Source organism: Alnus glutinosa, chromosome 3 (genome assembly GCF_958979055.1).
Source record: "Alnus glutinosa chromosome 3, dhAlnGlut1.1, whole genome shotgun sequence".
NCBI lineage: Eukaryota > Viridiplantae > Streptophyta > Magnoliopsida > Fagales > Betulaceae > Alnus > Alnus glutinosa.
The window spans coordinates 35,797,115-35,858,062 of NC_084888.1; the positions used below are offsets into that span (position 1 = coordinate 35,797,115).

A 60,948-nucleotide genomic window follows, 5' to 3' on the forward strand; every position below is an offset into this window, starting at 1 on the left:
GCCAAGACCAAATACTCGGGAAGCTCCTAGCAACTCCAAACCACACAAAATCTAGAGAAAACACTAAGTTAAACTCATTTCTACAAGATTTATTGAAAATATCCAAAAATGTGAGTTTAGCGATTTATCTCAAAATGTTTGGTCAAAATATAGATTGGGCTTCGAGGAAAACCAAGATTACTTGTTAGATGAATGATGTGAGCATAGTAAAAAAAAACTTCATTGAGTAACTGAACCTCTTGCCTCAATAAACAGTGAGTGTTCGCGTCAAAAGATGCAAGTTAATAATAAATGGTTAGTTTGACTTCGTAGTTCTTTTTTACTTGAGTTATTAAGCCCTTAGGGATGTTTTATATCTAGTGCCCTAAAACCATCTGGTTTGGAAGTTGTTGGCCTAACACTTGGTACATAGGTCATTTAGAAGCTTAAAGGAGTTGAGCATTGCACAACCATAATAAATAATAAATTCTGTCTATGCCTTAGTGATTCTATCTGATACGAGATACAAAGAATTATGAGACACTGGAGCAAGTATGTAGGTTATATTCTTTGAAAGCCTCATAACTATATGTTAATATCAAACTGCATCATTTCTAACATGTGAGATCTTAGCCGGCCTTTTGTAAGGAAGTAGACTATGATTTTCTTAAATTGTGTGAATATGGAGTTTATTAGTTTAAAGTTGTTTATGAATTATGAACCATTGTTATAATGATATTTCTTTTTATTAGGTACCATGTATATTTTGTAAAGAATGTTTGTAGGTAGCATTTTTGCAAAACCTTCATGAGACTTTACTCGTCCACTAGGGTAGCATAGGGGTTTAAAATGCTTGTTGCATGTGCTAAATGCAATCGTGTTTCCCACGAAAGAGGATATTTGTATTTTAATTTCTAGTTGTAATGCTAGGGACAAGCATTATGTAAGTTTGGAGGTGTGATAAGTCTTGAATTATTTGATTCAAGACCCCTTAATTTGCATTTGTTAGACCTAATTTGTGTTGTATATATAACGTTTTGTTGTAGTTTTGTGTTATGTCTTATTTTCAGGTCTTAATTGAAATATAGTTCAAAATACTTGAATTAGACATGAAAATACATCAAGCGCAATTTGGTCATTTCCAGAGTTTGAGGTTGATCTTGAAAAGATGAAAATCGTCCATGGCATTTCGATCGATCAATTATTTGTACAGCCAATAATTCAATCGATCGACTTTCAGTCGACCCAACTTCGATCGATCCAGATGCGATCGATCGATTCTCAGAGCATAAAAAATCGATCGAGCGATCGACTTTGCATCTTCTAGAAGGTCTAGATATTTCTAAATCTTTGTGCGATCCAAATCAAAAGTTGAGTTCTATGGACAGAAATGGACGGTGACCAGCTCTGAATACTTGGCTAGAATTAACTCTTGTAGTCTTTTTGTAAATCCAATTTCCTAAATATATGGAATTATGATTTTGGTTTATTTTATGCACCTTTTGGGGGTTTCTGGTTTTCTCAGGTGTATCACTTTAATTTCTTGTGTTTCAGTTTACTTTGATGCACGTTTTCTGGGCTTAATTCCAGAGAGCTTGTTTCCTTTGCATTTCTTCTTTAAATTTCAAGTGTAGCTTAGGTTTGTTCTTGGTTTTTATTTTCTTTGTAGTCCGAATTTCCATAGTTTAATGTAGTTGTTTTTTATTCATTTTCTTTTTGTTTCTTTACTGTTTTCTTTAGATTTCATGCTTAGATTAGTTTAATCATGTGTAACTAAAGCCATTCCTTAGGGTTTTGATCAAACTCTTTTCCAAAACCATGGAGTGTTCTTGATGTTCTTAGGATTTTCTTGATAAATGTTTGATGATTGTATAAGACTAGAGGATATCGAAACTCATGCTAAAAGGTTTTGTCATCAATATTCCAATCTAATTATTCATGAAAAAGAGTTATGCATGTCTATGAGTTTTCTTAGATTCATGAATAAAACCAACATTTTTCAAAGAGAATGATGTCTTGTGCAATGGTTTTATTTGACATGATGCATGTTTACCTATTATGTCATTTTATAGGGTATGCTAGAGAACACCGGTCGTTTCACACCTTTGGTAGTTTAAAATATTTTTTTTTCAATTGTTGTATAACTTTTACGTGATGTGATCGGTGTGAACTTAGATATCTTATCATTGTGGTCTAATAAGGGTTTTCTGTATTGTGTATGTTTATTAGGATGTTTCATAGATTAGTAAGCTAGGGAGCATTAATCACCCAAAACCAGTGTAAACAATTTCAATTATAGATTAATCTTTACGTGGGGTTCTTTAATGTGAAACTAGGTGCTCTATAATTACGTTTTAACGAAAGTATTTTCATGTCGAGGTCGTCGTAATGGTTGATGTCTATTACGTGCTCATATCATGCATATTAGGAAGATCCATATAGACATGAAGCATTCCATTGGTTGAGGATTTGATAAGATCATTACCCTAAGTTTTCTTTTAAGTTTGCTTTCATTTTCTTGTTTTTATCACTTGATTCGTTGTAGCTTCAATTCTACAACTTTACTTTTATTTTTATTGTTAAGTTAAGTTAAATACGCTCTTTAAGTATTCTGTTATGCAAAACAACTCCCAAAATCTCTGTAGTTCGATAACCTTTACTATATTACAATTGATTCGTATTATTATGAGTGGTAAAACATATAAATTTAAAATCCACGTACGGAGTCGTTGAGAGTCAAGCGTACCAGATAAGAAAAAAAAAAAGGTTCAGGTGATTAGAAAAATAAAAATAAAAAAAATTCCGAACATTTAGAGTAATTGACCTATAATTGACTTAATTTGCTAATAGGTATTAACAAAATAATTCTAATCGGAGTCTGTGTCATTATTAAAGTGCATTTGGAAATTAGCTTTTAATTAAAACCAATTTTCCAACCTTGACTTGGAGATAAGTCTCCAAAACTTATCTCAATTTGGTTGACCTTAGGTCGTCTCTTAGTTGTTGGAGTTATAATTTATGGGGAATTTGATTTCTAAGAGAAAATGAACTTTAAAACCTTTTTTTTCTATTAAAAAAGGTAGGAGGGAATCGGATGACCAGAATTTTATGCGACCAAGACATTAGTGGAATTCAAGATGGTTAATACTAATCATGCTTGAAGAGTCTCATTGTAGATCGAAGTCGACCCCTCACTCTAGTATTTGCTCATCTAACCACATGAAAATTACTTAGCTTGAGGCGATTTAACCACTACCACCGACAATAAAGAACTTAAAAACTCGAGCACAAACTGAACCATAAAGAAATAGATAAGGGTAAAAATGTGAAACTGTTAGCACTTTCTCAAGAACTTTTTTTATTTTTTTTATTTTTTGTTTTGGATTTTGTATTTGACAACTTTATGTAAGAACCTTTTCTAGGAAAAAAGGATAAGAATGTGGAACTATTTAGTGATTTTTCGTGTAGGAGCTTTTTCTTCTATCGGAATTTTTTTTTTTTTTTTTTTTTAACAACTTTATATAAGGACATTTTCTAGTACTTACATATATATATATATATATATATAACAAGATTATCGCTGAACCTGCAATTAATGGCCAGAAAAAGCTCTAGTCTTTCATGGCTTCTCCTCCTCAGTCTAGCCTTCACTCTCCTTGTTGGTCACTCAAGTTCTCAGAATGACAGAAATGTAAATATCTCTATATATGGCTGATCTCTTAATTATATTTTTTATGGCCAAATATCTCCAAAATTGGCCATCTTTTTCGTGTTTAGAAGATAATTAACAGGTTCCATTTTCTACCAAATACCAATGATAAATGTGCACGCAGGCTTATATTGTGTATATGGGCAACAAGTAGATGGACGATCCCATCATCCCTTCACACAAGCATACTACAAGAAGTCATTGGCAGGTAATAAAAGCAGCACAAATATGGAACCATTAATTATAAACTTGCTATCTGATCTTTGAATTTCTTGTTACAACTTGCTTTTCGAATTGGTCAGGATGATAATTTTTTATTATTTTATTTATTTTTTAATGAAAGATCTGAGTATTTCATTAATTAAAGATCACAAGCATAATGCTCTTACATCACAGATTATAACTCTGCAAAATTATAACCTTATGCTATGAAGTTATAAAGTTATAGATACAAATAAAATTCTTACAATAAAATGTTATCTATGGCTTTCATCATCTGCTAACCTATGTATACAAATAGTTAAAGAGCATTTTTGCTCCGATCGAGCATACTAGATCTAAGCCAATTGTAGCCAAATATCCTAAAAATTTATTTAAACCAGCCGTGAGAGATAAACCCTCACATCGAACTATCCAGGCCGTGAGAGATAACTCCTCATATCTGACTAACATTTATCACATATATCGCCCATAAGAGTAGATTTACAGAGAAGAAAACTCTTATTCAAAGCAAAAACACAACCAGCAAGCAACAGCAGCGGCTAGGGAGGAGATCGATGAATGGCACAGCACGGAGGTAGATGAACGGATGCATAGCGGAGAGGCCAAAAATGTTGATCTGGTCGAAAAACACCTAAAAACAAAAGAAAAAATCAGAATGGAAGGGAGATGGTAGGAGCGGAGAGTAGAAAAGAAAATGGAGAGGTGGAGCGAACAGATTTGCACCCTTCTCCTCTCGGATCTATTTCCTAAAAATATATGATAATGTTGTTATTATCACATTCCTTTGGAAATTACATTAATTAGGAAATATATTAATTTTTACAAACCTTATAAAAAAGTCTAGGCTTACATAGATTATAGATAGATATTGTGATCACAGTGTTTGACTTGTGTTGGAATATGCCTCGAATTTCTTATTTTGTCTAATCGTATTTTGTGGAACTTAACAAAATTTAAAGCTTATGTTGAACTAGCTATATACCTTGAAAGCCCTTCTTTAGTTTTATAGCCGATTAGAGATTGTGTTAATGAGCTTAAAAAGTACTTTTATTACATATAAATTTGTGCCAGACAAAAATATGGTATGCTTGGTAAAAAAACTCAAAAAATACTTATTTAAAATTATGCTTTAAAAAAAAAAAAAAAGAAGTTAAAACCCATATTTGAAAAAAAGCTTAAAAGTAAATCTTGATCTTAAAAGCTCATTTTGGATATAAAAGCTTTTTTTTTTTTTTTTTTTTTCTCCAATACAATACCGAACAGGCTCTTATACAGGGGCTGTTGAATAAAATTTGGGTCCTAAGGTAAAAAAAAAGAAAAAAAAGAAAAAAAAAAGAAAAGAAGGTGTTTATAATTGTAATATAATAATATAATAAATTGTTAAGTTAAATATAAAAATATTGAAAAGTTTTATATTAGAACAATAAAACATGACACTTGTCCGTAAGTGATTGAAACTTGGAAAACATTTTGATAACCTAGATTTGTAGTTAACAATGATTGATCCAAGGGTTACTAGATCCTACCCCATCAACTTTGTAGAATATTTATATAGTATATGACGGTACTCTTATTTTTAACAATCTCTTTTAAGGGGAAAGACATATTTGACCTTCTTTTTGGGTTTTTATTTTTTATTTTATTTTAAAAAAGATACCTTTCAAATGGCATTGATGCCTCTCTCTTGGTGTTCATTTAATATCATATGTTTATCAATTATACGTACCTCTATTAATTTTCTCTTGATATTCATTTAATTCCATTTTTTCATTAATTACACTATTAAGGTAATTCAATTTTTTTTTTTCCACCTCTTGAAAAGCAAAATAGATGGGAAAAAAAAAAAACAAAAAAACAGGGGAAACTATATTTAATTCCCTTAATCTACGCAACAATTTGCAATGTCTCCCCCAATCTACCAATCAGTACCATTGGGGTTGCAATGGGCTTTGTTAGAATATAAAATATTAAATTCATTTCTTTCTATTAACTTTTAGTATAAATAGTAATTTTACAGGCTTTCTGTGTTAACAATTTCTGTAAATGGAGATAATAAATCCAGTCGAAGTTATGTATGTGTTAAGGGATTGAAATGCGCCTAGAGCTCTAATTTGTGAAATTTATATGCTTGCATTTAGCAACATTGGACCAGAGTCTCTGCTCTATAGCTACAAGAGGGGTTTTAGTGGATTTGCAGTTGAGCTAACCGAGCAAGAAGCTCAAAAAATGGCTAGTCCGTGAACCAAATTAATTCTCTCCTCCCCCCAATCACCCGTGGGTGGAGGGTATTCTTGAAATTAACTTATGTTTTCTATATATGTCCCTCACAAAATGTTGTGTCAATGAATTTGTAGGAATGGACGGCGTAGTGTCTGTGTTCCCTAGCGAACAAAAAAAGCTTCAAACAACAAGGTCATGGGACTTTCTTGGCTTTCCGCAACAAGTTCCTCGAAGACCTGTTGAAAGCGACATCATTATAGGAGTTCTCGACAGTAGAATTTGGCCAGAGTCAGATAGCTTTAGTGGCAAAGGATTTGGTCCACAACCTAGCAAATGGAAGGGCACCTGCCAAACGTCGACCAATTTCACTTGCAACAAGTATATATATCTTTACAACACTATGTTTTGCCTATCTACAGGACCACACAGGTGCAAAGACACATACGCAGTCAAAAAGCACAACTAACAAATGTGGCTACACTAATGCAGTAAAATCATTGGAGCAAAATATTACCGTAGCAGTAAAGTAGTTTTTGACGAAAATAATGTCAAATCTCCTAGAGATTCAGAAGGCCATGGAACACATACTGCATCAACAGCAGCTGGAAACCTAGTTAGCGGGGCAAGCCTACTAGGCTATGGCTTGGGAACAGCACGAGGAGGAGTTCCATCAGCATGTATTGATGTCTACAAAATATGTTGGTTCGATGGCTGTTCTGATGCTGACATTCTTGCTGCATTTGACAATGCCATTGCTGATGGCGTTGACATCATAACTCTTTCTGTTAGGGATAAAATCAACCCTAGAGACACGTGGATTCAAAGACATCTCGGAGTTATGTCTCGGACATTTGTTCCGCCCAGCAAAGAAAGATCGTCTAGGTATAAAGACGTCTCGGACATATAAAGACGTCTCGAACATATAAAGACGTCTCGGACATATAAAGACATCTCGGAGGTATAACGACGTCTCGGTCTTCACATTCCAGGCTACGGTATATCCCGGGATCTCCTAGTCTAAACAGAGCAAACATATCTCGGGTATTTGTGTCTCGAAGTAATAACGCTTCGGGGTAATAGCGCCTCGGGGTAATAACGCCTCGGTGTAATATCGATTCAGCGCGACAACATCTCGGCCTTACACAACCCTGTTATGGTGCGGCGATACCTCGAGATCTCCAAGTCGAAGCGAACATATCTCGGGTATCATCACCTCGGAGGTTGGCTGAAGTGTGCCGCAGTTGTCTTAGAATGCGATGAGGATAGAATCCCAGAAGATCAGGGATAAACCACAATTCCATAATTAATGGGATAAGATAGTTATTGATACGGAATCAAGTTTAAAGAGGTACAAACGCAATCAACTTCGGACTCTACAATCCCATTCGAATTCCCTGAAGATATGGTTAAAGTTCAACTAAGCTAGGACTCCAACTCCTAATCCAACTAGGTGTCAAGAATTCTGGTAAGATTGCAAATCTGGTAAGACTGCAAGTCCAGCCTATAAATACGACAGCCGCACCAGGTATGAAATCAAGGATTCTCTAAGTTCTTGAGATTAAGATTGAGAGTACTCTGCAGAAAATTGATTTAAACTGACTTAGGCATCGGAGTGGGCGTAGTCGGCACCCCCGACGAGCTGTTTGTTCTTTTTGCAGGATTAAGGTAGTAGATCAGAACCCAGCAGCGAATCACCAGGCGACACGTCACCATACCGGAAACTGTACCAACACTTTCCGTTGGTGGACACAATCCTCTGAACTATTTTGAAGATGCAATTTCCATTGGTGCCTTTCATGCTATGAGAAATGGAATATTGACATCAAAATCTGCTGGTAACAACGGTCCAGATCTTGCAACATACCATTACAAATGATTCGCCCTGGTCTCTCTCTGTGGCTACAAGCACCATAGATAGAAAGTTCTTCACTATATATGGTCCAATTGGGTAACAACAATATTTATGAGGTAACTAAAAAAATTATATCAGCTGCTTTGAATATCTATATTATCAGTAGATATATATTATATACTACTATCTTTTTCATTTTACTTCAATTTATTAGTACCTAAATTTTTAATTTGGAGAATTTCTTTAGTCCATGTGTAGGGAATTTCAATAAATACTTTTGACATCAAGAATGAAATGTATCCATTAATCTATGGTGGAGATGTACCAAACACTAGAAGTGGTTTCAATAGGTCCGATTCCAGGTAACTACAAAATGAAATGTGTCCAATAATTATTACTTTTGCTTTTGTTTGCATAAATCTATGAAACTGGCAGGTGAAATATTTCTTGTGTTTTAGAATAGCAATACCAATTGTAGACACATTCCAACGTGATAATTAAAATGGAACTTAATTATTGTTAAAATGCCGATATTGCAAGAAAAATTCACTAGACCAAGATTTGGTGAAGGGTAAAATTGTACTTTGCGATGTCCGGACTACAGGGGAAGGGGAATTCTTAGCTGGTGCTGTGGGTACTGTGATGCAAGGCCGAGCACGCCAAGATGTTGCTAAATCTTTTCCCTTGCCAGCATCTTACCTTCGCTTGGAAGATGGTAGCAAGGTGTACTCATACATAAATTCAACGAGGTATTAATATTTTAGACATTAATTGAAAGAAGTTCGCAAAATAGAACAACCTAAAGAACACACAATTTATAGGGGCGCAACGACGACTATTCATAAGAGTAGTGAGGGTAAAGATACATTTGCCCCTTACATAGCCTCATTCTCATCAAGGGGTCCAAGTCCAGTTACGCCAAACATTCTCAAGGTAATTTTATATATATATATATATATATATATATATATATATATATATATATATATATATATATATATATATATATATATATATATATTTTTTTTTTTGTGTAGCCGGATTTAGCTACTCCTGGAGTTCACATTCTAGCCGCATGGTCTCCTGTTTCCCCAACTTCAAAAATTGAAAGTGATAACAGATTGCTGTAATACAATATAATCTTAGGGACATCAATGGCTTGCCCACATGCTTCTAGGGCAGCTGCCTATATCAAATCCTTCCACCCCACATGGTCACCTGCTGCTATCAAATCGGCTCTTATGACTACTTGTAATATCTATATGATGTATAGTTCCCAGTCTTGATAATTTATTGCATGTACGCAAGCTATAACCATGACTAACTCACTCCCATTTGGAATATTACTTGTAGCTGTCCCCATGAGTGCTACAAAGAATCCTGAGGCTGAATATGCATATGGTGCAGGCAATATAAATCCTCCTAAGGCTCAAAATCCTGGTTTAGTATATGAAATTGATACACTTGACTACATCAAATTTTTGTGTGGCCAAGGATATAGTACCAAGTTATTACAACTTGTTACTAGGGACAGTAGTAGCTGTTCTAAACACACTAATGGAACAGTATTTGATCTCAACTATCCTTCTTTTGCTCTAGTCACTTCGTCCTCCAAATCTATTAGTCAAGCTTATAATTGGACGGTCACAAATGTTGGATCACCAACATCTACGTATAAAGCTATTTTGACATCCCCACTCGGACTTAAAATCAAAGTAAACCCTAGTGTTCTATCATTCACAAATCTTGGACAAAAGCTATCGTTTGCGCTCACGATTGAAGGAATAACAGATAAATCCATTGACTCTGCTTCTTTAGTGTGGGATGATGGAACGTTCCAAGTGAGAAGCCCTATTGCAGTGGCTGTTATTGATGTATGACAATCTCTGGTACATATATGTATTGCATATATAATAATTGAAGCAAAAGCTTCAAAGGAATATGCATGGAAGAGTAAAATGAAAGCAGTGGTGGAAGACGAAGGACTGAAAATGGTTATAGTTTGAGCCTTTGCTCCAGTTCTGCAATACAGTGTAATTTGAACCTTTCTAATTTAATGCTCTATTCTACTTAGTTTTCCTTCTAACTTATTGTTCTGTTTGTGTTTATATGCATGTGTATGTATATATATATATTTTTTTTTTGAACAAATAGCATGTGCTATTATATATTTCTTCTCAAGAAAGCCCCGGGGCAATGACCAATACAGATAAACGAGGTACAAGACCCCATCACCCTAAGCCAGAAAACCTGACTTGAACAGCAACCTAAATAATACAAAAATATTACAAGGACACCAATGAGCCACTCTTTACAATTTAGCACAGACAATAAATAAAAGAGGGCAGATCTAGCACCTACGCCAACAAATAATCCTGTAACATTTATGCATCACACAGGCTGGCTGTGGAAAGAAAATAAAAAACAACAAAACACCCTAAACAGAAAACCAAAATGGGACCGAAGCCGGGAAACGACGCCGCTGGGGACCTCCTCTGCAACAGAAAACCGCCGGAAGACTCACGAACCACCAGGAAATCACTCACCCCATCTTGGAAGACAAGTCGTGACCCACACAGGCCAGATCAGGGAGTTACCTCCCTGGCGCGTGCAGGCCACGCGTCGAGCGTGGAGAGCCGGCACGACCGTGGCTGGAAGCTGCTGGACCGGAAGAGGCCGGTGACTCCTATGGAAAGGCGTGTGCCTTTAAAAGCCCGTCGGAGAAGAGCAGATCTGACTACAAAGAAAAAACCTTAAACAAATAAAACCAAGTCAGGAAAACTCCACTGGAAGCACCGGAAAAAGTCGCTCCCCAACCCAGAACCGTGAAGTCTACTGCCAGGGGACAACAACTACCACCGAATCTAACCCGGGGGGAACAAACTCCACAGCCCTAAAGGCTGGAAAGCACCTAACCTCCATTGGATCTAACCAGGGAGGAACAAAAACTCCCCTAAAGGGCAAGGAAGACATCACCACCGAGGGAGGGAGGCGTAGAACCCTCCCCCCCCGGAACACACCAAATCTCAGGCTCGCTCTCTCTCTAGAAACTCTCGGGACCTTCTCATGCATGTGTATGTATTGTACATGTATGTATATATGTAAATATATGTGTTTATCATGTGTTTAAATAAATGAGACAAGCTCTCCCGCAATTGCCACGTCATTCAGGACATGTGAAAAAAATACATTTTAAACCACGTTATTCATCACTTCGTTAACACAATGATTCAAAATTCAATAGTAGTCTATCATAAATTCAATAGTGATTTTTTAAGAGTCACATCAATTTTTTGGGAACAATAAGTGAACACAAGGATAATATGTGGCATTACTCCTTCTAATGTTAACGCACAGGACCACGTAAGGGAACAAGTTGCGGAACAACCAACGGCCGCTCGCCCTAGTGCAATACCTGCTCACTCATATTGGGCAAGCTAAAATAAATAAATAAAAAAGTAGCTTTTATGACTAGTCTTGTAGCAAAAAAAATCTCAAAAAAGCTTTACATCTAACTGAGTAATTTAGAAGTCTTTCATGTATCACTTTTGTGTCCCTCTAAAAATGAGGTGGATTTTAAAATTATCATTTGATCAAAATTCAATAGTGATCAATTATAAATCTAATGGTAATTTTAAAGTCACATTATTTTTGGAGGGACTTAAGAGGGACTTCTAGCATTACTCCATCCGACTAGTCAAAGTAGTTAAGGATTTACTGAGTTGTTGGAGCAGTAATTCTATTAGTACATTAAATGTCCATCAAGTATTTATCAATAAATAAAGTGGCTTTTAAAATCATCATTGAGCGTGTGATTGATCAAATGGTGATTTTGATCAAATGGTAATTTTAAAAGCCACCTTATTTTTTTACGGACACTTAATATACCAGTAGAATTACTCTTATTAAAGTGCTCAGCAAAATTAAATGCATAATTTATATTAATAAAAAATCACGTACCTGCCAGTTATGGAACGCTGCTATTGAATCACCTGCCAATTATTGAAATGCTTGCTATTGAAATGGTCTAATATGACCGTCATTGAATGCTTGCGATTCTGAAATTGAAAACTTGAACTTGCTTTTTACTTCTTCTTCTTTTTTCTTTTCTTTTCTTTTCTTTTTTTTTTTTTTAAAAAAAAAAAAAAAAATTCGAACTTGCTATTGAATTGCTTTATCTTTAGAAAAATATGATCGGTAGAAACTTGGTATTGAATACTTCATTTTTATTTTATTTTATTTTTTAAAAAATGACCTTTTAAAATAGACAAAATTAAAACCAATATTACAGTTACAAAAAGACAAATTTTAAAAAAATTTACCATTAGAAAAAGGCAATTTTTTGAAAAATATGATCGCTAATAAATGATAACCTTTCAAAGATATGATTGTTGAAGAAAGAATAAAGAAAGATTCTTTAAAGAAAACTCTCTTAAGTGTGTTGGGAAATATTCTCAATAATTAGAATGGGCCCAAGAGCTCAATTCGGTCCATTCATTATTCACAGTCCCAGAGAAAGCTGAATTTAGGTTCCATTACCCGAGCCCATCAATTCATCGAAATGGGCCGGGCCATGAGAACCACCACTCGGCAAAGCCAAGCTCACCTGAAAGTAATCTGTAAGGAGCCCGTCAAGACTTCAAAATACCCGAAGGTGTCTCGGACATTAAAGTTCACGTTCCGAATAGCAATCCAGCGGTCCATAACGTGGGTGCACACTATCCAGATGTGAGAAAACGCATAGGCTGGACACGTTGAGACCCACGTTCCAAAAGACATGAATACCCACGTTCCGGACATGGAGACCCACGATTAAAGAGTCGGTTTACTCCATTTCAGGGTAAACCGACTCAACTATTCAATATAAATACATACCCACCTTCAAGTATTCCCTAGCTAAAATTATTGTGATTAAATTCTTGATTCACATTCTTTAGAAAACTAACTTAAGCATTGAAGTGGGACTGGCTGGCACCCTAGCAAGCATCCTTACCGGCCTTACTATTTTATAGGAAAAAAAAAAAAAGAACTTTCTAATAGCTTGTGCTACGAAGCTGAAAATTGTTTTAACAAAGTAATTTACAACATATAAACGTACGTATTATTCAAAGATATTGCCTTTATCTTTCATTAGTATTTCCTAGAAATTCTTATGAACAATATCCACATTTTACAGGTACATGACTTTAAAAAGAAAAGAAAAGAAAAATTCACAACAGCTTATTCACCGAAGGAGAATGATATCACCCTCCTTTTGTTTTTTGTTTTTATTTTCCTTGACTTTAAAACTAAATAAAAATTCCCCCCAGCAATCAAGCATTAGGATGTTAACATAAGCTCAATCCGAGTAGCAGAAGACCGTCGATCATAGTCCAACGATTTGATCATTGACGAATGCCGTTCATTTTGATTACAAACCAAGATATATAAATGCTCCATGCCTTACCGTTAAGGTGACATTGGACAGGGCATCGAATTCAGGACCGGATGATACGAAGCGTGGGGCCGAGGAGAAATGCTATAGAGGAGCAACTTGTCCGTCTTTCATCGGCCCTTACCCACGTGGCAGTGCCATTTTAGTAAAAAAAAATTTGGGGAAATGCTGGATGGGGACACTCATCCGTCCCCCATCACCCATATATAATAAAAAAATAAATTTTTATTAAAAAAGTTGGCTTTGATGGGACATCAAAGCCATCTTTTTAATAAAAAATTATTTTTCTATAATAAAATGCTCACATCCGTCCCCTGTGTAGCAAGTCTCAAAAATTTGAAACCAATATCACGGGTTTTAGGAACCAAAACCATTTCCCCCAAAAAATTCTCCCCCCTTTCTGTTTCCCTCGAAACCAGCAGACCGTCTCCCCCCTTTCTGTTTCCCTCGAAACCAGCAGACCACCCAGCTCTCCCACAGACCGGCACCGGACCACCATTTCTGGCCGAAAACCATTTCTCTCCCACAGACTGGCACCGGATCAGCAGACCACCCAGCTCTCCCACAGACCGGCACCGGACCAGCAGACCACCCAGCTCTCTCATAGACTGGCACTGGACCACCATTTCCGGCGGAAACGATTTCTCTCCCAGCTCTCTCACAGACCTGTAAGAATTTTTGAATACTGGAAATGTGTATATTAATTTTATTGAATGAGTTACATGCGTCTTTTATACTAGTTGTACATGCTGCTATACAAGGTAATATCTTTTAGAATAGAATCAAAATTATACTGGACTAAGTCTAGAGGGAAAGTCCAAACTAGTTGTTATAGTTTCTTGGATAGCTATATGTCTTTGATAATCTTCATTATTTTAGTATAGAAGGCACATCCTTTTCAAATTTGTTAACGATTTTTTTTTTTTTTTGAAGAGAAAATTTTAAAATACCAACCGAAGGAAAATTGATGTTCAGACACCAACATGGGTGTTGTCACCTCTTATTTATGTGGAGGTTCGAGTCTTTTGACATATTGGTGTGAAGAAAACTAAATGTTTCCTGTGCTATATAACAAAGTCATCGCTTATGAGCTTTTTTTTACATTATAATGCAGTCTGCATCTTTCTGGATGTCTATAAATCATGAAATGATAAGATGTAGTGTGACTGAAGCTTAGACTTTGTAGATTTTTTACCTTATGAGATGCTTTCAATATTGTATTGGTCGTATGCCTGCAATATTGTATTGGTCATATGCTTGCATGCCTTGTTTGTCTTTGAAATGGCTAATGATTGTGAGGATTCTATCCTTTTTTCCTGATTTTTTAAGCTCATCTTTCACTGACTTTGTTCAAACTATATGTATGCACCTATATTTTGGCAAAGGATAATTTAGTTGTTAATACTTGTCAAAATCCTCTGGTTCTCATGCCCATTCTTTGTCAATTAATTAAGTAGACACAGAACATGTCACACAAAAGCTAATACCACTCTCACTTAATGGTTAGAAATGTTTGAAAGTTGAATTGGAAACTAACATCCAGTGCATAAACTAACAGATGATACAACCTCAGGAAATCATAAATCAATATGAAGTCTGTTTTCTACTTTTTTGGTGCCTAGAAGTCTTGTAATGTATCTTTCTTCAACAGGTTTTTGTTGTTTTTGAACCAAATAGGCAGGAGATCATCTATTCAAACTACCCTTATAGTATTATATCTCTTTACAAGTTTCCCAACTGTGCTGTTCGAAATTATAAGGTACCCGGCAGTTTTCTATTATTGTATTTATTATAGTGTTCTACTACTATGTTTTCTATTATTGTATTTATTATAGTGTCCTGATTGGGTGGCTGATGGACTATGGGGTAGCATCTGCAGTGGTATTCTTTGCCTTCTAATTGGAGTTTTTACTTGTTATAACAAAGGTGAGAGGAATTGGACAACTTAGTAACTGTCAATGTAACTTCCACTGCTTTTGTTATTGTCTTGGTATAGCTTTGCTGTTCTTCTTTACAATACGGTATCTGTGCCTGGAAACCTGGTAGTCAAATTGTTCTATTAGGAGGGGTGTTACTTCCTAACTTGTAGATCTTTTTATGAGCTTTGTAGGGGCTCTGCAATTATAATGAATTTTCTTGATTAATGCATACAAACTTCAACTACTTGTGTGTTTTCATTTCTTTTTTCCCTGTTCTGGTGTTACTTATGAAAATTATGAGTTTCAAAAATGATGAATTCAAGCCTGCTTTTTATCTCAAAAATTTGTGCTAGTGTTTGCAAGAATGCTAAGAATGATAACTTTTCTCGGCAATGAGAGGTCAACACTGTTGGGGGTTGGACAGAATATCTAGGATCCTTGGATTCTATGTAGGCAAACCTGGCCCTGCACTTGGAGGGTCTCCTTTGTTTCCTTTTTCTTTGTAGAGCTTTAATATAGATGCCAAATCGTGTACAACCAAACAACAAGGCATAAAGAAATTAAACAGCAAGGAACATGTCAAGACTCTATCTGCTACCATCTAGCATAAACTTTCCCTCCCTCCAGACGTGATATTAGCTATTTTTCAAAGACATATAGAACATGTCACTTTCTTATCCATCAAAAGTAAAGAAATCCCCTTAAAAAGATAGTATCATCAATGAGAAACTATTGCCTTTTTCCATATGATGTCCACTTCACATATGTGATGTTGTGTTTCTTTATTTTTGCTTGTGGATGCATGAAACATTGGTAATAATTTTTTAGTTGGAGCTCTCTGTCTCTTCTTTTTGTGTCTGATGTATTTGCTATTTATATTTCTGCAGTCAGTTGATACTTGGTACCTCCTCATGACTTATCTGTCAATCAATCACTGGTTGAAACACAAGGCAATCCTCAATTGCCTACCACTCCTCTGGACGAAGAATGTGAATCAATGGAGTCTATAAACTCCAATAATGAGGCAACTAAGAAGAACACTCACGAGGTTCTCAAGCCAACTGCAGTACATTCAACGAGCCCCAATAAGATTGTTTTCATATAAGTTTACTTAATTCAGTTCCTAGCTTGTACGCCATAGCATCCTAGCACCTGTCATCAGAAAATTATTTGAATCTTTTTTCATTTTGTCTTATAAGTTTACTTTATTCAGTTCCTAGATTGTTTTCCATTTGGTCATGTATGACACTATACTTAAAAAAGTTATGCAATATTAAACACCTGAACATATATATGTTGTGGTGACTTGTATAATTATTTTAGCTTGTAACACAAATCCAAAAGCAGTACTTGGATTAGGAGTCAGGTCCAGAGTGATGCAATTGTGCTAGTAGCTCTTTTTGGTTGAGATTTTGTTGGGATAAATGCTTGAAAGAATTTACACGCCAATGTTTATGTCTTCAATTTTTGGAAAAATAAATGCTATAGATAAAAAAAATCATCAGAACTAAAAGATGTAAATTCTAATGGTTGCTCCAAGAATGTGTCTTGTGAGGTATCTCACAAGACACATTCTTGGAGCAACCAATATTGGTTGCCCAAGTTTCAGGATCGATCATTCTTAATTAGTACATAAATATTAGGCAATCTAGCCTATCATACACAATCTAGCAAAACATGTAAAAAACAATTATACATTACATCCAACTAACCTATCACACACAATTGTTTAAACAACCAAAAAACAGATAGCGGACTAAACATAACATTACATTACATTAAATACAATTCATTACTAGCAAGTACATCCAACTAAAAGTTCAATGAAATAATCTGTCATATTACATCCAATCACAAAATAACATTCCTCTACAGAGTGACTGAATTACAATCCAATACAATACATCCCAACTTGATACATAACTCTCATTTTCTTTTAGTTTAACATCAAATAAGTACCTCGAGATCCACTATATCCACTAAGAAAAAAAAACAAAAAGCAAAATGACTACTACTATCATACCCTGAAATATCTTTCCATTAATTTGACATTGCTCCCGTCGAAGTTTAACAAATTTATTTTTAAATTTTTCTTCAATCAGCTTTTCAAATTTAACATATTGATCAGTATATTTTTTTTTTCAATCAGCTTCTCAAATTTAAGACATTGATCATTAATTTTTGTTTCAATTAGGATCTCAAGTCTATCATTATCTGCATTTCTTCTATCGTTGAAGACTTTCAGGCGTTCCATTATCTTCGTCTCGTACATAGTCATTTCGTTATTAGCCCATGCAAAAAAATCACAATCACCCTTTCTCTGCATGACAAAGCAAGATTAAAAAATGTTATCACCACCTACTAGCAAACAAAGTATAACACACTATTAATTTAAAAAAGCACCTTATAATTTTCACAGCCATACCACTTTCTGCCGGTATTTGTATCAGTCCAAGAATACCTTACACGTGCAGGCACTCCACAGTAACATAACGGACATGCACTTGATGCACTTGACGCACCACTATTTACCGACATTTTGTCTTGCCTATGCAAAAGACCAACCAACCAACCATAGAAAATATCATTCAACCAACCAACCAATCTAAGCATGCGAGCATGTCAAATAAGCATGTCAAACAATCACCAGTCAAAAGAACATCAAAATAAAAAATAAACAAACCCCCAAATGAATATCAAAATATCATTAAATCTAAGAATGAAGAAGAAAAGTAAATAGTAGTATCTTTACATCTTTTTTTGTTCTCTTTAAAATGTACCTTGTAAGCATTATAACAATCTATTGCCAAATGTACAAGCAATAATACATGAAGTGCATGGCTCACAAAGACACACATAAATTTGATAACGACACAGCTGTTTGCTAATTCACAACATTAGAGGGCTAATTTCTACAAATATAATCCAAAAATAAGATAAACACATACATACAAAACTATATTTCTTGAATAACATAGGAGTTGTTAGAGGTGACCATAAACACATACATTCCATAACCATGCATTATTATACACAGATAAAAATGCTCAGCGTCCTGAACTTTTCAAAGCAACACACAAAACAGCTCCAATCTCTCTCTCATTACAAAGCAACAAAAGTCCATTATAAATTAACAAAACCCCCAACCTCAGAACCCAAAATAGTTGTTATATATATAGTCATTCGCTAAAACAAATAAATAACATGTCATTCGTTATACGCTATGTTATTGGTTTTGGATACACAATCAACTAAACAAGTAAATCTGCCACCATGGAAAAGAACTAGTCCTCCAAACCATCCATGAAAATGAAGCAACTAAATTATTTTAGGGCAAAAAGCATGCTAAATATCTACAGAAAAATAGCAAAAGCATTCTAAATGATTGGAAATGTCCATACTTGCAACCAGAAAATAGCAAAAGCATTCTAATGATCATAATAGCAAGAGCATTCTAAATGTCTACAGAAATCCAATTGAACCAGGGAAAAAAATTGACCATCCCAATTTTTTCTCCACATGAATCCTTGTGGGCTGCGGCGGAGGGAGCAGAGGGATGGGCTGAAAAAAAATTGGGGAGAATGAGATGGGTTTCGTCAGATATCAAGACGGTTTTGAAATCCGACGGTTAGGAAAGGGGAAGCTGGTCAGCGGCCAGGTAGTGGGTGGCGGTAGGAATTGCTGGTCGGCGGTGTGGGAGGGGAACGGTGGAGAGAAGCTGAAACACTGTCGGTGAGGGAGGGGGAAGCTAAAACGATTGGCTTATCAAGAGAGAGAGAGAGATACCGTAGAGAGAGAATACGGTGGTCGCCGCTCCTGGTCTGTCAGAGAGCTGGGTCCGAGGCGGGTGGGTCATCCAGAAACCCGGTCGATCTGGGCAACGTCGGAGATCCGGGCCGGTCTGCTGGGTTCGACAGCAAGAGCGACGTCGGCGTTCGTTGGCAAGGGCTTCGAATTCGGATTTCCAGCCGGTGGGCCGGTCTGCTGGTTTCGAGGGACTCCGAGAGAGAGCGAGCGGCATTGGCAAGGGCTCCGGCGTCGGTGATCCAGTCGGGGGAGGGGGGGGGGGGGGAGGGCACAGTGGAGAGGGGGAGATTTGAGAAAGAGAAATGGGGGAAATTTTGAAAATGGAACGTGAGACACCCGTGTTTTGATGTTTTTTTGTTAAAAAAAAAAAAAAAAGGAAAAAAAAAATGACAGCTAGAAAAAAGTCTGAAGAGCGACGGATGCGTTGCGCATGCGTAGAAGCTGTATTTGGCAACCATTTACCCTCTCTCTCTCTCTCTCTCTCCCCCCCCCCCCCCCCCCCCCCACCCTTTTCTTCTTTTTTTTTTCTTTTTTTTTTCTTTTTTTTTTTTCTTTTTTTTTTTTTTTAAAACATTTAAATTTAAAACATTCTAACTTTTTTTTATTTTTTTATTTTTTATATCACATCAATAATTTTTTATTATTATTTAAATAAAAAAATTGCACTACAAAACAAAAAAAAAAAAATCATTTTTTTATAAAATAATCCCAAACTTTTTTATACTTTATATCATATCAATCACTTCTTATTAGTATTCAAACAAAAATTTTATAACTCAAACAAAAATCATTTCTTATTACATCAATCACTTCTTATAACTTGTTTGGACTGAATTTTTTGGCAAGGTTTACCGCTCTATTTATTTATTTTTATTTTTTTGTCAAAAAGTTAACTCCAAAACATTTCACGTTTTATATTAAATTAATTATTTTTTAACATTTTTTAACTTTTTATATCATATCAATTATTTTTAAATACCTTTTTGTTCACTTTTTTATAAAAAATAAATCAAAATTTCTCTCTACTTTATATTCCAACAATAACTTTTTATTATTATTCTTTTTTAAAAAAATCTACAACCCAAATATTTACCAAACACACCGGATTGACATGCATACGTTTGAAAGTTGTTTCTGCGTTCTGGCGTAAACTTGACAAGTTTGTGGAATGGATATTCCTCGGAATCCTCTGTTATGAAAACATCCGATAAATGGCGCTTTCTCCAGTGTTGCATGTTTCATGTCTGTGTGTGGCTCTCATTCCTCGTCCTTTTTCGTTTTTTTTTTTTTTTTTTTTTTTTTTTGTAGTATTCTTTTTCCGTTAATCAAGCCTTAGATTGCGTAGAAAAAAAAAAAAAAAATCCTGACATTAGGAGTTGTAGACCTATAATTGACTTTGAAGTCTGTGCATGTCACTATTAAATTGCATTTGGAAATTGCTGAGAACTAAAAATAGTCCTATAGAGAGAGAAACTTCCTAAAGGGAGAGAGCGTTGATGAATTTTGGGGCGCGGGAGGAGGGAGGTTTCACCCCTCTTTCCTCTCTATGGTGTTTTTTGTGACTTTCTAGAAGGTCTTTTGTCTTTTCCATGGTTAGATCATGGGTGTTTTGCCTCCTAACCTTTAGAGTTATGGAATGGTTTTTCTTTCTGGTTTGTAGAACTAGTAGAGTGTGTTTTGTTTTAGTGTTTGGTTGTGTTTGTGTTTCTGGCAGGAATTGCAAGCAAGATAGATCGTTTGGGGTGAGAATTTCTAGCCGACCTTCACTGTTTTCTTCACTTTCGTCATTAGATCTAGTGTTTTTAGAGTCTTTTTATGCTGATATGACACTTTTTTTTTTTTTAAGAAAAACAGGAAAAAGAAATCGAGCTGTATTTTTTTTTTTTTCTTAAAAACAGAATGCAATATTGGATACAAGAATTCTAGAAAGACGAGCTCTACCAATTTTTTTTTTTTTTTACTACGTTACCGATCTATAAAAACCGGTATATGAATAGGTCAAACTACCATTAATTATCAAAAATGACACTTCGTTAGTGGCGCACTTGATAAGTGGCGCACTTGACCCACCTCTTTTCTGTCTTTTTTCTTAAAATATTTTATTTTTTCTTAAAAAAACTAAATTTTAAAAATAAACAAGAAAAAACTAAAATGAAAAAAAAAAAAAAACTAAAAGGAAAGAGAAAAAAAATTAAAAGGGTGGCCTAATCATCCCCAAAGTTATTTATTATGTTTAATTTGTTTTTATTATTTAATAATTATAATGGGAGAAATTATGTTATTTCAAAAGTAAAAAATGGGGGTATTATTGTAAGAAAGACAAAAGTTTTCACGGGCAGCGCACGTGACTACATTTGCATCCATTTTAACGTCTAACGCTAACACAGTGACCTTTTTGACACGAGATAATAGTTTAACGTAATCATATTCCACTTTTTAAAGTTTTGTAGCGTAAATGAAAGAGTGGTTGTTTGTAAGAAATTCTATCATATATGAACACATTATTATTTATTACACAAATCACAAAAATAAAAAATAAGGATCATAGATCACATAAGATCATATAAGAGACAAGCTGATCTTAGAAGGAAATTATGTGTCATTATTAAAAGAGAAGTGATATTTAGTAGACAGCTATATGATTGTTACATAATTAAAATGATGCGATAGTAAAACTTTTAATCCTTGATTTTTCTTTTCTACAGGTCATTGCTGATCCAAAAATTAATTTTTGTTCTATTATCTCAATTTTATAACATTCTCCCAAATAAATAGCATTACTGATGTCAAAATTGTAAAATGGCTTTTAACCGGGCATTGGCTTGGTCTTTACGTCGGTCTTTCCACTTTGATCATTACCTTAAAAAACTTTGGTTGACCTCGGTCCACAAGTCGTCTTGTATGTTGGAGTCATAGTTAATTGCGGAATTTAATTTCTATAAGAAATGAAATTAAATCAATTTTTAGCGCCTTTTTCGGGTAAGAACATCTTTCCTTCGATTTTTTTTTTTTTTTTTTAAAAAAAGAAAAACCTTTATATAAGAACCACTTCTGGTACTTAGATAGATCGCCAAATTTATAGCTGACACTCCAATGGCAAGCAGAAGCTGTGGTCTTTCATGGCTGCTCCTCAGTCTCGCCTCCGCTCTCCTTGTTGCTCATTCAGTTTCTGAGAATGACCGAAAGGTAGATATCTCTGTAGCTAATGTCTTATACTTTTTATGGAAAGCGTTCTTCTAATTACCCAATTTATTCAGGGCCGAATCTCTCTAAAATTAACCCCCTTTTTTTTTTTTTTCTTTTATTTATTTATTTTTCATGTGGGATGATTTAATTTTAATAGACTTCATTTTCTACCAATGATATTGTGCACGCAGGCTTATATTGTGTATATGGGCAACAGGAAGATGGACGAGGTTTCCACATCATCCCTTCACACAAGCATGCTACAAGACGTCATTGGCAGGTTCTAAAACCAGAGCAATGAAACCATTAGAAACTTGCTATCTGATATATGCTTAATTGAATTTCTTGTTTTAACGTGCTTTTCGAATTATTGTTCATCAGTTCATGATCACTTAATTTGTTTCGAATTGTTCATCAGTTCATCATAACTAAACTAGATCTTTCAAGATCGTACTTAAATTGGGTAATTTTTTCTTAAAACTTTGTTTGATCTATATATACCCGTAATGAGTCGACCATTAGACCTCTCCTAAAGGAAGTAACACTCGACTTCAAAACTTCCCACTCCTATTTTTCTTTTTGCAAATCATTTATTTATTTCTGTAATTTGTACTGTTTGACCTCCAACATATTTATGTACCTGCATTCAGCAATGTTGGACCAGAATCACTGCTCTATAGCTACAAAAAAAGTTTCAGTGGATTTGCAGTGGAGCTAACCGAGCAAGAAGCCCAAACAATGGCTGGTCGGTGAACAAAATCCCCCCCTCCCCCCTCCCCCCTCCCCAGTTGGTTGGGATTCTTGGAATTTATCAATTTATCCATGTTTTCTATATCCATAACGACATGTTGTGACAATGAATATGTAGGAATGGACGGCGTAGTGTCCGTGTTCCCTAACGAACAGAAAAAGCTTCATACAACGAGGTCATGGGACTTCCTCGGATTTCCACAACAAGTTAAGCGATCAGCTGTTGAAAGTGACATCGTTGTAGGAGTTCTTGACACCGGAATTTGGCCGGAGTCTGATAGCTTTAATGACAAAGGATTTGGTCCACCACCTAGCAAATGGAAGGGATCCTGCCGAGCCTCAACCAATTTCACTTGCAACAAGTATGAATGTTTACTAAATGCGCACACACACACATGTAAAAAGAGTCAAAAGCACCACTGAGAAATGCTGTTACACTTCTGCAGTAAAATCATTGGAGCACAGTATTACCGTAGCTCTGGAGATTTTGACGTAACTGATATAAAATCTCCTAGAGACACAGATGGCCACGGGACACATATTGCATCAATAGCAGGTGGGAACGTGGTTAACATGGCAAGCGTGCAGGGCATTGGCTTGGGAACAGCACGAGGAGCGGTTCCAGCAGCACGTATTGCTGTTTACAAAGTATGTTGGACCTTTGGGTGTTCTGATGCTGACATTCTTGCGGCATTTGATGATGCCATCGCTGATGGCGTTGACATAATAACTATTTCCGTCGGTGGATCCACTGGGGCATATTTTACCGATTCAATTTCCATTGGTGCCTTTCATGCTATGAGAAATGGAATCTTGGCAACAAATTCTGCTGGGAACAGGGGTCCAGGTCTAGCAACCATCACAAACTTTTCGCCATGGTCTCTCTCTGTGGCTGCAAGCACTATCGATCGAAAGTTCATCACAGAGGTCCAATTGGGTAACAGCAAGATCTATGAGGTAATCAGAAAGTCCAGCCCCCTGTTTTGTCCTCTGGTATGCATAAAAAGATTATGTGCAATTTATCCCAAGAAATAAGAACAGTTTAACAATGAAATGCTGAAAAATAAAGAAAAGAGTGCTATAAACATGCTTACTGTCAGTGAATGCTTTCATTTTACTCCAAATTTTCAGTATTTAATATCTAATTAGTTAGATTCAAGTATATATATATATATATATATATATATATATATATATATATATATATCCAACCATTTGCTTTAATCATGTGGAAATAGTACTCGTGCCTAGAATTAAAACTTCAAACTAATTTGGAGAAATCATTTGCTCCATGCATGTGTAGGGAATTTCAATTAATACATTTGACCCCAAGAACGAAACGTATCCAATAATTTATGGAGGTGATGCACCAAACACCACAGAATTTTCCTCGGGTCTCCCAGCCAGGTAACTACAAAATCAACAAAAACCCAACATGATTAATTCCTTGTTTGTAAATAATAAGTTTGATGTACGCATAGACGACAAAGGGAATAAGTTTAACCTTTTGCTTGTGTTTGCACAAATCTATCAAACTAGCAGGTGAAATATTCCATAGTCTCGTAGCAAAATATTTGAGATGTTGTAGTTTTTACTACAGTTTTCTTACAAATTGACGAGTGATTCAATAAATAATTAAACAAGTCAGATCTTATGGACTGCCAAATGATAGTTAAAAAGTGGAACTTCTTGTTACAATATTGCAGGAATTGCTTCACAGATACGCTGGACAAAAATTTGGTGAAAGGGAAAATTGTACTTTGCGATGGCCTGGGTGATGGGGAAGGGCCATTATTAGCCGGTGCAGTTGGCACCGTGTATCAAGGCCGACGCTCTGATGTGGCTTTCTCTTTTCCCTTGCCCGCATCTTCCCTTCGCCCGGAGGATGGTGCCAGCGTTTACTTATACGTTAATACGACAAGGTATAAATCTAAAATAACTTGGACAATGAAGAAGTTCAGGAAACATGTATATACTAAGCCTAAATATGAACGTACACGATATGCAGGGGACCTACTGCAAATATTCGAAGGACAAAAGAGGGTAAAGATGCATTTGCCCCTTACATTCCCTCCTTCTCATCAAGGGGTCCAAATCCTGCTACACCCAACATTCTCAAGGTAATTAACCTCGTAATAATCTTATTTACATTTGCTTCCTTTTATTACTTTTCTCAGTAATTGGATACTTTTTTTTATTTTGTTGTAGCCGGATTTAGCTGCTCCCGGAAACAACATTCTAGCAGCCTGGTCTCCGATTTCCCCAATTTCTGAAGTGGAAGAGGATAAGAGAGCACTGTCATATAATATACTGTCCGGGACATCAATGGCTTGCCCCCATGCTGCAGGGGTGGCTGCCTACATCAAATCCTTTCACCCCACATGGTCGCCTGCCGCTATCAAGTCGGCTCTTATGACTACTGGTAATATATGTATATTGTATAGTCCCTATTTTTGATAAATTAATGCATGTATTACTCACTCCCATTTGGTGTATTACTTGCAGCTAGCCCCATGAGTGCTGGAAAGAATCCAGAGGCTGAATTTGCATATGGTGCAGGCAATATAAATCCTCTTCAGGCACCTTATCCTGGTTTAGTATATGATATTGATACGCTTGACTACGTAAAATTTTTGTGTGGACAAGGATATAATACTAAGTTATTACAAATTCTTGCTGGGAACAACAATACCTGTTCCGAAGCTACTAATGGAACCGTCTTTGATCTAAACTATCCTTCCTTTGCCCTAGCCACGCCTCCCTTGGAATCTATCAGTCAAGTTTTCAACCGGACCGTTACAAATGTTGGATCACCAACGTCTACATATACAGCTGTTGTGACCACCCCACCTGGACTTATAATCAAAGTGAACCCTAGCATTCTTTCATTCACATCTCTTGGACAACAGCTATCGTTTGCACTCACGATTGAAGGAAAGATAGAGAGTTCTGTTGTATCTGCCGCTTTAGTGTGGACTGATGGTAACTTTCGAGTGAGGAGCCCCATTGTGGTGTCTGTTCCATGATTCGTTAACATTCTATGCTACATGTATTACTTAAATAATTGAAGCAAAAGCCTGGAAGGAATTTGCCCAATATAGCAGTGGCGGAACGTGTAGGAAAATGGATGTAATTTTTGAGCCTTTGCTCCAGTTCTTCACTGCATTGTAGTGTACCAAATAACGATTCTGTTTCTAATTTAATGCTCTATTCTGAGTTGTTTTCAACTTTTTTAGGTAGTTACGGTGCGCTTGTCATTGCAATTTTATAAATAAAAAGAGTGATTTTAAACCAAATTGTTTATAAATACGTTTTAAAAAAATGACGATTTAAAAATACAAAGAATCTATTTTTTTAAATCGCACGGAAAAATGGTACTTTTTTTTGGAAATTCACAACTTTAAAGACTAAATTGCGATTTTAAAGGTCAAATTATGATTTTGCCAAAAACTTAACTACGTTTTTAAAAATCAAGTTTCTAAAATCGTTCATTTTTAAATAACATTTTTTAAAATTGCAAACCCAGGCAGACTTGAAGGAGAGGGAGAGAATAAATTTATGGTCAAAATTATATTGTTTAATTTAATCGTGTAAATGACATTAATTCTAGATGTTATACCTATGTCACTCTAATAATGATGTGGCATTTAAAATCATAATTTGATCATAATTCAATAATGATAAATCACAAGTCTAATGATATTTTAAAAGTCACATCATTATTAGAAGATACGAAAGGAACATGAGTATGATGTCTAGAATTACTGTGTGTATGATGTCATGTCATTTAAAATTTTCAGGGACACAAAATTAACTTGTACCATTACTCCTATGTCATATATCCGTAATTCTCTTAGACTTCTCAAATTTTTGTGTTATTCGAACAATCTCATCACATATCTTTCAAAAGTCTACAGTCTCAACTTTCCAAATGAGCCGCAGCACAAATTAAAACATGAAAGAACTTCTAAATGTAAAATTTATTTTGAATGATATATCTTCTTGGGATACCTTTTACAATTTGAAAAAATTTAATTTACTCATTTGGATAATGATTGATTGTTTTGTCATCAAAGTTGCATTGAACAGGGCCTCGGCCGGATCCTGCTTACTGCTGTAGGAAAAACAACAGCAAGCTATTAACGGTTATTGTTTGGTTCTTCCCCTGTTCAATGGCCATAAAACAGAGCATGTTCCTCCTCCCCTTTCTCGCCAATCTCTCAAGGTCGGAGCGAGAAAATTTGATGGAAGCAGCTAAAGTATGAATGAGAAATGTATTAACATTGAAGAATAAATTAATATATAAAAAAATAAAATTAATATCCATTCATTGTTAACAAAAACAAATAAACATTAACTATTTTTTAATATATTTCAATTTTTAACTCAAACACCTATAAAAAAGAACTCGACATTCTTTTAAAATATGACTGAAATTCTAGTTATATAATTGCAGTATAAACGGAAAAAGTAAGCCTACTTTACTGTTCTTGTTGCGTTAAAAAACTCTTTTACTTTCCGAGGCTAATGCTCATCCGCCTACTGCCAACTAAAGCCAATGGAAGAAAACTTGAATATGAAAGACCACATGGGAATGATCCCTGTTAGAATGGATTCCCCATGGGCCATGTGTGTCAAAGAACAGAAGATGCCAACAAATGGCTGAAAATGAGGCCAACTATAGGTCAAATATGATCGTGGCCAACTTGGAAAAGGGGTCGTCTATGGGCCTAAAATATGATCGTAGTCAATTATGGTCTGAAATTGACCTGAATTTTAAACAATACTACAAAGATGAGCCTGAGATTTTAAACCGAAAAAGCTAAAATAAAAGCCAACTATCAGCTGAAATGAATAACTTGGCCTCATATGATTTATTATTATTATGTTTTTTTAACATAATGAAATTTCTCTTTTCCACAGCAACCGTACGAAAGAGAAGAGGAAACTTGAGAACATCTCAATGCATATTATCTGAGTGCGGCAACAGGCAGTGCGGCAATGCGTTTTTTTTTTTTTTTTTTTTTTCTTTTTTTTCATGTCTCTGGAGCCTATTATCTATCCCACGGTTCCCACCAAGTGTGAATCTGCCTCTGGCCTTGACTTAATTATCTTCATGCGGCAATGTGGAGAGAGAGAGAGGAATATGCAACGAGGTTGAAACTTATGGTCGATCGAAGTTGAGATCGCGCGGACTTCCTCCAAACCACGAAGTTGATACCAACATTTTTTTTTTTTTTTTTTTAATTTTTTATTTATTTATTTATCTCAAAAGCTTAAGCTAATAAGAAAATACAAATTTAATCATTTAATTATTAATTTAACACTCTCCCATACATGTGAGCTTAAACTCCGTTTTAATAATTAAGGCCTAAAATATTTAATTAAAATTGGAGGTAAATAAAAAAGACAAGGTTTGAACTTAAGACTTCTGCTTTGATACCATGTTAAATCATTACTTATCTCAAAAGCGTAGGCTCATAGAAATATGTAAATTTAAAAATTTAATCATTAAATAAATACTTTAACATTCTCATTCACGTGTGGATTCAAACTCCTTTTTAATAAGTGATGTCATTACGTGAAATATTTAATTGAAATAAGAGGTAAATGAAAAAAACGTAGATTCGAACTTACAACACTGCTATTTTTCTATCTTAAAATAGCATAAAACATTTTCATAATTAGAAGTTGAAATACGAGTTTGACAAAATGAATATATTTTATGAAATATATTGATTCTAATGCTACTGTTTTTCTATCCTAAAATAGCATAAAACAACATTGTCATAACTAGCAGTTGAAACACGAGTTTGACAAAATTATCACTACTTAATTTGCCAAACACAGCTAGCATTGATAGAGTTCTTTAATTGTATGCTAAATTATTTTCATTTCATGCATTCATTTTTATCTTAATTGTTTAGAGAGAAAGAACTCAGGACTTGGTGTCAGTGGCCAGTGGAGATAGATTCTGATAGAAAGGTTAAAAAAAGAGGTTGAATTGTTCATAATCATGCACCAAAATATACGCAAAGATGTGGAATGATAGAGACAGGAAGCAAAACGACAAAGCTTTAAAAAAAGAAAAAAGGGTTAAATAAAGGTAGGGAGAGGGAATTAATTACCGAAAGGTATGCGCCAGCGCCAACATTAACAACACATTAGGTATACGTTGATGTTATGTTACCGCGTCGTTATTGACAAATTTCAAATGATGTAGTAGGGTACACGGTTATTATAAAAATAAAAATAACTCCACCTTGACTTGGCTATCTTTAGTTGACTTCAGGTCCTCGTGTTTGTTGGAGTCTACGATTGTGGAATTTAATTTCTACGAGAAATTAACATCAAAACTTTACTACTGAATGTAAAAATGGCGTGGCTGGCCACTTTCATTGGTTTTGAGTTCGAGCTACCCCTTCGAATCATATATTATTTTCGTATATAACCATAAATGAAGTATATATTACCTTTGATCGAAAGTAAAATTGATGTAAAAAAAATAAAATTGCTAAAATTTAGAGAAAAAAGAAAAAGAAAAAAGATTTAACCCTTCTACTTGTGAACTTACTCCGCATGAAGGCTTATATTGTGTATATGGGCAACGGGCAGATGGACGAGGTTTACACCTCATCCCTCCCTTCACACAACACAAGCATGCTACAAGAAGTCATTGGCAGGTTATAAAAGCAGAACAATGAAACCATTAGAAACTTGCTATATATCTGATGCTTGAATTTCTTGTTTTAACGTGCTTTTCGAATTGTTCATCAGTTCATCATAACTAAACTATTTCTTTTAAGATCGTACTTAAATTGGGTAATTTTTTTAACTCTATTTGATCTATACCAATAACTTTGTTAATACATTGTGAGAGAGTCCATATAAAATTTATCTGCCTAAATAAATTTTGAGTTATTCAACCATTTACTTGAGCATAGAGGTTCATGTGGACTCTCTTAAATGCTCTACTCAAATTACAAGAGACAAGCCAAACTCGAGTAAGAATATGTTCTTGATCATCCTCAAACAGAGAACAGACTAGACAGGAATGAGATTGAAAACTCGGGATTCAAATTTGCAATTGACAAGACTAATCATCATTCATCATCAAACCCAAATAATTGCTAGTATCAAATTGTTTGTATCTTATTTAATTAGGTCATTTTCAAGTTTGTGGCTTTCAGTTTTCAAAACACAAAATGTTTATATAGTTTTGGAGGATAGTGGTAAGTAATACACCATAATCGGTGCGTGAATTGATGTTGGCTGACTGCTGAGCCGGCCCATATGATCATGTATGCTGGCAGTAGCTGTGCCTGTATCAATAGATAGCTTTACAGATGAGAGTCCTGCTGAGGCAGAGTTATATGCAAGAGTGGCTGACATGAAAGCTTTCGTGGCAGATGAAGATTGTGCACAATCAGCATCGGATGTTATCTTAACGTACACTCTCCAGCAGGCTCTATTGTCTGCAAGGTGACCAAGTTCAATTTAACAACAGTTCCGATTAATATTTCTAACCGTTCCCTTGACATCTAGATATTAGATGTCAAGGGGACGGTTAGAAATATTCAGAACTGTTGTTAAATTGGACTTGGCCACCTAATTGTGCATTTATCGTCAGTGGTAGATCGAGTACGTACTCCATCGTACCAATAGAAGCATCTCTTTGAAAGGTTTCACCAGCCCCGCACCACCAACCCCAACTTGGTGAAAGCCCACCAGTTCCATTATATATACAATAGACATTCTAGCCAATTAAGTTTATAGCTGACCCTCCAATGGCAATGGCAAGCAAAACCTCCGGTCTTTCATGGCTTCTCCTGATCAGTCTCGCCTGCAGTACTCTCCTTGTTGGTCACTCAGCTTCTCAGAATGACCGAAAGGTAAATATCTCTGTATATGGAAGAGATCGATCTTATAATATTTATCCACTTTATTCACGGCCAAATCTCTCTAAAGTTGGCCTTGTTTTTCATGTGTGATGATTTAACAGGTTTCATTTTCTACCTATATGATGTTACGTTGTGCATGCAGGCTTATATTGTGTATATGGGCAACAGGCACTTGGACGAGGTTTCCACATCATCCCTTCACACAAGCATGCTACAAGAAGTCATTGGCAGGTTTTTGTTTTTATGAATCATTGGCAGGTTAATTATAAAGGCATGCTTGAATTTCTTTTTATAACGCGATTTCGAAATTATTCCTGACAATTTCTTGTCACCTTCCATTGAAAATTACAGTAGCGAGCTACATTTTCAAAAATATTAGGAAGAGAGTAGGTTGTTTATATTAGTAGATAAAGACTCAGCCAATCCAACCTAACGTAGTGACTCCGTCTAATACACTAATCATTCAAAATCTAACAAGTCAGACGATCATATATATTAACAAACGGTACGTAAGAGTCCACCTTCCTTTGAAATTACAGTAGGAATATATTAATTTTTACAAACAATATAAAAAAGTCTAGGCTTACATAGATTATATGTAGATATTGTGATCACAGTGTTTGACTTGTGTTGGAATATGCCTCGAATTTCTTATTTTGTCTAATCATATTTTATGGAACTTAACAAAATTTAAAGCTTATGTTGATCACTAGCTATATACCTTGAAAGCCCTATTTGAAAGCCCTATTTTAGTTTTATATCGATGGTCTCATAGCCTATTAGAGATTGTGTTAATGAACTTAAAAATTACTTTGAGTACATATAAAGTTGGAGTAATTCTACATGTACATTAAGTGTTTATCAAAAAATGATGTGGCATTTAAAATCATCACTGGGCATATGATTGATCAAATGATGATTTTGATCAAATGGTAATTTTAAAAGCCATCTCATTTTTTTATGGACACTTAATATATTATTAGAATTACTCTTAAAGTTGTGCCATACAAAAACATGGTATGTTTGGTAACAATCTCAAAAAATACTTCTTCGAATTTTTGCTTTAAAAAAAAGGTTAAAATGCACTTTGGAAAAAAGCTTAAAAATAAATTTTGTTCTAAAAAGCTCATTTTGGATATAAAAGCACTTTTTTCCGATACGATTCCAAACAGGCTCTTATAAAGGGGAGGTTGAATAAAATTTGGGTCCTAAGGTAAAAAAAATTAAAATAAGGTGTTTATAATTGTAGTATAATAATATAATAAATTATTAAGTTAAATATAAAAATATTGAAAAGTTTTATACTTGAACAATGAAACTTGACACTTGACCCTAAGTGATCGAAACTTGAAAACATTTTGATAACCTAGATTTTTAGTTAATAAGGACTCATTCAAGGGTTACTAGCTAGATCCTATTACGTTAACATTAATTTTATTTTTAACATTCTCTTTTAAGGGAAAAGACATATTTCACCTTCTTTTGGGGGTTTTTTTTTTTTTTTTTTAATTATTATTATTATTATTATTATTTTTATAAAAGATACCTTTCAAATGGCAATTGTGATGATCTTTATTTATTTATTTTATACAATATACAAACGGATCATCACAGTGGCATGATTACTTGTCGATTAGCCAACATATGGTACATACTCATAATATGTACCTGGTAAATCAGAGTATAACAGAAATCAATTTATGCAAAGAAAAACATAAGCCTGAATAACGGAAATCATATCTATATACATAAACTGATAATTACACAAAAAAATACCCATAATGTCTATCTGTTTAAGGCTTATCAAAATAATAATTATATTAAAGAATGGCTTTACAAAGAATATGTGACACAAGCCTCACAAGACATATACTAAACCTATAAAACAGTGGACACCTGTAGTCCAGCAATTTTGACCGTCATGACAAGCTTCAGTTATAACATCCCAAGTACACTGCTACCAAACCATCAACTATACCGAAGTACCTACAGCCAAAGGAACATCATCTATACGGTTGTGGGGGTTTGCCACATCTGTATAGGTGAAAGGATGAGTTCATTGTCTCAGTACATAATACCGAGACCTCAGTGATATTAAATTGACTAAGTTTTTGCAAAGAACCGACTATTCTTTCTAGTCTTGCGTACACTATAACAGTTAACAATTTTATAGACTTTTGTTTGAAAAACCCCATAGCTGATATAGCAAACACCGACTAATAGAAAACATTTAAAGCATACTATATAGCTGTGAACATGTATAGAAGTTCCAGTCATCCCTCCTTGGAAGCTTCTACATATAAACTAATCAACAATATATTACTTTTGATCGGTGGCTTAGACATATGTGCATGCAATCACCCCATTATATGATTCACACTTTAAAATAAGTCTTAAGCAATAAAACATGGCATCTTCCTCTTCCATACTAAGATATCATCTCTCCAAAATACGAGCAACACCATCTCTAATCGTATTTTAGCTTCGTGCCTTGAACGTCAGTTGATTATACGAGCACTAGAGTGGAACTCTAATATGCAAGCATATCTTTACTGAAGAACAATAACAGTCAACCTACTTACTCATAAACATGACATTACTCATATCTGGATAATATGAACATCCTTGTACATTCAAGTTCAATGCTTTTTAAACACATGCAACCAGCCGATAGAAATATACATATGCTCTTTTTCCATTAAAACTCATATGCATATTAATACGTTTAGCAAAACTACTCATAGCATAAAAACATCACACTCATGAAAACAATGCTATACATGCTCATGCAACTTTCCTCATGGGAGTTGCCCCAAGAACTCATGGAATTTAACTCAAGTACCTCATGAAAATTAATCCAAGCTTCATGGGATTTAACCAAAGTACCTCATGGAAATTAATTCAAAAACTCATGAAAATTAATCCAAGAACTCATGGGACTAACCCCAAGTATAGTTTCCTGTGGGCTATAAACCTCACTTCGATGCACGTTTAGCGTTCGTATGTTCATGCCGCATGCCTTAAAACAATATGACATATACTTTCTAATTTCATGAACATGCCTTTAACTCATGCTTTCAATGTAAATCCATAAACAGTTCAACATATCAATTCATCAATCAACATTTGCATAATTTAAATCCCAACAATAGCAAGCAATCAAACTCTTCAAATCACACTTTCCAATCACACATCATTTCTTATAAACATCATTGATATTTCAACATAATTGAAACTACTTAACACATCCAAAACATATTGTCAACATATTGTCGGCTCGGTAATAAAATCATATATCATTTACAAATCTATTAATTACATAAAAAGTATTTTTCTCAATGAGTAGAATACTCACCTTGGCTGTATAGGACTCATGACTCCAACATTTCTCCCGTGTTCTAGTTACTTGAACTCTACATTGGAGAGCCAATAGAAGTCTCCAATAATGACACATTCCTGCAAACATTGGTAACGTTAGACTACTCTATTGAACTTATACCCTCACGACATATAAACTACCCACATGCTCACACGTCGCTTTACTCTCTTCTAGAGCTAACTAAGTACCTTGGCTACCATTAGGTTAACCATTGGTTACAAGTTCATATTTATTTCACTTATTATCTTTAAGACATGTTTACTATTTTATTTGTCTACTTATTATTATTACACCGCATTATCATTGTTAACCCATTAATGGCTTCTTACTTATTTACTAAGTTAACAATATATTTTTAACCCATATACATACATACGTATATATATACATTTATACATATACACATACAACGCTTAAATCTAATCCGATGATACACTAAAACACTTAGTATACATGGATAAGTGAATTAGGTACTTAGTCACCTTATTGTTATTATTAATTATTAAGTCTTATAATTTGTTTATCCATATAAGCTAACTAAGTATATTCGGTCCTTATACATATATATAGACATATATGTATAGAATGCTTATTAAGTTAAGCATGACCTCATAATACACTTAGGTATTTCGTGTTGCATAAGTAAGCACATTAATCATCTAATTACATTACCAGTTGACTTTAGAGCCTATTTATATGTTTCTATAATATCACTATTTTGTATTTGTTGTCTTAAGGTTACTTGGACAATTTACCATTTTAAAGCATTCCTATTTAATCATTACATTTGATACTTAATCCCTTATTAATTATTAGTCATCTAAGTAGTTTAGATTTAGGGATTTATCCTTATTTAACATATTAATCTAGTAATTCTTATTAGATTAGATTACAATTACATATTGTAATACATTTAGTCATTAAAGCTTGAGGCATATACATAAACCTCAAAGCTTAGTATTATACTTAGGATCAATTTGCTATTAGTCAATCACTCTTATAGACCATATTATGTCTTTTTCAATATACAAACTATTATCTATGTTTGTTTGATACATTCCTTGCATTTATTTTATATTTAGTTATTCATTTACTTTCTCCACCTATTCTTTTATTTAACTTTTACATTTTCAATTTATTCTATTAGAAACCACAACATCTCATTCTCAATTTCAGCAGCATTAGACGTTTACACTAAAGGATCTAAACAGATTAGCTTTTTAATTACTTATTTTCCTTATCTTATTTCTCATTTAGCCTACCAACATAAAGACCTATTCACATTTGACTATCTATACAAGCAATTTCAATTTGATTCCCTTCACTTGAAATCAAACACCAAAGACAACCATAATTCTGCATAATAGTCACCACAATCAAACGTTCACTATTCCAACTATATTTGTCATTTACACAAAATAATATAAATACATTAACTTCAAACTCCTTTGTAGCCAACCAACACATCAAAGCTCATACTAAAGATCAATTCCATTATATTCCTACAAATACTTTGAAATCCACATTATATATTAAAATCAACATCTCTTTTAGTCATAATAACCAACAATCCATAGAAGCCAACATAACCAAAAATACATTTTTCTAACACTCCTCCATCATGGCAAATTAAATACCCAACTTCATATACAAACACCCATTCGGATAGCACCCTATGGGAAACACCAAAAATTTCCAAACATAAACCATATTTTCGGACCTAATTATAACCCTCACAAATCAATATAATTTCAAGCTATAAATCCAATGGGTATGATGAAACTACAAAGAAAAGCTTCAAACCTAATCTTATAGCTTCCATGGACGAACTCTCCACACAATCATCTCAAAAATCACCTACAAGCTCTCAAAACTGAAACCCACTTCTCATTTTAACCTAAAATTTGAATCTAGGAAAATCCCCAATGATCCACATTATTTTGTGTGCTTAACACATAGTGGGTAGCATGAAATTACAAAGGGAAGATAAAGGTTTTACCTCTTAAAGCCCATGGTCGGATTCTCTCTTCTTCTTCTTCTTTCATGGCAGAATCTCTCTCAGTCCACTCCGTGCGTGCGTGCATGAAGGAGAGAGAGAAACAAGAGAAGAAAATGAAAGGAAAGGGAGAGAGGAGATGTTATGGGCAGAACTGTTTAAAGGTTACTAAAATATGTTTCCTCTCTAAAACTAACTCCCTCCTCACACTAAACGCACGGTTTATGCTGAGATTATGTTCTCTAACACACGGTTCAAGAGACACAAGATTGGGCAATTTTCTAGATATTCCATTAAGCTGTCAAAGACTGAATTAAATACTAATTACATAAGTGCTGAAACATAACTGCCGACCACTAAGCTGTCAGCTAACTCACGACTACACTACTCCCCATAATCCCTTACATTAAGCACTAACCCACGATTGCCTACTTCTGTTCTAACTATTGACTATACTAACTGTTGACTACATGTGTTCCACTATACATGTTAGTGGAACACGTTTTACAAACCTAACTTCCACGCTTATCTCTCCACTCATTGCCACGTTCTCCTTCCCGAAACTTCTCCCCCATCTTCTCTTTATTTCAGACACTTTTCTAACTTCAGACAAACCCCTTCTATTTTTGTGCATAATAGGGCCGTTTCCCTCAGAAGACTTTGCTCGCAAGGTCTAAAAATTTTCAGCACAAATCCTTCAAATCTTCCCAAGTAGCTTCCTCATCCGTCACTCCCTGCCATTTCAGTAGCACCTCCACTGCAGCTCGATTCTGTTTTCTTTTCAATCATCGTTGAAGGACACAATCGAGTGCTGGAGCTAGAGTTCCATCGACGGTAACCTCCGACAGCTGTGGGTTTGGGTGGATCCGTTCCCCCAATGTTTTCTTCAAACTGGAAACATGGAAAATGGGAAATATTCTGGACTCCGATGGAAGATCCAGCTTGTAAGCCACCTTCCCTACCTTGTAGATCACCTGAAACGGCCCATAGTACCTGGGAGAGAGCTTGAGATTTCGACGGGTGGACACCGACATTTGGCGGTACGGTCTAAGTCTCAGGTAAATCCAATCTCCGATTTCGAATGTTCTCAGTCCGCCTTTGGTCTGCAAAAAATTTCATCTTTGATTATGCATCTAGCAGGTTTTCCATAATGAGAGCTAAGATGTAGTCACAACTCTTTAATTCTTCATCAATTGTGTGAACACGAGTGGCTCCTAGTTCATACAGCAACAATCTGGGTAATGGCTGGCCGTACACCGCTTCAAAGGGGCTGAGTTTAGTGAAGGTGTGGGTGGATGTGTTGTACGCCCACTCTGCTAAGGCCAACCATTTAGCCTAGTCCTTTGTTCTGTCCCCCAAGAAATTGAGAAGATATCCCTCTAGCCTCTTGTTCATAATTTCTGTCTGTCCATCTGTTTGGGGGTGGTATGCCGTGATCATCAGGAGCTCGGTACCACTTAACCTGCATATTTCCTACCAGAAATTACTAGTAAACATTGGGTCACAATCACCTACAATGGTTTTTGGAATTCCATGAAGCTTAAAGACATTATCCATGAATAACCTTGCCACTGTGCTTGCTGTGTATAGGTGTGTAAGAGCAACAAAGCGAGCATACTTGCTCAAACGATCCACCACCACCATGATAACATTCCTCCCCTTTGAGCTCGACAGTCCTTCTACAAAATCCATACTAATCTCAGTCCAAATGCGGTCTAGGATTGGTAAGGGTAGTAGAAGACCCGCAGGGTGCAAGGTTTTTGATTTGTTCCTCTGACAGACATCACATTCTTTAATGAAGGTTCTGACCGCAGCTCTTAATCTAGGCCAGTAAAATTCTTTCTTGATTCTAACAAAAGTTTTGTGTGTCCCCATATGCCCTGCTAATGGAGTACTATGGAATTGGTGCAGGATCTGTTGCTGAATTGGCTCTAGGGAACCCAAATGGATTATGTCCTTGTAGAAGAGAAGATCATGTTGGAGATGATACTTTCTAGTGTCGAGCTCCCCTTGGTGATATTGCTGGAGTAGTTCTTGGATTAAGGGATCCTCCGGATAAGCTTTCTTTAACTCTTCTATCCATGTTGGGTTGCTGATGCTAATTGCATAGTTGTGTGCTGTGTGACTGTGTGTACCATCTTCTTGCATGATTGCCTGTTGGTTTGGAAATTCTGAGTGATAAGTAGTGTGAATTATGGATAAAGCATCTGCTGCTTTATTTTCCTTGCCCTGTTTATACTTCGCTTCGAAATCAAACCCTAACAATTTTGAAACCCACCTTTGTCGAGCCGGAGTACCAATTCTCTGCTGGAGAAGGTGCTTTAAGGCTTGCTGATCTGTTTTGATTTTAAACTTGTGCCCCAAGTGATAGTGCCTCCACTTCTGTACGGCTGAGACCAAAGCCAAAAGCTATTTTTCATACATTGATAATAACAAGTTCCTTCCCATTAGCCAGTGGCTATAATAGGCTAGAGTCTTTCCTTCCTACATTAGAACAGCTCCTAAACCTTCACCAGATGCATCACATTTGATTAGGAATGGCTTCAAAAAATCAGGTAAACGCAGAACAAGAGGGGTTGTCATGGCCTCCTTCTGTTTGTTGAAGGCCATGTTGGCCCCTTCATTCCACTGGAAGGACTCTTTTTTTAGCAAGTTAGCAGGGCAACAATTCCTCCATACCCCTGTACAAATTTCCTATAGTATCTTGTTAGGCCGAGAAACCCCCTCAGGGCTTTAGGAGTTTTAGGAATGGGCCAATTAGTCATGGCTGTGATTTTTGCAGGATCAGCTTTCACCCCTTCCTCTGAGATTAGGTGTCCTAAGTATTCCACTTCTTGTTTACCGAAGGCACATTTGGATAGCTTAGCAAATAGCTGGTTTGTTTTAAGGATTTCCATAACCAACTTTAAATGTTTTAGGTGGTCTGTGAAGTTTTTGCTGTAGATGAGAATATCATCAAAGAACACTAGCACATATCTCCTCAAGTAGGGCTTAAACAGGTTATTCATAAGACTTTGGAAGGTGGATGGGGCATTTATGAGGCCAAAAGGCATCACTAAGAATTCGTAGTGGCCTTCGTGTGTTCTAAAAGCAGTCTTAGGTATGTCATGGGGGTCCATCCTGATTTGATGGTATCCCGACCTTAGATCTAATTTAGAGAAAATCACGGCCCCATGCAGTACCATCCGCCTTTCTAACCAAAAGGACCGGTGAAGTAGGGACTCTGGCTAGGTCAGACCACTTATGACGGCCCTTTTATATATATATATATATATATATATATATATATATATATATATATATATATATATATATATATATATATATATATATATATATATATACAAAACATTTGCATAAACATTAATCTCTTAAAATATAAACGGATCTTCACAGTGACACGACGATATGTCGTAAAGCCAACATATGGTACATACCCCATAATATGTACCTGGTAAATCAGAGTATAACATCTATCTACTATGTAGTGAAAAACATAAACCTAATAACGGAAATCACATCTTAAACATCTATCATAAATTAATCATAATCAAGAGCCAATATTACATCTATCTATTTAAGTATTTCCTTAAATTAAATACATAACATAAATAACTATATACAATAACAAGTGACACATGCGTCACAAGCCATAAACAAAACCCATAAAACAAATGACGCCCATGGTCCTGCAATTATGATCGTCGCGGCGAGCTTCAGTCATAATATCCCAAGTGCACCTCTACAGCACCATCAACTACGACCGGAATACCTGTAGCCAAAGGAATACCATCTATAAGGTTGTAGGGGTTTGCCACACCCATATAGGTAAAATTATAAGCTCACCATCTTAGCATAAATAAATACACTAAGACCTCAAAGGTATACTATTCACTGTGTTTTCGTAAAGAACCAACTTTTCCTTTTTAGTCATGCGTACACAATAACAACTACCAATTTTATAAATTTTTATTTAAAAACCCCCATAGCTGATACAGCAAACACCGACTAATAGAAAACATTTAAACATACCAAGCAACTAAGATTATACGTAGAAGTTATGTTGTAGAAACAACTACGTACGACCTCACATACGATAATACTTTGTGATTTGTTTGCTCAGGTTTATATAACCCTTAAGTTAGAAAATAATGGCATTTAAATCATACAACCATCCGATAGAAATATACATAAGCTCTTTTCCAGTGAGACTCTTATGCATACTAATACGTCTAACAAAACTACTATATATAAAATATGCAACACATTTCATCACATCACAATGTATGTATGCATATGCATGTACCCTGAGTCGTGGAACCATGCTGTGCTCATGGGCACATAAGTAACCTTGCTGTGCTCTTGTGGCAACCATGTTATGTTCTTGTAGCACGTAAGGAACCATGTTGTGCTCTTATGGCACGTAAGTAACCATGTTGTATGTCATATGCTTATGCTTCATACTTAAAACATTATATATTTTATTTCATGAATGATGCCTTTAACACACGCTTTCTTTATAAATCATAAACAGTTCAACATGTCATTTCTTAAACAACTTGCAGAACTTAAATCTCCCAAACTTTATACTCACTCTAAAATCACATTCATGTTCCATTGCAATCACAGTTTTCAAAACTCCTAACCATAACATATAGTTACACGATTCATTCAAATTTCACATATCATATTCATACTTCAAAACATCATCATAATTTCAATATACTCAAAAGTACTCAAATCATCCAAAACGGTTCATAATCAACATACAGTTGGTTCAAGTTTGTAAAACAATATATATTTTGCAATTCATCATATATAAAAATAATACTTCTCAGTGAGTAGAACACTCTCCTTGGCTGCACAAAACTCATGACTCGAATACTCTCCTACGAATTCTAGTTATTCGAATTCTATATTGGAGAACCAAATGAAGTCTCCAATCCAGACACATTCCTGCAAATATTTATGACGTTAGACTATACAATTGAACTCTATACTCTATGACACATAGAATACCCGTGTGTTCTAACGTCACATTACCCTCTTCTAAGTCTCGTTAAGTATCATCAACTATTATTAAGTTAACGTTTAGGTCTTGATTCATATTTTATTCATTTTTATTATCTGAGTTATGCTTACTATTTTATTAGTCTAATTATTATTATAAGTCACATTTTCACTGTTAATCCTTTTATAGTTTGTCATTCATTTACTAAGTTAGTAATATATATTTAAGCCATATACATGTATATACATATACATATACACATACAATACTTAAACCTAATCCATTAATACACATAAATATTATGGGTACATGGATGGGTGAATTAGTTGCTAAGTTGTCACATAATGGATTCGTATTACATTTATATGTTTTCATAAGCCTATTAACTTATACTTAGTAACTTAAGGTTATTTAAGTAATCTATAACTCTTTGACATTCTTATTACAATTGTTGTCCCTCTTTGATATTAATCTTAGACTTTAGGTTTATAGCTTATTTCGTTTCTTATCCATTAGACACAATTACTAATGTATTCAACACTTTACTCATATTAGCTACTAACCATCTAGGTAATTTAGACTATGGAACCTTATTTAACCTTCTAATTTAATAGCTCCTTTAAGCATCTAAATAAACCATAATAAAGAACCTAACTCAATTGAGTCAACCTTATCCTACATGCCCTCAAAATCCTTATTTACCTAATCAAGATCAATCTCCTCTAATTGGAATTACCTTATACCAAAATTCCACAACAACCATCATCAACAATTGACAATTGCATTCTCTAAACTCACAATAAAGTCTCCATCCAAAGTGTATCCATAAATCCAACTCCCAGGGTTAATCTCTTAACTAAACAACTTAAAATGAATTATAACCTCCATCAATTAATTACAACCCACCTACAACATTCCAAAATCATATACCAAAATCATCCACCAACTATAACCAAGCAACATACCTCAAAAGCACATCCTTAGAATTAAATCACAACCAATACAAGTAAATCCTCCACAACAAATATTACCTATCCCGTTATCTCTATCATAGACCAAATCAAACCTTAAGGAACCCATCGACATTGATTCTAAAATATAAATTCCAACAATAGACCAATATTTCCTAAATAGGAAATCCACATCAGATTTACAAATCCACAACCCATATTAGAATCATAAAAACACATATATAACAGCACCGAGACCATAACCCCAAGAGAACATTACCATTCAACCAACACCTCAAAACCCTCTTGAAATCCTATATTTTCATCTCAAGCAAAACCCACAATTTCCAACATCAAGCCACAACAGTAAAAGATCCCAAAATCAGTCCTTCAATAAATATTCAAACTTCATATGGTTAACACCAAACCCAATCATAATTTTAACAACTAAAACACAAACTTTCCAAACCAGAATTTGAACATAAAAATGTAAATCAACAAACCAAAACCAGATTCTGTAACCCTAATAGAAAACCCACAGTTTCAAGTAACATCAACCAGAATCCATCCACAAAACTCAAGAAAATATTACTAAAAACCGAAACCCATTTCATAATGACAAATACCCACTCGGTCCATCCACATCAGATCCCAATCTTCACCAACACTTCCAAAATCCATCATAAACCAACCCCATGAATTATCAAACCAAAATTTCATCAATCCCTAAAATTTCTTACCCAAAGACTCATTCGGCTAACCCTACAAAGGACCCATTTGGTTTTTGCCAAGAAAACCCCCAAAATTTCGAGACCCATATGGTTTTCTTCTCAACAAAAATCAAAGGAGAATTCAAGCACGAATCAAAGAGAATGAAAAGATGGGTCTCACCGGAACAGGGCCGAAACTCACTGCCCTAGACGCTACCTCCACGCCACGACTGTGGCCTGACCACCCAGCTCCAAAACCGCACCTCCAATGGTCCCAAAAATCCACTTCCTCACTTATGGGTTTTCACTTTCTCACAAAATCTCTGCATCTCAAACGCTCGGGTGAGCGTGCGACAGAGAGAAATAAAGGAAGAGGGAGGGAAAGAATGGAAGAAGGGGGAAGGTAAACAGAAAAAGAAAAGGAAGAAATGGAGGGGTTCAGGTGTTGTGTTACGCGCTAAAACCGAGGTGAAGAGAGGAGGAAGGAAAAAGAAGAGAAGAAGAGAGGGAGAAATGGATTCGTCCAAGAGAGGGAGTAATAGGGGAGGGGCATGCGATTCAGAGAGAGGAGAGAAAAGAAAAGAAAGAGGGAAAAGGATAGAGTGACACATGACAAACTGTGAGTAGGAGGGAAGAGATGATGAAATCCCCTATAGCCATTCGGGTTGTGACACGTGGCAAGGATGAGATCTTCTCCATTTAAAGCCTTCATCTTATATAAATTACGCTAAGGCCCCATTTTATAATATTTCTATCATTTATAAATAAATGGACTTCTAATTTATACAAGTGTGTGTGAATAATGTAAAACAAAATATTAAATGAGGAATTTAAAGGAGACAAATATTTTGTTGATGAAGTGGAAACTCAATCAAGAGAAAAACCACTCCAGGGCAGCCAAACCCAGGAATTCCACTATTCAGAAGACGAAGCTAGATACAAGATAGTAACACTCACATGTACCGATGCAGTGGTCGTACCTTGCTCTCTGACGTGTAACCCAACACGAATGATTCCCAACCAGGTCTCCTACCTGAAGGGGTCTTCAATGGAATCCTTTACCTTAGAGCCGACCTCTAAGATAGACTTCAGATGTAGCGCAGCACACTTGTAACGGCTTCAGAAGGATCTTGAACTTCTCTGAGCTCTTGTGGAATTTAATAACGAATTATTTTTAGTTCTCAATGCCCAGGGGCCTCTATTTATAGGCTGAGGTGCAGAATGGGCGATTGCTGTAATATGTACGGACGCCGTCCAGCCGGTGAACTTGGGCCGTCCGGACGGACAACTGTGCCACAGGATTTTCTGAAAATTTCGTTGAAAATCTTTCCAGTTTAAGACCTGCGTCCGGACGGTGAGACACTGACGTCCGGACGGTCGCACGTCCGTTGCAAGTAATTTTCATATAAGGCTTAGCGCGTCCGGACCAAAGGGGATGAATGTCCGGACAGCAATTCTTCAACACGCAATTTCCATATCTGCTATGCGTGCGTTCGGACCATGAGAGGCAGACGTCCGAATGGTTGAAGTCGAATCGGCAATTTCCTTAACTGATGAGCGCGCGTCCGGACCAAGGCTGACGTCCGGACGGTGATATTTGAATTGCGATTCTTGCCTAAGGAGGTGCGCGTCCAGAGGGGATACCACATCGTCCGGACGGTTGATCGATCTTCCCTTTATGGGAACTTGGAAAGAATCTAAGACTATTTGAGTACTGATAGGCATCCAGACGGGCTGCTGAGATGTCCGGACGGATGCAAGCTGGAACAGAAGTTTCTCGATACAGTGTAGGGTCTGGACGGAAAAGATACGTCGTCCGGACGGATGATGCTGGTCTGTCTGGCGTCCGGTCGGAATGAACACGTCATCCGGACGGATGGAACAGTGGATAGATGGGTGTCTTGACGGGATGACAAGTCATCCAGACGGTTGACAGGGAATCTGAAATCTTTTATCTTTTTCGCAGTGTAGAGTCTTCTGAAAATGCTTTGTCAAGTGGAATCCCTGTTTACAGCATCTTTATACATAAGTGATTTTGTCCAAACACAGAATGAGGCCAAAATACTAACACTCTCCAAAGCTAACTCCTTCCTCACACTAAACACACGATTTAAGCTGAGATTATGTTCTCTAACACACGGTTCAAAAGACACAAGATTGGGCAATTTTTTGGATATTCCATTAAGCTGTCAAAGATTGAATTAAATATTAATTACATAAGTGCTAAAACATAACTGTCGACCACTAAGCTGTCATCTAACCCACGACTACACTACTCCCCATAATCCCTTACATTAAGCACTAACCCACGATTGTCTACTTCTATTCTAACTGCTGACTACACGTGTTCCACTATACATGTTAGTGTAACACGTTTTACAAACCTAACTTCCACGCTTATCTCTCCACTCATTGCCACATTCTCCTTCCCGAAACTTCTCCCCCATCTTCTCTTTATTTCAGACACTTTTCTAACTTTAGACAAACCCCTTCTATTTCTGTGCATAACAGGAGAGATCAGGCTCTCCTGCTGTGGGCGAGTGAGGTGAAGTGAGGAGAGAAAAGAAAAGAAAGAGGAAGAGGGAGAGTGGTCATGAGAGGGGGGAAAAGGGAGAGAAAAAGAAAAAGAAAGGGAAGAGAGAGGGTGAGTGGGACACTTGTCCCATTGTTGGTGGTTGGGAGAAGATGATGTTATCTTCTCCTAACCAATCCGGTGGTGACATGTGGCAATGTGAGATTTCCTTATTTTTAAAGCCTTAATTTTATTAAATTACTGCAGGACCCCCACTTTATTAAAACTATCTTTTAACAATTAATTTATAACCCCACATTTAATTTAACTACATTCTACCCATACGATTTATTATTTATCCAACTATGGCTCATTATTATTATTATTATTATTTATTATTTCCTAAAGACCCATTAATAGTATTTTATTAATCCAATTACCATTATTTTATCTTAAACTCATTTTATTTCCATGGTATAAATATTGTCACTTAAAATTTAACTTTTGGTCTCATCTAATTAATAAATATAATTTATTAATTTACTAAGTTATCTATTTATTTTCTTGGTCTTTACAGCAATGATGCCTCTCTTGATGTTCAATTAATATCATATGTTTAACAATTATACATACCTCTTTTAATTTTCTCTTGATATTCATTTAATTCCATTTTTTCCTTAATTACACTACTATGGTAATTCATTTTTATTTTTTTTTGCACCTCTTGAAAAGCAAAATAGGTGAAAAAAAAAAAAAAAAAAAAAAAGAAGAAGAAGAAGAAGAAGAGGAGAAACTATATTTAATTCCATTAATCTACCCAACAATTTGTAATGTCTCCCCCAATCTACCAATAAGTACCATTGGGGTTGCAATGGACCCTGTTAGAATATATATGATTAAATTTATATCTTTCTATTAACTTTTAAGATAAATAGTAATTTAACAAGCTTTCTGTGTTAACAATTTCGGTTAATGGAGATAATAAACCCTGTCAAAGTTATATATGTCTTAATTATATAAGGGTTTGAAATGCGCCTAGAACTCTAATTTGAGAAGTTCATATGCCTACATTTGGCAATATTAGACCAAAGTCTTTGCTCTATAGTTACAAGAGGAGTTTCAGTGGATTTGTAGTAGAGTTAACCGAGCAAGAAGCTCAAAAAATGGCTGGTCGGTGAACCAAATTAATTCTCTCCTCCCCCCAACCACCCGTGAGTGGAGGGTATTCTTGAAATTAACTCATGTTTTCTATGTCCATCACAAAATGTTGTAACAATTAATGGATATATAGGAATGGATGGCGTAGTGTCTATGTTTCCTAGCGAACAAAGAAAGCTCCAAACAACAAGGTCATGGGACTTTCTTGGCTTTCCACAGCAAGTTCCTCGAAGACCTGTTGAAAGCGACATCATTGTAACGACCCACCTTCAATGACACAATATTGTCTGCTTTTGGATCCCCCAAACCAAACTTCCCAGGAGGTCACCCATCCTGGTACTACTTTCGCAGAAGCACGTTTAACTGCGGAGTTCTGATAGGTTCATCGTCATCACAGCTTTAAAACGCGTTGTGTCATAAAGGGTGCGTTTATACATATAAGCTGTGACGACCCTTTTTTTTAAAAAAAAAAAAAAAGAAAAAAACATACAAACGGATCTTCATAGTGGCACGACTACATGTCGCTCAGCCAACATATGGCACATGCCCTATAACTTGCACCTGATAATCAGAGTTACATCTAACAGTAGAATATAATAATCAATGTGCAGCGGAACACATATCATAAGCGGAAATATATCTAATACATAACAGTTAATTACAACAAAAGCCATTTACAAGTCTATCTATTTGAGGCTTATAAAACATATTACACTAATTACATACTAAATATAGGCTCAACAAATACATGTGTCACGTAGAACACAAGCCATAAATAAAATACCCAAAATGCGAATTACCCATGAGTCTGTGACTTATGACTGTCACGATATGCTCCAATCATAGCATCACATACACTAGATGGACGAGTCAATAACTATATCCGCAAAACTTGCAACCAAAGCATAAACGTCTGTATGGTTGCGGGGGTTGCCGCATCCGTACAGGTGGAATTATGAGCCCACCGTCTTAGCATAAATAAATACACTAAGACCTCAGAGGTATACTATTCACTGAGTTTTCGCAAAGAACCAACTTTTCTTTTTTTAGTCATGCGTACACTATAACAGCCACCAATTTTATAAACTTTTGTTTGAAAACCCCCATAGCTGATATAGCACACTTCGGCTAATAGAAAACATTTGAACATACTTGGCAGTTAAGATTATACGTAGAAGTTCTGTTGTAGAAACAACTACGTACGACCTCACCTACGATAATACTTTGAGGTTTGTTTGCTTAGGTTTACATAACCCTTATGTTAGAAATCAATGGCATTTAAATCATACAACCATCCGATAGAAATATACATAAGTTCTTTTCCATTAAAACTCTTATGCATACTAATACGTCTAGCAAAACTACTCATAATATAAAAACATTACACTCATCAAAACCATGCTATAAATGATTATGCAATGCACATCATGGAAATTAATCCAAGCATCATGGAAATTAATCCAAGCATCATGGGTGTTACCCCAAGCATAGTTTCCCATGAGTTATGAACCTCACTTCGATGCACGTTTAGCGTTCATATGCTCATGCCTTGAAACAATACATTTCATTTCTTGAATTATGCATTTAACACATGCTTACAATATAAATCCATAAACAATTTAACACATCAATTCTTCTATCAATATTTCCGTAATTTAAATCCCAACATCTCACAATCAAATCCTTCAAATCAGTTCAAATCACACTTTTCAGTCACATATCATTTTTCATAAACATCATTGATACTTCAACATAATTGAAACTACTTAAAACATCCAAAACATATTATCAACATACAGTCGATTCGGATTTATAAACCACATATATTTTACAATTCTACAATATATGAAAATAGTAGTTTCTCAGTGAGTAGAATACTCACCTTGGCTGCACGGATTTAAGTACTAGGTCTCCTAGGCACCACTTTGCAATGCGTCACTGTGAAAATACACATTGCACATTATTTAACATTTCTAATATTCGATTGACATTTAGCTCTTAAATTGCTCAAGAGCTAACAATTGGAAAACCTCTAATATTTTAAGGGTTCTAGTTACACACCCATAAATCTAGACACTAATTAAACTCAAACAATACTAACCCGAAGTATTTACTAAGGTTTAGATATTAAAATCAATATTTAACTATTTACTCATAATATTAATTATTAACCCGCAATTAATTTCACTAACACTTTTGTACTAACATTAATTCTAAAATTACATTCACTACTCTTTTTACAATAATTACTAACTTATTAACTTAAATCATTAACACATTTAAAATAACCTTAACCCATAAGAAAATCTTAGGGTTAACTTCACAAATACAATTTAAATTAAATACCCATAATTATTTATTTTTACTAACACTAGAACCTAACCCATAAATACTTATTTTTACAAAACCTATAGCTAATTTGATATTAATCGTCATTATAACTACAATTAATCTACAAATTAACAATTTATGTTTTAAACACTTAAAAACCCTCAAGTTAATTTAACCTATCAAATTAGGGTTTCTAATCTTAACCCGTAATTTATAAATCACTACCTTAAACGCAATATTATTAACCCATAGCATTTACCAAAGGTTAATCATATAAAAATACAACTAAAGTTAAATACCCAAAAGTTAGGGCTCGAGAAAAACTTACCCAAAATTTGCCCAAATGAAATCTAACACTAGGAAAGTGTTTAGGAAGCTTTAAACCGTGTAAATCCTAAAGATAACAAAGATTAAACTCCACATTTCAAGATTTCATCTAAAATCTCAAATGACAAAAGTTTATGAAAATACCTCAAACCAATCGGTAGAAACGTAGATCGGACTTCGTAGATCACGTTCCTAAAATCAAATTTGAACGTTCCTGAAATCAAATTTGAATTTGGACGGTCAGATCTCTTTCTTTCTTTCTGCTCAAGATAAGGTGCCAGAGCCTTATCATTATTTTTAAATTTTTTTTTTTTCTTTGGGAAGGGGCAGATGACCCTTCCTTTCTTTTATTTCATGTGAAGGGCCATGCGGCCCTTCACCTTTTTTCGAATGTGGGGCGCAGGTGTGCGCCCCACACCATTTTTTTTTTTTTTTTTTTTTTTTTTATATATTTTATTTCTTTCTTTGTTTGACTTTTCCTTAATTTAATTTTTCTTTTCTTTTCTTTATTTTCTATTTCTATATATATATTTTTTTCTATTTATTATATTTTCTAATTCTTTTCTTTTTCTATTATTCCAAATTTTCTTTTCAATTTTCTTTTATTTATTTTCATTCCTAATTTCTTTTATATTTTATTTTTTTATTTATTTTTATTTTTTACTTTAAAAATATTATCTAGCATTCTATTTTCTTGGCTACTATTTACAAGTCAATAAGATAAAAATAAAATACTTTATTTTATTTTATCACACTAAATAAACTTATTTTTATTTAATCCAAATAAACCGTTTTATAAACTTTGGTCTTTAAAAGTATTCTCTTGCATTTTAAATACATCTAATTAAGTTTAATTAATTATTTACTCAAATTTCATATTTTAATTGCTACAAAATGTCTTGAACATTACATAAGCACATCCCATTCCTAGGCAATGTGGGACGTCACAATGACCTCCTCTTGGGACCTAGCGTCATCCCTGGCGACCCTCATGGGGATCACCTCATTCTTGGTATCCCAGCAAGTGCTTGTTGGAGACCTTCATGAGCTTGTGCACGGTCCTTCCATCTCTTGCATTTAAAAAATATTATCTAACATTCTATTTTCTTGGCTACCATTTACAAGTCAATAAGATAAAAATAAAATACTTTATTTTATTTTATCACACTAAATAAACTTATTTTTATTTAATCCAAATAAACCGTTTTATAAACTTTGGTCTTTAAAAGTATTCTCTTGCATTTTAAATACATCTAATTAAGTTTAATTAATTATTTACTCAAATTTCATATTTTAATTGCTACAAAATGTCTTGAACATTACATAAGCACATCCCATTCCTAGGCAATGTGGGACGTCACAATGATCTCCTCTTGGGACCTAGCGTCATCCCTGGCGACCCTCATGGGGATCACCTCATTCTTGGTATCCCAGCAAGTGAGTGTTGGAGACCCTCATGAGCTTGTGCACGGTCCCTCCATCTCTTGCATTTAAAAAATATTATCTAGCATTCTATTTTCTTGGCTACCATTTACAAGTCAATAAGATAAAAATAAAATACTTTATTTTATTTTATCACACTAAATAAACTTATTTTTATTTAATCCAAATAAACCGTTTTATAAACTTTGGTCTTTAAAAGTAGAGATTTGCTACACAGGGGACGCTCATCCGTCCCCTGTGAGCATTTTATTATAAAAAAATAATTTTTTATTAAAAAGTTGGCTTTGATGTCCCATCAAAGCCAACTTTTTTAATAAAAATTTATTTTTTTATTATATATGGGTGATGGGGGACGGATGAGTGTCCCCCATCCAGCATTTCCCTTAAAAGTATTCTCTTGCATTTTAAATACATCTAATTAAGTTTAATTAATTATTTACTCAAATTTCATATTTTAATTGCTACAAAATGTCTTGAACATTACATAAGCACATCCCATTCCTAGGCAATGTGGGACGTCACAATGACCTTCTCTTGGGACCTAGCGTCATCCCTGGCGACCCTCATGGGGATCACCTCATTCTTGGTATCCCAGCAAGTGCTTGCTGGAGACCCTCATGAACTTGTGCACGGTCCCTCCATCTCAGGTTGGGAAATGGCTCTGATACCATTTGTAACGACTCACCCCCAATGACACAATATTGTCCGTTTTTTGCTCCCCCAAACCAGACTTTCCAGGAGGTCACCCAACCTAATACTACTCTTGCAGAAGCACGTTTAACTACGGAGTTTTGATAGGTTTATCGCCATCACAGCTTTAAAATGTGTTGTGTCATAAATGGTGCGTTTATACATATAAGCACATCCCATTTGCAAGCAATTTGAGACGTCACAATCATTGTAGGAGTGCTTGACAGTAGAATTTGGCCGGAGTCATATAGCTTTAGTGACGAAGGATTTGGTCCGCCACCTACCAAATGGAAGGGCACCTGCCAAGCCTCGACCAATTTCACTTGCAACAAGTATATACATCTTTACAACCCTATGTTTTGCCAATCTGCACGACCACACATATGTAGAGACACACACAAAGACATACATAGAGTCAAAAAGCCCAACTAATTAACAAATTAAATCTGGCTACACTTGTGCAGTAAAATCATTGGAGCACAATATTACCGTAGCAGTGGAGTTATTGACGAAAATGATGTCAAATCTCTGAGAGATTCAGATGGCCATGGGACACATACTGCATCAACAGCAGCTGGGAACCTAGTTAGCGGGGCAAGCCTACTGGGCTATGGCTTGGGAACAGCACGAGGAGGAGTTCCATCAGCACGTATTGCTGTCTACAAAATATGTTGGTTCGGTGGCTGTTCTGATGCTGACATTCTTGCTGCATTTGACGATGCCATTGCTGATGGCATTGACATCATAACTCTTTCCGTTGGTGGACACATTCCTCATAAATATTTTGAAGATGCAAGTTCCATTGGTTCCTTTCATGCTATGAGTAGGGCTGAGCATGGGGCGGGGGAGGGTGGGAATGCCCATTTTTTGGCACCGTCCCGCACCCCTGCGGGTTGCGAAAATCGCACCCGCAAACCGCACAAAATGGGGAGAACCCGTGCGGTGCGGGGGTGATGCGGGGCAGGGGGTGCGGGTTGTGCGGGGATATGTGGGTTTTATACCTAGATCTAGAAACATCTAGATTTTCTCAGGAACCAAACAAGAAAATTAGATTCAAACAATACCACTATACCAGATTCAAACAAGAAGATCAGAAACAAATCACAAAACCCAGATTCAAACAAATCACAAAAAAGGGTTGAGCGGTCACTGACCTTAGGATCGGCGACTCGGCGAGGCCTTTTGAAGCGAGCGTCGACGATCTGCCTGCCATTCTCGGTCTCCTTGGAGCGTCGACGATCTTTTTGCCGTTCCCGATGACTCAGCGAGCCCTATCAACTTCCATAATTCCATTGGAGCAGATGTAGCACGCATGATTCGGTAGGAAATCGTGAAGAAGAAGAAGAAGATGCCAAAGGGTGTGTGCGGCGCTAGGGTTTACGAAGAAAAGAAAGGAAAAATATGAAGGTGGGGGGAGGGGGGTGCGGCACTGTTAGCGCTAGGGCTTTATATTTTTTATTTTTTTATTTTTTTTTATATGTACGGGGTGGGTCCCCGGGGTTTTTAAAAACCCCAACCTGCAACCCGACCCGCTCCGCACGGGTATATCAGTTTTTGACCCACATCCGCAAAAAGTAACTAAAACCCGTGATTTTTGGGGCGGGGCGGGGCGGGGCATGCGGGTTGGGGCGGGTTTGCGGATATTTGATCAGCCCTAGCTCTGAGAAATGGAATATTGACATCAAAATCTGTCGGTAACAACAGTCCAGATCTAGCAACCATTACAAATGATTCGCCCTGGTCTCTCTCTGTGGCTGCAAGCACTATAGATAGAAAGTTCTTCACTAAGGTCCAAATTGGGTAACAACAATATTTATGAGGTAACTAAAACGTTATATCAGCTGCTTTGAATATCTATATTATCAATCAGTAGATACATACAACTATCTTTTTCATTTTACTTCAATTTATTAGCACCTCAATATTTAATTTGGAGAATTTCTTTACTCAGTGTGTAGGGAATTTCAATTAATACTTTTGACCTCAAGAATGAAGTGTGTCCAATAATCTACAGTGGAGATGTACAAAACACAAGAAAAGGTTTCAATAGGTCCGATTCCAGGTAACTACAAAATGAAATGTATCCAATAATTAATACTTTTGCTTTTGTTTGCTTATAAATCTATGAAACTGGCAGGCGAAATATTTTTTGTGTTTTAGAATAGCAGAACCAATTGTAGATACATTCCAACGAGGAAATTAAAATGGTTATATATATATAAAGTAAAATATTGTTGTTTTCCATAATCGCATGTAACTACAATTATATATTTCATTCAATTAAAATATGTAACAAAAAGTTTATATATAGTCATAAACATTTAATTCAAGAGCAATTTATATAAAAAAGCTTAATCAATGCATAAACTTAATTACATACCTCTCGGCTCTAAAATAAAATAACTAAGCAACTGATTTTGAGGTCTGGCTCTAAAATAAAATAGCTAAATAATTAATTTGAATTGTTGAAGACTTCAAATAGAAAGAAATACTACCAGAAGAAATCACAAATATCAAATTATTGAATTGTTGAAAACGACGACTTAAGGGTTATTGTTTCCCATTGCAATAGTGTTAAAAGGTGTTTTAAATCTAATATATACCTACCTAATAACCTAAGTCCACTAAGTTAACCTAAGTCTTAGTCGGCTAAGGCTTTTTTTTTTTTTTTTTTTTTTTTTTTTTTGAAACTTATACAGTTGTACTACCTTCCTTCTTGGCTTAGTTGTAAAAGGTGTTTATATGGTGTATCAATGTACCGTGTACAAAAAAAACTTGCTACATAATAGATTGTGCACAACCACTCATATAGGTGGGAATTTATCTGAGTGAGTAAGTCGCACTCATGTGAGTGGGTTGTGCAAGTATTAGGCCCCACCGTGTACACTCACGAGTGACGATACCATCATATTTCATTGTCTAATTTGTCTGACTCATGTCCTATCCTTCAACCAATATATGTTAAAAAAAAAAAAAAAAAAAAAAAAAAAAAAAAAAAAAATTAGGTCACATCCGAAGTCTTGCTTACAATCAGATTAACGTGTCCCTCTTATTTTTTATCTTTTACTTTTTTTCCCTGAGTGGTATAAAACTTTGTCCTTTGTTTAAGTTAAACGATGCATTTTTTACTTCAAGGAAAATGTGTACTGTGATCTTCAAGCCTTCAAGGTGCATCGTCTTCAACCTCCTGTGCCTGATTTTTTTGCTTTCATGTTTCAGCTGTTTGACTCCTGAATCTCAATTATGTTGAAAAATATTATCAGCTGTTTGACTACTGATAATACATGCTGTTTCAAACATTATATATACATAAATAAATCATGTGCGTCTCTCTGAGAGAGATCGAGATCGAGAGAGATGTTTTGCCTTCCTATATCAAAATATGTTTACATTAATATTCATAAAATTTGGATGGATAAGAAGATCGATCCATGACCATGAGGCCAGGGAAATTGAAAGAGCACAAAATTTTTGGTTTTATTGAACCAAATTACTCACTCACGAAGTGTCTGGTACTTGTCAATAGTTAGCTATCGTACCAAGGATGATTACGAAATGCCCAAGAGGGGGTAACATGCGAAATTTGGACATAGTTGGAATTGTCGTATGAAGCAACAGGAGCAGCCCCACCAGAGACTAAGTTGCACTCGCATTCTGGGCAAGGAAGGCACCAGATCACATGGGTTTTGGTACCCCTTTTCTAACGTAACGTTACCTAATGTGGGCTGGATGGAAGGAAAAGAAGAATTAAATTAATATACGAAGTGGGAATGAAAGAAACAAAGAGCAACGACAAGCACTTGAGTATCAAACAAAATGCAATGGGGACCTTCACACATGGGCGGGGGGTTCTGATCTTGAGCTTCTGCACTACTAGCTACTGGATCCAACTTGTTTAGAGAAAAGTTGTTTATTGAATCACGCGTTATGCTATACATGATGGGCCCTATATATATATAGGCCAATAGTTACAGAAATATCAATAGCCCATGTGGGACACTGCACACATAAACATAATATCCCATACATGACAATACATACATAATCTAACATAACCAAAAGCTGAGAATCCTTTCCCAAATGTTGGTTGGAAGCACACACTTTGGGCTAACCCCCTCATGCTCGATCATTTCTTAATCTTCTAATTTCTTAATTATTGTTAAAATACAGGTATTGCCAAAAAAAAAATTCACTAGACCAAGATTCGGTGAAGGGTAAAATTGTACTTTGCAATGTCTGGACTACAGGGGAAGGGGAATTCTAGCTGGTACTGTGGATACTGTGATGCAAGGCCGAGCACGCCAAGATGTTGCTAAATATTTTCCCTTGCCTGCATCTTACCTTCACTTGGAAGATGGTAGCAAGGTGCACTCATACATAAATTCAACAAGGTATTAATATAAAATATTTTAGACATTAATTGAAAAAGGTTCGAAAAATATAACAACCTAAAGAACACACAATTTACAGGAGCGCAACAATGACTATTCGTAAGAGTAGTGAGGGTAAAGATACATTTGTCCCTTACATAGCCTCATTCTCATCAAGGGGTCCAAGTCTAGTTACACTAAACATTCTCAAGGTAATAATTTTATTTAGATTTGTGCTCTTGTATTATTTATCTCATTTAACCTTTTTTTTGTAGCCGAATTTAGCTGCTCCCGGAGTTCACATTCTAGTTGCATGGTCTCCTGTTTCTCCAACTTCAGAAATTAAAGGTGATAACAGATTGATGCAATACAATATAATCTTGGGGACATCAATGGCTTGCCCACATGCTACTGGGGCAGTTGCCTATATCAAATCCTTCCACCCCACATGGTCACTTGCTGCTATCAAGTCGGCTCTTATGACCATTGGTAATATCTATATGATGTAAGGGGCAAATGATAATTTATTGCATGTACGCAGGCCATAACCATGACTAACTCACTCCCATTTGGAATATTACTTGCAGCTGTCCCCATGAGTGCTACAAACAATCCTGAGACTGAATATGCATATGGTGCAAGCAATTTAAATCCTCTTAAGGCTCAAAATCCTGATTTAGTATATGATATTGATACACTACATCAAATTTTTGTGTGGCCAAGGATATAGTACCAAGTTATTACAGCTTGTTACAGGGGACAATAGTAGTTGTTCTAAAGACACTAATGGAACAGTCTTTGATCTCAACTATCTTTCTTTTGCTCTAGTCACTTCGTCCTCCAAATCTATTAGTTAAGCTTTTAAATTGGACTGTCACAAATGTTAGATCACCATCATCTACGTACGTATAAAGCTATTTTGACATCCCCACTTGGACTTAAAATCAAAGTGAACCCTAGCGTTCTATCATTCACAACTCTTGGACAAAAGCTATCGTTTGCGCTGACGATTGAAGGAATAACAGATAAATACATTGACTCTGCTTCTTTAGTGTGGGATGATGGAACGTTCCAAGTGAGGAGGCCCATTGCAGTGGCTATTATTGATGTATGACAATCTCTGGTACATATATGTATTACATAAATAATAATTGAAGCAAAAGCTTCGAAGGAATATGCATGGAAGATTGGAATAAAAGCAGTGGTGGAAAACGAAGGACTAAAATGGTTGTAGTTTGAGCCTTTGGTCCAGTTCTACAATATAGTGTAATTGGAACCTTTCTAATTTAATGCGATCTATTCTACTTAGTTTTCCTTCTAACTTATTGTTCTGTTTGTGTTTATATGCATGTGTATGTATTGTATATGTATGTATATATGTAAATATATGTGTTTATCACGTGTTTAAATAAATGAGACAAGCTCTCTTACAAGGAAATGATAAAACCACAACTCCATCACAACTCCCTCTTACAATTGCCACGTCATTCAGGACCTGTGTGAAAAAACACATTTTATACCACGCCATTCATCACTTTGTTAACACAATGCTTCTAGTGTTAACGCGCAACACCACGTAAGGGAACAAGCTGTACGAGGAACAACCAACAGCCCCTCGCCCTAGCGCAATACCAGCTCACTCATATTGGACAATCTAAAATAAATAAAAATAATAATAAAAAAAAAAAAAAAGAAGAAGCTTTTATGGTTAGTCTTGTAGGAAAAAAAAATCTTGAAAAAGCTTTACATCTCACTGAATAATTCTAAAAGTCCTTCATATATCACTTTTGTTTCCCTCTAAAAAAAGATGTGGATTTTAAAATTATTATTTGATCAAAATTCAATAGTGATTAATTACAAACTCAATAATTATTTTAAAAGTCATATTATTTTTGGAGGGACACAAGAGTGATATACAATAGGGACTTTGCATTACTCCATTCGGCTAGTCAAAATAGTTAAGGATTTACTGAGTTGTTAGAGTGCTCAGCAAAATTAAATGCATAATTTATATTAATAAAAAATACCTGCCAGTTATTGAATGCTACTATTGAATCACCTGCCAATTATTGAAATGCTTGCTATTGAAATGGTCTAATATTACTCTTATAGGACTAGGACATTTCCAATTCTTGGAAATTTTGCAATGAGTGTTCAAGGAAAAGAATAACAGACGAAAAGACACTTAATTCAGCCTTTCATGTGGGAAACTCAAGGGTTAAAAAGTAGTTATTCTATTTTTATTATTGCAACCGCTCTGCCTTAGGCAGTTAGCGGTTGTAAAATAACTCATTTAGCAGTTATTTAAAGCTATAACCGTATCGCATAATTGCTTTTAAATTTAGACACTTTGAGACTATTTTTAGATGTTGGCCCTTCATTGGACCTCTTTTTTTAGCCTTTTTATTTATTTTTTTTGGCCAAATGTATGGTGTCATTTAAAAATCCATATGAAAAGACGTTGTTCTATATATATCAATCTTAAATATTGCGTGTCATGTGATGTTCCAAATATTATTCATCATTTTAAGAATAAAGTTTAATGGATAAATGACTAAAATTAATTTGACAACTGGAAAATACAGTAGGATGTGCAGAGAATATTTTATGGTCCAAAGAAATAAATTATATAAAAGAAAGAAAGGAGAAAAAGAAATGAATTAGAAAGGAAAAATAAGAAAATAATAAAACATAAAGATACACACACACACACACACACACACACACACATATATATATATATATTAATAAACTTGGCGCATCCGGACGACACAAGAGACTCATCTAGACGGTGCCTCATGTAAGTGCGGCGGAAGCCTCAATTTGACGTGCGTCCAAATGGCTCATGATGCCTGTCCGGACAGGACCTGTATTAAAAGGGTTGAATGCCCTTTTCTTCTTGGCAGCTCGAAATTTTTCTCCTCCTCTCTACAATTTTTCACCTAAAAACCGTGATTTATTGAAATCCAGCCGTCCAATCTTAGATTCAACTTCGGTAATGTGATCATCGAAGCTCGATCTACGTTTTGACCAAATGTTTTGAGGTAAATCGCTAAACTCACATTTTTTGAGATTTTCAATAAATTTTGTAGAAATAAGCTTAACTTATTGTTTTCTTTAGATTTGGTGTGTCTTGAAGTTGCTAGGAGCTTCTCGAGCATTTGGTCTTGGCTTGGCGAACTTTTAATAAGTTTTTCATAGGCCCTAACTTTTTGGTATTTTGTTAAAGTGTTATTTTTTGTGTGATTAACCTTAAGTAATGCTTATGTGTTAACAATATTGTGCTTAAGAAATGATTAGGAATTATGGAAAAATATTTAGGAATTAATGGATAAATTAATAATGTAGCTTTTGAGCGATTCAAAATACTGTCTAGAGTTGTTATTGATTAGAATACTAAAGAATACAATGCATTGTATTTTTAGTGGCACTTTGCGGTTGAACTTAGAATCATTTGGAGATGGGAGTACAAGTGATCTGAGGTCAGTATTCTACTCATTGAAAAAATTGTATTTTTATATATTATGAATTTGTAAAATATATATCATTTTATAATTCTGAAATGACCATATGATGAAATATATGTTTTTGATAATTTGAGTAGTTTCGATTATGTTCAAATTATATCAATGATTCTTAAGAATTGATGCATGAGTGAAGAGTGTTGAATTGATTTAAAGTGTTTGAGTGTGTGCTGCGGTTGTGATCTAAATTATGCAAATTGTTTGAGAACATATCACGTTGAACTGTTTATGTTTTATGAAGAAAGCATGATTTGAATGATTTCAAAGTGTTTTGATAAAATGTTGGATTGTTTAGTTTTAAGAGAACATTGTTTAGCAAAGCATGATTTAACAGCATGATACAATAGTGAAACATATACTAATCAAGCACAAAACATTGATCAAACATATACTAGTGAACTTTTAATAAGTTTTTCATAGACCATAACTTTTGGGTATTTTGTTAAAGTGTCATTTTTTGTGTGATTAACCCTAAGTAATGCTTATGGGTTAACAATATTGTACTTAAGAAATGATTAAGAATTATGGAAAAATATTTAGGAATTTTAGGATTTAATGGATAAATTAATAATGTAGCTTTTGAGCGATTCAAAATGCTACCTAGAGTTGTTATTGATTAGAATACTAAAGAATACAATGTATTGTATTTTTAGCGGCATGTTGTGGTTGAACTTAGAATTGTTTGGAGTTGGGAGTACAAGCAATTTGAGGTCAATATTCTACTCATAGAGAAAATTATATTTTTATATATTATGGATTTGTAAAATATATATCGTTTTATAATTCCGAACTAACCATACGATGAAATATATGTTTTGGATAATTTGAGTAGTTTCGATTATGTTCAAATTATATCAATGATGTTTAAGAATTGATGCATGAGTGAAGAGTGTTGAATTGATTTAAAGTGTTTGAGTCTATGCTGCGGTTGGAATTTAAATTATGCAAATTGTTTGAGAACATATCACGTTGAACTGTTTATGTTTTATGAAGAAAGCATGATTTGAATGATTTCAAAGTGTTTTGATAAAATGTTGGATTATTTAGTTTTAAGAGAATATTATTTAGCAAAGCATGATTTAACAGCAAGATACAATAGTGAAACATATACTGATCAAGCACAAAGCATTGAGCATGTAGTATATAGCATACATACAATAGCAGTAGAACGCAATAAACACAGTAAAACAGTAACAAACGCAATAAATAGTAAAACAACAGTTATCAGCAACGAGTGGGACCCAAGCCCCAGTAAACCAGTTTCATGCATAACATATATAGCATTGTTTTATGGGTGTAATGTTTTTATGCTATGAGTAGTTATACTGGACGTGTTGATATGCATAAGAGTCTTAAATGAAAAGAGCTTATGTATATTTCTATCGGATGGTTGCATGTGTTTAAGAAACATTGAACTTGAATGTACAAGGATTCATGATTGCCCAGGTGCGAGTAATGGCATGTCTATGAGTAAGTAAGTTGATTGTTATTGTTCTTCAGGAAAGACGTGCTAGCATAATAAAGTTTCACTCTAGTGCTTACATGATCTACTGACGTTCAAGGCATGA

The 60,948-nt window shown here is 35.2% G+C and overlaps 2 protein-coding genes, 2 long non-coding RNA genes and 2 pseudogenes across 5 annotated transcripts; 4 read left to right on the forward strand and 2 right to left on the reverse strand.

The window, feature by feature from the left end:
• The first annotated feature begins 3,574 nt into the window (after positions 1–3,574).
• LOC133864817 (cucumisin-like) lies at positions 3,575–9,928 on the forward strand (annotated as a pseudogene).
• Positions 9,929–13,713: 3,785 nt separating this feature from the next.
• Positions 13,714–15,652, forward strand: LOC133863416 (uncharacterized). Its single transcript, XM_062299353.1, has 3 exons — positions 13,714–14,084; positions 15,068–15,175; positions 15,252–15,652. The coding sequence occupies exons 1-3, from the start codon at positions 13,714–13,716 to the stop codon at positions 15,313–15,315; spliced, it is 543 nt and encodes a 180-aa protein (XP_062155337.1). The 3' UTR covers positions 15,316–15,652.
• Positions 15,653–22,041: 6,389 nt separating this feature from the next.
• On the forward strand, positions 22,042–26,305 carry LOC133863648 (cucumisin-like). 2 transcript variants are annotated; one of them, XM_062299687.1, is made up of 11 exons: positions 22,042–22,121; positions 22,209–22,328; positions 22,520–22,608; positions 22,979–23,073; positions 23,197–23,440; positions 23,525–24,035; positions 24,382–24,485; positions 24,785–25,000; positions 25,087–25,198; positions 25,287–25,500; positions 25,584–26,305. In XM_062299687.1, the coding sequence occupies exons 2-11, from the start codon at positions 22,236–22,238 to the stop codon at positions 26,102–26,104; spliced, it is 2,199 nt and encodes a 732-aa protein (XP_062155671.1). In that variant the 5' UTR covers positions 22,042–22,121; positions 22,209–22,235; the 3' UTR covers positions 26,105–26,305. The 2 variants fall into 2 exon arrangements, with proteins under 2 accessions (XP_062155671.1, XP_062155670.1); XM_062299686.1 differs by lacking the exon at positions 22,042–22,121 and having other exon boundaries at positions 22,205–22,328.
• A 4,566-nt stretch (positions 26,306–30,871) lies between these two features.
• On the forward strand, positions 30,872–57,006 carry LOC133864259 (cucumisin-like; annotated as a pseudogene).
• LOC133864260 (uncharacterized) lies at positions 39,697–43,738 on the reverse strand. The gene is made up of 2 exons (XR_009899475.1): positions 43,207–43,738; positions 39,697–40,126 (listed from the first exon to the last, which is right to left on the reverse strand). It is a non-coding gene; the product is annotated as an uncharacterized LOC133864260 (long non-coding RNA).
• Positions 48,587–49,637, reverse strand: LOC133864261 (uncharacterized). The gene is made up of 3 exons (XR_009899476.1): positions 49,498–49,637; positions 49,355–49,420; positions 48,587–48,633 (listed from the first exon to the last, which is right to left on the reverse strand). It is a non-coding gene; the product is annotated as an uncharacterized LOC133864261 (long non-coding RNA).
• Positions 57,007–60,948: the final 3,942 nt, after the last annotated feature.

Excerpts from the sequence above, each read along its gene's own strand:
- LOC133863648 (XM_062299687.1), top strand. The coding sequence starts at position 22,236 with ATGGCAAGCAGAAGCTGTGGTCTTTCATGGCTGCTCCTCAGTCTCGCC. Across the intron at positions 23,074-23,196 it reads AGAAGCCCAAACAATGGCTG|GAATGGACGGCGTAGTGTCC; the intron begins GTCGGTGAACAA and ends ATGAATATGTAG. Across the intron at positions 24,036-24,381 it reads GTAACAGCAAGATCTATGAG|GGAATTTCAATTAATACATT; the intron begins GTAATCAGAAAG and ends ATGCATGTGTAG.
- LOC133863416 (XM_062299353.1), top strand. The coding sequence starts at position 13,714 with ATGCTCACATCCGTCCCCTGTGTAGCAAGTCTCAAAAATTTGAAACCA. Across the intron at positions 14,085-15,067 it reads CCCAGCTCTCTCACAGACCT|GTTTTTGTTGTTTTTGAACC; the intron begins GTAAGAATTTTT and ends TTTCTTCAACAG. Across the intron at positions 15,176-15,251 it reads GTGCTGTTCGAAATTATAAG|TGTCCTGATTGGGTGGCTGA; the intron begins GTACCCGGCAGT and ends TATTTATTATAG.